This window comes from Lissotriton helveticus, chromosome 7 (genome assembly GCF_964261635.1).
Source record: "Lissotriton helveticus chromosome 7, aLisHel1.1, whole genome shotgun sequence".
In the NCBI taxonomy this organism is placed as follows: Eukaryota; Metazoa; Chordata; class Amphibia; order Caudata; family Salamandridae; genus Lissotriton; species Lissotriton helveticus.
The window spans coordinates 1,863,151,988-1,863,224,076 of NC_136068.1; the positions used below are offsets into that span (position 1 = coordinate 1,863,151,988).

The window sequence follows — 72,089 nt, forward strand, 5'->3', positions numbered from 1 at the left end:
AGCTCGTGGAGTGCAGAAAACTCCGCTTCGCGATGTGCAGCGTAGTTTTTTCCCGACTCGTAATCGCGATTGTAAATTTGCAATCGCAAACGGTAAGTTCGCGAGCCCGAGCTGCCGCTCAGGTTTAATTTCTACCCAGAATCAATGACCTTGGTGAATGGGTTTATTTTGGAATATTATTCCATCCCACGTATATAGAAAGTAAAAGTAAGTTCACCAAATATAGCAGTACAGTTTGGAGACTGAAATGTGTCAGTACATTACATCATAACAACATGAGACACATAATGGTAACAGCCACAAAACAGCCACAAACAGCCAAATAAAGCAAACTGTTGCTATAAGATGTTCCATAAAGAAACCTCCCTTTTCTAATTTAAACATAAAGCTAGAGTTAATGTATCTAATGGGGATTTCTATTCAGGGAGCATTGAAGCATCAGCATAGAATAGAACTTCTTCAGAAGTTCAGGAAAACAAATAAGTCATTAGCTACTGTTAATATGTCCAGCATGAAGATTTATACTCAAGGAGAAAGCCCAACAAGAGAGATATGTTACCTCTCCAAATCTGGGAAAACTCTGCATAACGAGCTATGGAAACACCAATTAACTATAACAGTAGCTTCAAAAGCGTCCATATCTCTTTTCTCACCACCAAGAACCAATGAAAATGCTATAGGTGATGGGGACCGGCATCCTCCCTAAAGTTCATTTCTGTTCGAAACCAAACTAACAGCTGGCAACCTTGGACGCCTCATCCTCCTGTTATGCTGTAAAGAGAGGTCTTTCTACCGTTAGTTCTTTGAGTTTGTGCCAACTTCCTCCCTGAATGCCTATCTATCAGTGGTCCATTACAAACAATAAGTCTTTCTCTAGCCAACGAGGAGCATGACAACACACCTGAAGAAGAAATGAATCGGCCCAATGGCAAGATTAAAAGAGACATCTTAAGTTGAGGCCTAAAGTCAAGTAATTTAATGCAAGAATCACAATGAACCTTGGTTACAATATATTGTGTAACCTAAGTTCACTGTGATTCTTGCCTTCCATATATATATTAACTGAAAAAAACAAAGGTTTCCAGCAAGGTTATAGTTAGGCTTGGTGTTCGCTTGTAAAAATACCTAGAAATTCAGCAGCTATTGTTACCTAAGCTAACTATAGCTTAAGCCTCCCCAATGCACTGGACTTCTGATGAATTAAAGCTGATTAAGGAAGGAAATAAAACATTTTGAATTTTTTTGACTGACAATCCCTTGGCTGTGCATCCAGCGCTGAAAGAGCATGATGAGATTTGGGTATTTATCCATTATTTCACACGCACAGACAAAGTGTGTTACTGGATATCACGCCCTACACACTAGCCTGTAAGCAATACAAGTACAATTGAAGATTGGAGTGCATTCTAATGCATTTTTAATGATTTTCTTACTTTAGCCATTTGGTGCCTGCTGCCTGTCTCAGATCACTTTGTGAGTTGAGTGACAGCTGGACGTTGTGTATTTCCTCTCGACAGCCATGCACAAAGGGAGCTTAAGTGTGAATTAATGGGCAATCATGGGAGCTGGGCACAGCCTCACATTTACAAATGAATGGGCTGTGTCCTGTCCACGCACAAAGGGCTGCATACCTCCGTCTAGTGAGGCTGGGGCCAGGGCAGAAATTGATGACTACTGTACACTTCAAAGACCCTTCTTTGATGCCTCCCCCACTTTTAAAGTCACAAATGCGTATAAGTACTTTATTCCTGGCATCTTGATTTCTGTACCCTTCTGGACCTGTGACCACTCTGCCAGGAAGAAGAACTGCTGTGCTGCTAAGGGACTGCCACTGTGCTAGACTGTTGTTTACTGAACTCCTGCCTTGCTGTGTTGTCCTGCTGCTCTCTTTTGCTTGGGCGAGAAGGACTGGATCTGAACTTGAACCCAGAGTGAGTTTAAGGGCTAGTTGACTGGGCTCCTGATTTGAAGTCTCAGTGACGTAAAAGACTTCTAACCACCCTGCTCTAACACTTGGCTCTACAACATGTGAGTCTGTTATACCAAGTAGTGCCACCCCATTCCTGGACTCCTGAAAGTGGGCCTGGGTGTTGCTCCAGCAGAACCGACATATCCTCTGATGCAAGAGCAGAATTAAGTCTGCTGGTGTGGGTACAGGGTCAGCGCATCGCACTCAGAACCAGCGGATCGCCTTTGGAACGGACACTTCGTCACAGCTGCGTGGAGTTCGATGCATCTCCTCTACTACAAGGAAAAATCCAGTGCATTATCTTCGGAACCGCCACATCTGGGAACTGGTGCATCATCTTTGGAACTATTGCATTGCTGACGTTAAGTGGAGAAAATCGATGCATCACCCCAACTGCGATGATAACACTGATGCATCCCTCAGCTGCACCCTGCATTTTCCTCAACACAAACCAAGTATTAAGGAAATGTGTTCAGTAGGCCTGGACTCTCGACTTTGTTCCGGTCTGGCACAGCCACAGATTCAATTTATCGACTTAGAGGTATATTTGCAACAAAATGACGCAACACTGCACCGCAAGCCAGCTTGCTGCCCCAGAAGAAAAGTGAGGCAATGTGTTTTATTTATGACAATAATACACATCCCTGTCTTTTCTGTTGTGTTGGCTCACAATTGGCTGCCAAACACCAATGCAGGCACCCTTGCACCATGGAGTAAGGGCGTCTGCATTGTAGGAATGATTGTTTTTGTGCAGGAAGGGACCAAAACAATCAATAGAGGTGTTTATCTCCTTCTATTTGTTATGCAGAGGGCAGGAGACATAGAAAGAGCAAAAACTAGCTGAAGTAAAGATATTTCTCCTGGTTACGGCTCCCCTGGGGAGACGTAGGATATTGGCACATAACCCCAGGTTTACAAGACGTTATAAATCTAAGAATGAGTTAAAGTCCTTGGGTGTTGAGTGGGAAATCCCACCGAAATGCCCATGGAACGTCTCTTTGATGGAGAGTAAGGCAAGGCAGCGACTTGTGCGTCTTTGCCTTACTCCATATCTATGAGGCCATGAAAAGCCATTAAATTGGCTTCGCGTGGCATCGTAAATATGGGTCTGCCCTTTGTGCTGACACTGAGTAAAAAAAGTGGCGCAGCAGTGGTGCAGGTTCCTTCTAAATATGCCCCTGTTGCTTCTAAGAGCTATTCTAGGGTTTATTCTGTAAACATTAATAACTCAAGTTCTACGTATTTGATATCTGTTGTTTTGGTCATGTTTTACTTATTAAAGTAACTTGGTATGGAATCTTTTTGCTTGATTTTTTCACTGTTTTACTTTTTGAAGTGTTGTTCAAAATCCTGTACAGATTGCATCTGAAGTTAAGCCCAACTGCTCTATACCAAGCCACCAGATGGCTAGCACAGTTTAATTTAGGTTGTGTTTGTGACTTACCCTGACTAAGATAGTGCTTACTGTTTGAATAAAGGCTTTCACCCCAGTCAACCAGGAGCCAAAATGTCACATACACAGGGGCACATACCTGCTACTGACACCGGAAACTTTTTTTTAAAGAAGTCTTAGTTCCTTCAAAGAACTGGTGCTACTCTTACAAAATAAAAGTTTCTTTTTCTATGAAAAAACATGGGGGAGAGCAGGCAGTAGACCCCTGAACTGCTGTCTACTTCCCTTGAGGCTTCCAACATGATTCGCGAAGAAGGAGTTTCATGGACAACTCCTGTGAGGAGGCGGTATCTGGTCAATGTTGTGTACCTTGGATTTGCAGTAGCAAACTATTAACACAGATCATACCGAACAGCAATTTAAAAGGAACACCCTTTTCAAGTACATACCAAACTGTGTTTTAGTATGGATTGCAAACCCCATTTTACAAGTTGGAATAACTATTCTGACTCGTTAAATCAGTTTTTACACTGGAATTAGGCAGTTTATATTTTCAATCACTGAGATTTTGCAATTGCAAAATTGCTGATTACATCTGGACCAAAGTTTCTCAAGCCATGGGCAGGAAATCAAGCAAGAGGTTTTAATCAAAAGGGTTCAAACTTTTAGATAAAAAGAACAACAAATATGCATTTTTTTACATGTACATTGCTGAACAGAAAGCAAACAATACAGTGAAGTTCACTGTGATTGTAGCCATGCCAAGCCAATGTGGCATACATTAAACATTGTTCACTCTTTACCTGTTACTGGGTAAAAAGAAATAAATAAGCACAAATATCTCCATTCTCAATCCAAAACTGAAATCTTACACATGTTGGTGCACAAAATTACCGATATTAGGGCCAGATGTATGAAGCTCAAATGGGTTCGCAAACGCCAAAATTCACAGAATTTCGGCGTTTGCGTACTCATTTGAGCTATATGGTATATATATAGCAAATTCCAGTGCAAAATAAGGAATCGCAAATTTGAGATTCCTTATTTTGCGATTGCATCTAAGGAATCGCAAAATTTGCAATTCCTTAAATGCAATGTATGATGCAAAAAAAAATTGCTTTTTGTCCCTAAGTAATCTCAAATTACCACCAACTTCAAGTTGGTGGTAATTTGCGAATTTCTTGAAAAAAGCCAATTTTTGCATTTTATAAAGTGCCATGTGATGCACATACATGCCCTTAGGGAATGTATGTGCACCACATGTGCACCCATACTTATTTCAGGGGTGCAACAGGGTGTCCTTTGGACACCACTGCACCCTTGAAATTTTTCTCAATTTGCGATTAGCAAATTGCGAATCGCAAATTGAGAATAATTTCACATTCATTCCTATGGGCCTCCTGGCCCATAGAAATGAATGGGAAATTATTCCTTAATTGCGATTAGCAATTTGCTAATCGCAATTAAGGAATTTTAAGAAATCGCTAAAAAACAGTGAATTTCTACATACATACCATTTTGCAATTCTCAAATAGCGATTCCTTAAACATCGCTATTTGAGAATCGCAAAAATGTATCTTGATACATCTTGCCCTTAATAATGAACCATGCAACATTCTCATGACCAAGTCTCATTAACAGTCTTCAAATGTTTTGACCATAAAAAAACAAACAGAGACTTTCTGGTCCCACATATCACGCCTTACGTTTCCTCAGGGCTTTTTTAAACTCTGTGTTTTTCAGACTATATATGATAGGGTTACATAGTGGAGCAATAGCAATATACATCAAAGACATTAGTTTGTCATCGTACTTTGAATATTTTGATGTTGGTCTCATGTATGTCAAACAGAGGGATCCATAGTATACAATTACCACAGTGAAGTGAGAGGCGCACGTGGAGAAAGTCTTTTGCCTTCCCTGTGTGGACTGTATTTTCAAGATGGAACAGATGATATTGAGGTAAGATGCTGCAATGAAAAGAAAAGGCACCAATGCTACTACTGCACCAAGGATGTAGGTAAGCATCTCAACATTTTGAGTATTTGTACATGAAAGTTTCAATAAAGCTGACAAATCACAGAAGAAGTGGTTGATTGTGTGGGAACCACAGTAATTAAGCCTAGACACAAGTACAGTGTGAGGTATTGAATTTAGAAGTCCAAATAACCAAGTTCCTGCAGCCAGCAACATGCACAAATTCCTGTTTATGATGGTTGAGTAATGTAGCGGATTGCAAATGGCCATGTAGCGATCAAAAGCCATGACTGCAAGGAGGATAAGTTCAGTGGATGCTAGATCAAGGAAGCCATACAGTTGAAGTAGGCATTCTGAGTAGGAGATGTGCATGCCATCCAGAAAGATATTGGCCAGCATTTTAGGAAAAATAATTGTTGTGTAAATAATGTCTAGGCAAGATAAATTTGTGAGGAAGAAATACATAGGGGTGTCCAAGTGTGCGTTTGAACGGACAATTACTATAATAAGAAGGTTTCCAACCAGAGTTGCTATGTAAATCAGCAAGAAGCAAACAAATAGAGGAATTTGCAATTGCCGGAGACCCCTAAATCCAAGAATCAAGAAGCCATTTGTCCAGGTATGGTTTTCTTCTTCCATTTGGTGATGTTGGGGTTTTTGCAGGATGGTATCCTTGCACAAACTGCAGACAAAGAGACTAGACATGTCAGTTTATAACATGTGCTGTTGTGGGCTAAAATGCTGCCTGGGTGTATTACAGGCATAAGTTACAACTTTTAAATGAAGATGCAGGTTGAATTGTAAGTGAATGCATGACCAGACCTTCAGTGTCACTTTGTAGACATCTCAATAGAATTATATCAATCAATCGATTGGACTTATTTTCAAAGATATACAAATGTATTATTAGAGTGCAATGTTACACCTCTTACTGTTCAGACCTGGTTTGTAAGACCAGACCTTCTTACCCATAGACCTACATGAAAATATCACACATTCATTCATACATTATGTTGTGGGATTGGCTTTTCTTTTTGTTTAAAGGATCTACTCATGATATGTTATTGAAATATAATCACTAACATTACATTTAGCCAAAGCAGCATAATTGATGTTCTGCAAATGTGTGCATCATGATACAGTGTGGATGTATCTAATCACACTTTTATGTCAATGAAACCAAGCAATGCAAGAACTGACATCAAACCACTCATGTATTGTCTGTGGATTGGAATATCAATGGAAACAACTATGAAGTGTACAAACAGAATCACAAAGAGAACAGCACAATTCATCTAAAACGTTAATTGTTTATTGCTCTTATTTTTTGTGCAAATTTTCTGAAACAGAACACATGGAAAAATAGAAGCTCTGCTTCAACTGTCTTCCAAAGGCAGTTCTGAGAGAAAGGTGTTTTGATTCAATAGACTGCCGTGATTTGGATTGCTATTTTATATATAAATTCGCTTTTGGGTAAGTTTTGGGTAAGTACGTGGCTTTTTAGATGAGCAAATTGTACGGGTTTTTTTGCAAAAAATCCCAATTATAATTAAGGTGTGTGCCTATGGTGAACTGACACAAGAATGCCAAGAAAGAAGAATTCATGATGTGTCTTATATTCAGTATCTATCTATATTATATATCTAGTCAAGGTTACATCGACAGATGTCTATTCTTAAAAACTACTGCCTAAAACTACCCTAATTACACAACTGATAGAGGGTTTTGGCATGTCTTAACAGCTAAATATTTTGAAACATTTAAGGTCATAGGTTGAATCCCTACAGAATAGAAAGTTAAAATGTGCCCCTTGTAAAAAGTCAGAGGAGGGTTTCTGAGAAGTGTGTTTGTGGGGGAGGGAGGGTGTGGAGAACATTATAAAACCTAACTTAAAGGGAAACAGCTATCATCGGTGCAAACAGATAAACACTGCTAAACATCTGCACAACCACAAACCAAAATGTGATTCAAAAAACGAAAAGTGTATTAGAGTCATTTTTCTCTCTTCCTGAAGGGGCTCACACAATGTAACTTTGTTATACATGTAGCAGCAAGATAGACTGGTCTAGTAAAATGTGGCAATATAATGCAACACCTTTTATTCTGGCATTCCTTTATTATTTAGTACATTTTACACATTGACCTACTCTCTGGTTAAATAGTTTACCTCATTAGTACCTGTTCAATAACCAAATACAGAAATAAGCAAATGAGTGGCATAATTCCAGTGGGCCTGCACATAACATACAATTTAATACAATGTCATAAAACAGAGTAAAGCAACACAACAGTGGAGGCAAATGTGTGAGAACAACTAACTAAAAGAATCTCAGCAAACCAATACGTGTTTTATTCAGAAGACAACAGTCTAACATTGTGGGCAGTGATGTCAAAGGACATGAGGGATTCACTGCTACATGAATAGATTGTTGCAAAATAGGAGAGTGGGCCAAGTTCAGAAGTAGTGGGTGTTTCAAACATAATAATGATAGTCTGACATGTTGTTTGCAAATATCTAAGACTACTAAATGGGTAAAACAAGATCACATCAACTGAGGTCCTGTTTGGTCAAGCGTTGATATTACTCATAGTTTCTAATGCCTTAAACCTTATGGAATTGGGAATTCCTTGTGGTTTTATGACCATTAAATATCATCCCACATTGTTATTTCCCTTTCCATAGAGTTCAACTCAAAATTGTATGGCACTGGTGTGATGTAATCACACAGTAACATAAATTACTTATGCAGAGTTTTTCCTCCACCGGTACCATGCACCTCATAATCCAGGCCATTTTAGGGAACACATAGGAAATCTGCAATTTTGTATAGTTCCTCAAAGAAATCATAATCTCATGGGGCCTTATTATCTAGAATTACTTTTATTATATGTGAAGTTTCTGCTAGACTAACTTCTGTTTTAAAGAGACATCTTTCCTCCATAGTGCATAAAATAGAGTGGTGGAAGACTTGTGAGAAAAAAAAGGATGAGGCACCAAAGATCTCAACTTGATGTGTGAGCACAGTATGATTGTCCTCATATTTACCTGGGATTATGGAGTTTGCCTTTGGTGCTCTCTTTGTGCAGCAAGGAGGCAACCTGTTTTCTGTCCCAGCTCCTAATGAGGCCATTTAAAACAAAACAGAGCAAATTCCATAGTAGGGGGTTATATGACAAATTTAAACAAATCATTTCTACTCTGATATTCTAATTAGTTTAGGGAGTTGTCTGTTATATGTATTTGTCAATCCCCTGATTTCTTGCCGAAGGCAGTTCTGTTCCAACTTGCACTTCAGCCTAGTCGGTGCAGAGTTTCCCTATTAGCATACAACTTAGAGTGTCTTTCCCTGAAGCCCATGGAACTTGTGCAGAGAGAACCATGCCTTCTTTGAATTCTAAATACATACAAAGATGTCCCTCTCTGAGCAACTTACCAGCTATTTGTATTTGAAGACATTCAACTTCTGCCTCATAGAAGTTTGAGGAACCCATCCAGGGTAAGCACTACTGATGATTAGTCTAGCATCTGTATTGAGGATGGTGCAATAGGAGGATTTAACAAGTATTGAACAAGAAATGAGGAAGAAATTGATCCTATCTCATGAACTGTGGACCCAAAGGTATATTTCTGTTTGTATGAGACCTTAAGACTCTGATTACACATAACAATATCACCTGATAATTGGAATTGACTTTGCAACATTGTCCACTCAAGGACAAAGAGAAGGGATACATTCCAGTAACAACTTGAATTCAGCCAGTAGTTTGAAAAGCAAAGATCAGAAGTAGGGCTCGGAGAAATTTGAGACATGCTCATATATCAGAATAATTCTATAACCAAGGTGTCTAGGTTTTGAATTTCTTACCTGCCCTCAGGGATTAACCAATTGTTTTCACTTCAAAGAGAAGGGATTTCCTGAAGATCGAAGATACTCTGCATTTGTTAAAGCAGGAGGGGAAGTGAGTAGAAGAATCAAGGGCAGAAGCTAATTGGCTACTGCCAACCACATGAAGAACCCAGTCTCTTCTGAGGTGTTTCTACAGAGGGAATGGTGCGAGGGAGTGGTGCATACTGATGATTGGTGGTATCCAGTGACTCTGTGGCCAGATGTTCCAATACTTTCATGTATTTGATGCAGTGAATGTGGTCATTCACATTTAAAGAATGTACATTTGTGAATTTGATAGCTGAAAATGGTGATACACTAAAGAGAAAAGGAAAGTGTTTCTTGAACAATACGAACATTATTGTGTCTCAATTGTTGAAGTGCAATACTCACATTTGACTAAACTGGTATGGAGCTACTATCATGAGGGGTTGTGTATGTAGGATGAGCAACAGACTATGATTGAGTTATGTGATGACCTCTTTGGTTTGGAAGGTCTTAAAGTGTTCTAAAGGTGAGTTGAAACAGAGTGGGAGGTACAACATGGTAGGGGAAGAGTGTTAGCTATACAAGTCAAGCACTAAGATCAGACAGTGGTAGATCTACAGAAGAGATGGGATAGTCTGGGGCTTAGAAAATGTTTGATTGACTGGCTATGACCCATCCATGAAGTCTTCAACCCTTTTGTACCACTTTTGGCCGCCATAAGTGTGGCAGGGTATGCTCAGACGTGAGTCCCTTGCTCACTTTGCCACTGGATTCAAGCAAGCTGGGCTGAAGACGGCTGGAATGCCAGAAACCGGTCCTTGGAAGCTTGTTTCCGGTCCAGGGAAGACATGGCTTGGCAGTTCGGGCTGGACTGTCCCCATGAGGCACAGGGTCAGACTGATTTACATATAGCCATGTCTGAACTGGAGTGGCAGAGTGGGCTAAAGAACGGTGATGGATTAAACCCAGATCTTTTGACTGGGTGTGAGTGTGTGATTGATTCAGATGCTCCGTCCATCACCACCCCCTTTTGTACCGCTTTGTGCCGCCATAAGTGTGGCAGGGTATGCTCAGACGTGAGTCCCTTGCTCACTTTGCCACTGGATTCAAGGAAGCTGGGCTGAAGACGGCTGGAATGCCAGAAACCGGTCCTCGGAAGCTTGTTTCCGGTCCAGGGAACACATGGCTTGACAGTTCGGGCTGGACTGTTCCCATGAGGCACAGGGTCAGACTGATTTGCATATAGCCATGTCTGAACTGGGGTGACACAGTGGGCTAAAAAACGGTGATGGATTACACCCAGATCTTTTGACTGGGTGTGAGTGTTTGATTGATTCAGATGCTCCGTCCATCACCACCCCCTTTTGTACCGCTTTTGGCCGCCATAAGTGTGGCAGGGTATGCTCAGACGTGAGTCCCTTGCTCACTTTGCCACTGGATTCAAGCAAGCTGGGCTGAAGACGGCTGGAACGCAAGAAACCGGTCCTCGGAAGCTTGTTTCCGGTCCAGGGAAGACATGGCTTGGCAGTTCGGGCTGGACTGTTCCCATGAGGCACAGGGTCAGACTGATTTGCATATAGCCATGTCTGAACTGGGGTGGCAGAGTGGGCTAAAGAACGGTGATGGATTAAACCCAGATCTTTTGACTGGGTGTGAGTGTGTGATTGATTCAGATGCTCCGTCCATCACCACCCCCTTTTGTACCGCTTTTGGCCGCCATAAGTGTGGCAGGGTATGCTCAGACGTGAATCCCTTGCTCACTTTGCCACTGGATTCAAGCAAGCTGGGCTGAAGACGGCTGGAATGCCAGAAACCGGTCCTCGGAAGCTTGATTCCGGTCCAGGGAAGACATGGCTTGGCAGTTCGGGCTGGACTGTTCCCATGAGGCACAGGGTCAGACTGATTTGCATATAGCCATGTCTGAACTGGGGTGGCAGAGTGGGCTAAAGAACGGTGATGGATTAAACCCAGATCTTTTAACTGGGTGTGAGTGTTTGATTGATTCAGATGCTCCGTCCATCACCACCCCCTTTTGTACCGCTTTTGGCCGCCATAAGTGTGGCAGGGTATGCCCAGACGTGAGTCCCTTGCTCACTTTGCCACTGGATTCAAGCAAGCTGGGCTGAAGACGGCTGGAATGCCAGAAACTGGTCCTCGGAAGCATGTTTCCGGTCCAGGGAAGACATGGCTTGGCAGTTCGGGTTGGACTGTTCCCATGAGGCACAGGGTCAGACTGATTTGAATATAGCCATGTCTGAACTGGGGTGGCAGAGTGGGCTAAAGAACGGTGATGGATTAAACCCAGATCTTTTGACTGGGTGTGAGTGTTTGATTGATTCAGATGCTCCGTCCATCACCACCCCCTTTTGTACCGCTTTTGGCCGCCATAAGTGTGGCAGGGTATGCTCAGACGTGAGTCCCTTGCTCACTTTGCCACTGGATTCAAGCAAGCTGGGCTGAAGACGGCTGGAATGCCAGAAACCGGTCCTTGGAAGCTTGTTTCCGGTCCAGGGAAGACATGGCTTGGCAGTTCGGGCTGGACTGTCCCCATGAGGCTCAGGGTCAGACTGATTGACATATAGCCATGTCTGAACTGGGGTGGCAGAGTGGGCTAAAGAACGGTGATGGATTAAACCCAGATCTTTTGACTGGGTGTGAGTGTGTGATTGATTCAGATGCTCCGTCAATCACCACCCCCTTTTGTACCGCTTTTGGCCGCCATAAGTGTGGCAGGGTATGCTCAGACGTGAGTCCCTTGCTCACTTTGCCACTGGATTCAAGCAAGCTGGGCTGAAGACGGCTGGAATGCCAGAAACTGGTCCTCGGAAGCTTGTTTCCGGTCCAGGGAAGACATGGCTTGGCAGTTCGGGCTGGACTGTTCCCATGAGGCACAGGGTCAGACTGATTTGCATATAGCCATGTCTGAACTGGGGTGGCACAGTGGGCTAAAAAACGGTGATGGATTAAACCCAGATCTTTTGACTGGGTGTGAGTGTTTGATTGATTCAGATGCTCCGTCCATCACCACCCCCTTTTGTACCGCTTTTGGCCGCCATAAGTGTGGCAGGGTATGCTCAGACGTGAGTCCCTTGCTCACTTTGCCACTGGATTCAAGCAAGCTGGGCTGAAGACGGCTGGAACGCCAGAAACCGGTCCTCGGAAGCTTGTTTCCGGTCCAGGGAAGACATGGCTTGGCAGTTCGGGCTGGACTGTTCCCATGAGGCACAGGGTCAGACTGATTTGCATATAGCCATGTCTGAACTGGGGTGGCAGAGTGGGCTAAAGAACGGTGATGGATTATACCCAAATCTTTTGACTGGGTGTGAGTGTGTGATTGATTCAGATGCTCCGTCCATCACCACCCCCTTTTGTACCGCTTTTGGCCGCCATAAGTTTGGCAGGGTATGCTCAGACGTGAATCCCTTGCTCACTTTGCCACTGGATTCAAGCAAGCTGGGCTGAAGACGGCTGCAATGCCAGAAACCGGTCCTCGGAAGCTTGTTTCCGGTCCAGGGAAGACATGGCTTGGCAGTTCGGGCTGGACTGTTCCCATGAGGCACAGGGTCAGACTGATTTGCATATAGCCATGTTTGAACTGGGGTGGCAGAGTGGGCTAAAGAACGGTGATGGATTAAACCTAGATCTTTTGACTGGGTGTGAGTGTTTGATTGATTCAGATGCTCCGTCCATCACCACACCCTTTTGTACCGCTTTTGGCCGCCATAAGTGTGGCAGGGTATGCTCAGACGTGAGTCCCTTGCTCACTTTGCCACTGGATTCAAGCAAGCTGGGCTGAAGACGGCTGGAATGCCAGAAACTGGTCCTCGGAAGCATGTTTCCGGTCCAGGAAAGACATGGCTTGGCAGTTCGCATGAGGCACAGGGTCAGACTGATTTGAATATAGCCACTTTGCCACTGGATTCAAGCAAGCTGGGCTGAAGGCGGCTGGAACGGCAGAAACCGGTCCTCGGAAGCTTGTTTCCGGCATAGGGAAGACATGGCTTGGCAGTTCGGGCTGGACTGTTCCCATGAGGCACAGGGTCAGACTGATTTGCATATAGCCATGTCTGAACTGGGGTGGCAGAGTGGGCTAAAGAACGGTGATGGATTAAACCCAGATCTTTTGACTGGGTGTGAGTGTGTGATTGATTCAGATGCTCCGTCAATCACCACCCCCTTTTGTACCGCTTTTGGCCGCCATAAGTGTGGCAGGGTATGCTCAGACGTGAGTCCCTTGCTCACTTTGCCACTGGATTCAAGCAAGCTGGGCTGAAGACGGCTGGAATGCCAGAAACTGGTCCTCGGAAGCTTGTTTCCGGTCCAGGGAAGACATGGCTTGGCAGTTCGGGCTGGACTGTTCCCATGAGGCACAGGGTCAGACTGATTTGCATATAGCCATGTCTGAACTGGGGTGGCACAGTGGGCTAAAAAACGGTGATGGATTAAACCCAGATCTTTTGACTGGGTGTGAGTGTTTGATTGATTCAGATGCTCCGTCCATCACCACCCCCTTTTGTACCGCTTTTGGCCGCCATAAGTGTGGCAGGGTATGCTCAGACGTGAGTCCCTTGCTCACTTTGCCACTGGATTCAAGCAAGCTGGGCTGAAGATGGCTGGAACGCCAGAAACCGGTCCTCGGAAGCTTGTTTCCGGTCCAGGGAAGACATGGCTTGGCAGTTCGGGCTGGACTGTTCCCATGAGGCACAGGGTCAGACTGATTTGCATATAGCCATGTCTGAACTGGGGTGGCAGAGTGGGCTAAAGAACGGTGATGGATTATACCCAAATCTTTTGACTGGGTGTGAGTGTGTGATTGATTCAGATGCTCCGTCCATCACCACCCCCTTTTGTACCGCTTTTGGCCGCCATAAGTGTGGCAGGGTATGCTCAGACGTGAATCCCTTGCTCACTTTGCCACTGGATTCAAGCAAGCTGGGCTGAAGACGGCTGCAATGCCAGAAACCGGTCCTCGGAAGCTTGTTTCCGGTCCAGGGAAGACATGGCTTGGCAGTTCGGGCTGGACTGTTCCCATGAGGCACAGGGTCAGACTGATTTGCATATAGCCATGTCTGAACTGGGGTGGCAGAGTGGGCTAAAGAACGGTGATGGATTAAACCCAGATCTTTTGACTGGGTGTGAGTGTGTGATTGATTCAGATGCTCCGTCCATCACCACCCCCTTTTGTACCGCTTTTGGCCGCCATAAGTGTGGCAGGGTATGCTCAGACGTGAATCCCTTGCTCACTTTGCCACTGGATTCAAGCAAGCTGGGCTGAAGACGGCTGGAATGCCAGAAACCGGTCCTCGGAAGCTTGTTTCCGGTCCAGGGAAGACATGGCTTGGCAGTTCGGGCTGGACTGTTCCCATGAGGCACAGGGTCAGACTGATTTGCATATAGCCATGTCTGAACTGGGGTGGCAGAGTGGGCTAAAGAACGGTGATGGATTAAACCCAGATCTTTTAACTGGGTGTGAGTGTTTGATTGATTCAGATGCTCCGTCCATCACCACCCCCTTTTGTACCGCTTTTGGCCGCCATAAGTGTGGCAGGGTATGCCCAGACGTGAGTCCCTTGCTCACTTTGCCACTGGATTCAAGCAAGCTGGGCTGAAGACGGCTGGAATGCCAGAAACTGGTCCTCGGAAGCATGTTTCCGGTCCAGGGAAGACATGGCTTGGCAGTTCGGGTTGGACTGTTCCCATGAGGCACAGGGTCAGACTGATTTGAATATAGCCATGTCTGAACTGGGGTGGCAGAGTGGGCTAAAGAACGGTGATGGATTAAACCCAGATCTTTTGACTGGGTGTGAGTGTTTGATTGATTCAGATGCTCCGTCCATCACCACCCCCTTTTGTACCGCTTTTGGCCGCCATAAGTGTGGCAGGGTATGCTCAGACGTGAGTCCCTTGCTCACTTTGCCACTGGATTCAAGCAAGCTGGGCTGAAGACGGCTGGAATGCCAGAAACCGGTCCTTGGAAGCTTGTTTCCGGTCCAGGGAAGACATGGCTTGGCAGTTCGGGCTGGACTGTCCCCATGAGGCACAGGGTCAGACTGATTTACATATAGCCATGTCTGAACTGGGGTGGCAGAGTGGGCTAAAGAACGGTGATGGATTAAACCCAGATCTTTTGACTGGGTGTGAGTGTGTGATTGATTCAGATGCTCCGTCAATCACCACCCCCTTTTGTACCGCTTTTGGCCGCCATAAGTGTGGCAGGGTATGCTCAGACGTGAGTCCCTTGCTCACTTTGCCACTGGATTCAAGCAAGCTGGGCTGAAGACGGCTGGAATGCCAGAAACTGGTCCTCGGAAGCTTGTTTCCGGTCCAGGGAAGACATGGCTTGGCAGTTCGGGCTGGACTGTTCCCATGAGGCACAGGGTCAGACTGATTTGCATATAGCCATGTCTGAACTGGGGTGGCACAGTGGGCTAAAAAACGGTGATGGATTAAACCCAGATCTTTTGACTGGGTGTGAGTGTTTGATTGATTCAGATGCTCCGTCCATCACCACCCCCTTTTGTACCGCTTTTGGCCGCCATAAGTGTGGCAGGGTATGCTCAGACGTGAGTCCCTTGCTCACTTTGCCACTGGATTCAAGCAAGCTGGGCTGAAGACGGCTGGAACGCCAGAAACCGGTCCTCGGAAGCTTGTTTCCGGTCCAGGGAAGACATGGCTTGGCAGTTCGGGCTGGACTGTTCCCATGAGGCACAGGGTCAGACTGATTTGCATATAGCCATGTCTGAACTGGGGTGGCAGAGTGGGCTAAAGAACGGTGATGGATTATACCCAAATCTTTTGACTGGGTGTGAGTGTGTGATTGATTCAGATGCTCCGTCCATCACCACCCCCTTTTGTACCGCTTTTGGCCGCCATAAGTTTGGCAGGGTATGCTCAGACGTGAATCCCTTGCTCACTTTGCCACTGGATTCAAGCAAGCTGGGCTGAAGACGGCTGCAATGCCAGAAACCGGTCCTCGGAAGCTTGTTTCCGGTCCAGGGAAGACATGGCTTGGCAGTTCGGGCTGGACTGTTCCCATGAGGCACAGGGTCAGACTGATTTGCATATAGCCATGTTTGAACTGGGGTGGCAGAGTGGGCTAAAGAACGGTGATGGATTAAACCTAGATCTTTTGACTGGGTGTGAGTGTTTGATTGATTCAGATGCTCCGTCCATCACCACACCCTTTTGTACCGCTTTTGGCCGCCATAAGTGTGGCAGGGTATGCTCAGACGTGAGTCCCTTGCTCACTTTGCCACTGGATTCAAGCAAGCTGGGCTGAAGACGGCTGGAATGCCAGAAACTGGTCCTCGGAAGCATGTTTCCGGTCCAGGAAAGACATGGCTTGGCAGTTCGCATGAGGCACAGGGTCAGACTGATTTGAATATAGCCACTTTGCCACTGGATTCAAGCAAGCTGGGCTGAAGGCGGCTGGAACGGCAGAAACCGGTCCTCGGAAGCTTGTTTCCGGCATAGGGAAGACATGGCTTGGCAGTTCGGGCTGGACTGTCCCCATGAGGCACAGGGTCAGACTGATTTACATATAGCCATGTCTGAACTGGAGTGGCAGAGTGGGCTAAAGAACGGTGATGGATTAAACCCAGATCTTTTGACTGGGTGTGAGTGTGTGATTGATTCAGATGCTCCGTCCATCACCACCCCCTTTTGTACCGCTTTGTGCCGCCATAAGTGTGGCAGGGTATGCTCAGACGTGAGTCCCTTGCTCACTTTGCCACTGGATTCAAGGAAGCTGGGCTGAAGACGGCTGGAATGCCAGAAACCGGTCCTCGGAAGCTTGTTTCCGGTCCAGGGAACACATGGCTTGACAGTTCGGGCTGGACTGTTCCCATGAGGCACAGGGTCAGACTGATTTGCATATAGCCATGTCTGAACTGGGGTGACACAGTGGGCTAAAAAACGGTGATGGATTACACCCAGATCTTTTGACTGGGTGTGAGTGTTTGATTGATTCAGATGCTCCGTCCATCACCACCCCCTTTTGTACCGCTTTTGGCCGCCATAAGTGTGGCAGGGTATGCTCAGACGTGAGTCCCTTGCTCACTTTGCCACTGGATTCAAGCAAGCTGGGCTGAAGACGGCTGGAACGCAAGAAACCGGTCCTCGGAAGCTTGTTTCCGGTCCAGGGAAGACATGGCTTGGCAGTTCGGGCTGGACTGTTCCCATGAGGCACAGGGTCAGACTGATTTGCATATAGCCATGTCTGAACTGGGGTGGCAGAGTGGGCTAAAGAACGGTGATGGATTAAACCCAGATCTTTTGACTGGGTGTGAGTGTGTGATTGATTCAGATGCTCCGTCCATCACCACCCCCTTTTGTACCGCTTTTGGCCGCCATAAGTGTGGCAGGGTATGCTCAGACGTGAATCCCTTGCTCACTTTGCCACTGGATTCAAGCAAGCTGGGCTGAAGACGGCTGGAATGCCAGAAACCGGTCCTCGGAAGCTTGTTTCCGGTCCAGGGAAGACATGGCTTGGCAGTTCGGGCTGGACTGTTCCCATGAGGCACAGGGTCAGACTGATTTGCATATAGCCATGTCTGAACTGGGGTGGCAGAGTGGGCTAAAGAACGGTGATGGATTAAACCCAGATCTTTTAACTGGGTGTGAGTGTTTGATTGATTCAGATGCTCCGTCCATCACCACCCCCTTTTGTACCGCTTTTGGCCGCCATAAGTGTGGCAGGGTATGCCCAGACGTGAGTCCCTTGCTCACTTTGCCACTGGATTCAAGCAAGCTGGGCTGAAGACGGCTGGAATGCCAGAAACTGGTCCTCGGAAGCATGTTTCCGGTCCAGGGAAGACATGGCTTGGCAGTTCGGGTTGGACTGTTCCCATGAGGCACAGGGTCAGACTGATTTGAATATAGCCATGTCTGAACTGGGGTGGCAGAGTGGGCTAAAGAACGGTGATGGATTAAACCCAGATCTTTTGACTGGGTGTGAGTGTTTGATTGATTCAGATGCTCCGTCCATCACCACCCCCTTTTGTACCGCTTTTGGCCGCCATAAGTGTGGCAGGGTATGCTCAGACGTGAGTCCCTTGCTCACTTTGCCACTGGATTCAAGCAAGCTGGGCTGAAGACGGCTGGAATGCCAGAAACCGGTCCTTGGAAGCTTGTTTCCGGTCCAGGGAAGACATGGCTTGGCAGTTCGGGCTGGACTGTCCCCATGAGGCACAGGGTCAGACTGATTTACATATAGCCATGTCTGAACTGGGGTGGCAGAGTGGGCTAAAGAACGGTGATGGATTAAACCCAGATCTTTTGACTGGGTGTGAGTGTGTGATTGATTCAGATGCTCCGTCAATCACCACCCCCTTTTGTACCGCTTTTGGCCGCCATAAGTGTGGCAGGGTATGCTCAGACGTGAGTCCCTTGCTCACTTTGCCACTGGATTCAAGCAAGCTGGGCTGAAGACGGCTGGAATGCCAGAAACTGGTCCTCGGAAGCTTGTTTCCGGTCCAGGGAAGACATGGCTTGGCAGTTCGGGCTGGACTGTTCCCATGAGGCACAGGGTCAGACTGATTTGCATATAGCCATGTCTGAACTGGGGTGGCACAGTGGGCTAAAAAACGGTGATGGATTAAACCCAGATCTTTTGACTGGGTGTGAGTGTTTGATTGATTCAGATGCTCCGTCCATCACCACCCCCTTTTGTACCGCTTTTGGCCGCCATAAGTGTGGCAGGGTATGCTCAGACGTGAGTCCCTTGCTCACTTTGCCACTGGATTCAAGCAAGCTGGGCTGAAGACGGCTGGAACGCCAGAAACCGGTCCTCGGAAGCTTGTTTCCGGTCCAGGGAAGACATGGCTTGGCAGTTCGGGCTGGACTGTTCCCATGAGGCACAGGGTCAGACTGATTTGCATATAGCCATGTCTGAACTGGGGTGGCAGAGTGGGCTAAAGAACGGTGATGGATTATACCCAAATCTTTTGACTGGGTGTGAGTGTGTGATTGATTCAGATGCTCCGTCCATCACCACCCCCTTTTGTACCGCTTTTGGCCGCCATAAGTTTGGCAGGGTATGCTCAGACGTGAATCCCTTGCTCACTTTGCCACTGGATTCAAGCAAGCTGGGCTGAAGACGGCTGCAATGCCAGAAACCGGTCCTCGGAAGCTTGTTTCCGGTCCAGGGAAGACATGGCTTGGCAGTTCGGGCTGGACTGTTCCCATGAGGCACAGGGTCAGACTGATTTGCATATAGCCATGTTTGAACTGGGGTGGCAGAGTGGGCTAAAGAACGGTGATGGATTAAACCTAGATCTTTTCACTGGGTGTGAGTGTTTGATTGATTCAGATGCTCCGTCCATCACCACACCCTTTTGTACCGCTTTTGGCCGCCATAAGTGTGGCAGGGTATGCTCAGACGTGAGTCCCTTGCTCACTTTGCCACTGGATTCAAGCAAGCTGGGCTGAAGACGGCTGGAATGCCAGAAACTGGTCCTCGGAAGCATGTTTCCGGTCCAGGAAAGACATGGCTTGGCAGTTCGCATGAGGCACAGGGTCAGACTGATTTGAATATAGCCACTTTGCCACTGGATTCAAGCAAGCTGGGCTGAAGGCGGCTGGAACGGCAGAAACCGGTCCTCGGAAGCTTGTTTCCGGCATAGGGAAGACATGGCTTGGCAGTTCGGGCTGGACTGTTCCCATGAGGCACAGGGTCAGACTGATTTGCATATAGCCATGTCTGAACTGGGGTGGCAGAGTGGGCTAAAGAACGGTGATGGATTAAACCCAGATCTTTTGACTGGGTGTGAGTGTGTGATTGATTCAGATGCTCCGTCAATCACCACCCCCTTTTGTACCGCTTTTGGCCGCCATAAGTGTGGCAGGGTATGCTCAGACGTGAGTCCCTTGCTCACTTTGCCACTGGATTCAAGCAAGCTGGGCTGAAGACGGCTGGAATGCCAGAAACTGGTCCTCGGAAGCTTGTTTCCGGTCCAGGGAAGACATGGCTTGGCAGTTCGGGCTGGACTGTTCCCATGAGGCACAGGGTCAGACTGATTTGCATATAGCCATGTCTGAACTGGGGTGGCACAGTGGGCTAAAAAACGGTGATGGATTAAACCCAGATCTTTTGACTGGGTGTGAGTGTTTGATTGATTCAGATGCTCCGTCCATCACCACCCCCTTTTGTACCGCTTTTGGCCGCCATAAGTGTGGCAGGGTATGCTCAGACGTGAGTCCCTTGCTCACTTTGCCACTGGATTCAAGCAAGCTGGGCTGAAGATGGCTGGAACGCCAGAAACCGGTCCTCGGAAGCTTGTTTCCGGTCCAGGGAAGACATGGCTTGGCAGTTCGGGCTGGACTGTTCCCATGAGGCACAGGGTCAGACTGATTTGCATATAGCCATGTCTGAACTGGGGTGGCAGAGTGGGCTAAAGAACGGTGATGGATTATACCCAAATCTTTTGACTGGGTGTGAGTGTGTGATTGATTCAGATGCTCCGTCCATCACCACCCCCTTTTGTACCGCTTTTGGCCGCCATAAGTGTGGCAGGGTATGCTCAGACGTGAATCCCTTGCTCACTTTGCCACTGGATTCAAGCAAGCTGGGCTGAAGACGGCTGCAATGCCAGAAACCGGTCCTCGGAAGCTTGTTTCCGGTCCAGGGAAGACATGGCTTGGCAGTTCGGGCTGGACTGTTCCCATGAGGCACAGGGTCAGACTGATTTGCATATAGCCATGTCTGAACTGGGGTGGCAGAGTGGGCTAAAGAACGGTGATGGATTAAACCTAGATCTTTTGACTGGGTGTGAGTGTTTGATTGATTCAGATGCTCCGTCCATCACCACACCCTTTTGTACCGCTTTTGGCCGCCATAAGTGTGGCAGGGTATGCTCAGACGTGAGTCCCTTGCTCACTTTGCCACTGGATTCAACCAAGCTGGGCTGAAGACGGCTGGAATGCCAGAAACTGGTCCTCGGAAGCATGTTTCCGGTCCAGGAAAGACATGGCTTGGCAGTTCGCATGAGGCACAGGGTCAGACTGATTTGAATATAGCCACTTTGCCACTGGATTCAAGCAAGCTGGGCTGAAGGCGGCTGGAACGGCAGAAACCGGTCCTCGGAAGCTTGTTTCCGGCATAGGGAAGACATGGCTTGGCAGTTCGGGCTGGACTGTTCCCATGAGGCACAGGGTCAGACTGATTTGCATATAGCCATGTCTGAACTGGGGTGGCACAGTGGGCTAAAAAACGGTGATGGATTAAACCCAGATCTTTTGACTGGGTGTGAGTGTTTGATTGATTCAGATGCTCCGTCCATCACCACCCCCTTTTGTACCGCTTTTGGCCGCCATAAGTGTGGCAGGGTATGCTCAGACGTGAGTCCCTTGCTCACTTTGCCACTGGATTCAAGCAAGCTGGGCTGAAGACGGCTGGAACGCCAGAAACCGGTCCTCGGAAGCTTGTTTCCGGTCCAGGGATGACATGGCTTGGCAGTTCGGGCTGGACTGTTCCCATGAGGCACAGGGTCAGACTGATTTGCATATAGCCATGTCTGAACTGGGGTGGCAGAGTGGGCTAAAGAACGGTGATGGATTAAACCCAGATCTTTTGACTGGGTGTGAGTGTGTGATTGATTCAGATGCTCCGTCCATCACCACCCCCTTTTGTACCGCTTTTGGCCGCCATAAGTGTGGCAGGGTATGCTCAGACGTGAATCCCTTGCTCACTTTGCCACTGGATTCAAGCAAGCTGGGCTGAAGACGGCTGGAATGCCAGAAACCGGTCCTCGGAAGCTTGTTTCCGGTCCAGGGAAGACATGGCTTGGCAGTTCGGGCTGGACTGTTCCCATGAGGCACAGGGTCAGACTGATTTGCATATAGCCATGTCTGAACTGGGGTGGCAGAGTGGGCTAAAGAACGGTGATGGATTAAACCCAGATCTTTTGACTGGGTGTGAGTGTGTGATTGATTCAGATGCTCCGTCCATCACCACCCCCTTTTGTACCGCTTTTGGCCGCCATAAGTGTGGCAGGGTATGCTCAGACGTGAGTCCCTTGCTCACTTTGCCACTGGATTCAAGCAAGCTGGGCTGAAGACCCGCCATAAGTGTGGCAGGGTATGCTCAGACGTGAGTCCCTTGCTCACTTTGCCACTGGATTCAAGCAAGCTGGGCTGAAGACGGCTGGAATGCCAGAAACTGGTCCTCGGAAGCATGTTTCCGGTCCAGGGAAGACATGGCTTGGCAGTTCGGGTTGGACTGTTCCCATGAGGCACAGGGTCAGACTGATTTGAATATAGCCATGTCTGAACTGGGGTGGCAGAGTGGGCTTAAGAACGGTGATGGATTAAACCCAGATCTTTTGACTGGGTGTGAGTGTTTGATTGATTCAGATGCTCCGTCCATCACCACCCCCTTTTGTACCGCTTTTGGCCGCCATAAGTGTGGCAGGGTACGCTCAGACGTGAGTCCCTTGCTCACTTTGCCACTGGATTCAAGCAAGCTGGGCTGAAGGCGGCTGGAACGCCAGAAACCGGTCCTCGGAAGCTTGTTTCCGTCTTAGGGAAGACATGGCTTGGCAGTTCGGGCTGGACTGTTCCCATGAGGCACAGGGTCAGACTGATTTGCATATAGCCATGTCTGAACTGGGGTGGCAGAGTGGGCTAAAGAACGGTGATGGATTAAACCCAGATCTTTTGACTGGGTGTGAGTGTGTGATTGATTCAGATGCTCCGTCCATCACCACCCCCTTTTGTACCGCTTTTGGCCGCCATAAGTGAGGCAGGGTATGCTCAGACGTGAGTCCCTTGCTCACTTTGCCACTGGATTCAAGCAAGCCGGGCTGAAGACGGCTGGAATGCCAGAAACCGGTCCTCGGAAGCTTGTTTCCGGTCCAGGGAAGACATGGCTTGGCAGTTCGGGCTGGACTGTTCGCATGAGGCACAGGGTCAGACTGATTTGCATATAGCCATGTCTGAACTGGGGTGGCAGAGTGGGCTAAAGAACGGTGATGGATTAAACCCAGATCTTTTGACTGGGTGTGAGTGTTTGATTGATTCAGATGCTCCGTCCATCACCACCCCCTTTTGTACCGCTTTTGGCCGCCATAAGTGTGGCAGGGTATGCTCAGACGTGAGTCCCTTGCTCACTTTGCCACTGGATTCAAGCAAGCTGGGCTGAAGACGGCTGGAATGCCAGAAACCGGTCCTCGGAAGCTTGTTTCCGGTCCAGGGAAGACATGGCTTGGCAGTTCGGGCTGGACTGTTCCCATGAGGCACAGGGTCAGACTGATTTGCATATAGCCATGTCTGAACTGGGGTGGCACAGTGGGCTAAAAAACGGTGATGGATTAAACCCAGATCTTTTGACTGGGTGTGAGTGTTTGATTGATTCCGATGCTCCGTCCATCACCACCCCGTTTTGTACCGCTTTTGGCCGCCATAAGTGTGGCAGGGTATGCTCAGACGTGAGTCCCTTGCTCACTTTGCCACTGGATTCAAGCAAGCTGGGCTGAAGACGGCTGGAACGCCAGAAACAGGTCCTCGGAAGCTTGTTTCCGGTCCAGGGAAGACATGGCTTGGCAGTTCGGGCTGGACTGTCCCCATGAGGCACAGGGTCAGACTGATTTGCATATAGCCATGTCTGAACTGGGGTGGCAGAGTGGGCTAAAGAACGGTGATGGATTAAACCCAGATCTTTTGACTGGGTGTGAGTGTGTGATTGATTCAGATGCTCCGTCCATCACCACCCCCTTTTGTACCGCTTTTGGCCGCCATAAGTGTGGCAGGGTATGCTCAGACGTGAATCCCTTGCTCACTTTGCCACTGGATTCAAGCAAGCTGGGCTGAAGACGGCTGGAATGCCAGAAACCGGTCCTCGGAAGCTTGTTTCCGGTCCAGGGAAGACATGGCTTGGCAGTTCGGGCTGGACTGTTCCCATGAGGCACAGGGTCAGACTGATTTGCATATAGCCATGTCTGAACTGGGGTGGCAGAGTGGGCTAAAGAACGGTGATGGGTTAAACCCAGATCTTTTGACTGGGTGTGAGTGTTTGATTGATTCAGATGCTCCGTCCATCACCACCCCCTTTTGTACCGCTTTTGGCCGCCATAAGTGTGGCAGGGTATGCTGAGACGTGAGTCCCTTGCTCACTTTGCCACTGGATTCAAGCAAGCTGGGCTGAAGACGGCTGGAATGCCAGAAACTGGTCCTCGGAAGCATGTTTCCGGTCCAGGAAAGACATGGCTTGGCAGTTCGGGTTGGACTGTTCCCATGAGGCACAGGGTCAGACTGATTTGAATATAGCCATGTCTGAACTGGGGTGGCAGAGTGGGCTAAAGAACGGTGATGGATTAAACCCAGATCTTTTGACTGGGTGTGAGTGTTTGATTGATTCAGATGCTCCGTCCATCACCACCCCCTTTTGTACCGCTTTTGGCCGCCATAAGTGTGGCAGGGTACGCTCAGACGTGAGTCCCTTGCTCACTTTGCCACTGGATTCAAGCAAGCTGGGCTGAAGGCGGCTGGAACGGCAGAAACCGGTCCTCGGAAGCTTGTTTCCGGCCTAGGGAAGACATGGCTTGGCAGTTCGGGCTGGACTGTTCCCATGAGGCACAGGGTCAGACTGATTTGCATATAGCCATGTCTGAACTGGGGTGGCACATTGGGCTAAAAAACGGTGATGGATTAAACCCAGATCTTTTGACTGGGTGTGAGTGTTTGATTGATTCAGATGCTCCGTCCATCACCACCCCCTTTTGTACCGCTTTTGGCCGCCATAAGTGTGGCAGGGTATGCTCAGACGTGAGTCCCTTGCTCACTTTGCCACTGGATTCAAGCAAGCTGGGCTGAAGACGGCTGGAACGCCAGAAACCGGTCCTCGGAAGCTTGTTTCCGGTCCAGGGAAGACATGGCTTGGCAGTTCGGGCTGGACTGTTCCCATGAGGCACAGGGTCAGACTGATTTGCATATAGCCATGTCTGAACTGGGGTGGCAGAGTGGGCTAAAGAACGGTGATGGATTAAACCCAGATCTTTTGACTGGGTGTGAGTGTGTGATTGATTCAGATGCTCCGTCCATCACCACCCCCTTTTGTACCGCTTTTGGCCGCCATAAGTGTGGCAGGGTATGCTCAGACGTGAATCCCTTGCTCACTTTGCCACTGGATTCAAGCAAGCTGGGCTGAAGACGGCTGGAATGCCAGAAACCGGTCCTCGGAAGCTTGTTTCCGGTCCAGGGAAGACATGGCTTGGCAGTTCGGGCTGGACTGTTCCCATGAGGCACAGGGTCAGACTGATTTGCATATAGCCATGTCTGAACTGGGGTGGCAGAGTGGGCTAAAGAACGGTGATGGATTAAACCCAGATCTTTTGACTGGGTGTGAGTGTTTGATTGATTCAGATGCTCCGTCCATCACCACCCCCTTTTGTACCGCTTTTGGCCGCCATAAGTGTGGCAGGGTATGCTCAGACGTGAGTCCCTTGCTCACTTTGCCACTGGATTCTAGCAAGCTGGGCTGAAGACGGCTGGAATGCCAGAAACTGGTCCTCGGAAGCATGTTTCCGGTCCAGGGAAGACATGGCTTGGCAGTTCGGGTTGGACTGTTCCCATGAGGCACAGGGTCAGACTGATTTGAATATAGCCATGTCTGAACTGGGGTGGCAGAGTGGGCTAAAGAACGGTGATGGATTAAACCCAGATCTTTTGACTGGGTGTGAGTGTTTGATTGATTCAGATGCTCCGTCCATCACCACCCCCTTTTGTACCGCTTTTGGCCGCCATAAGTGTGGCAGGGTACGCTCAGACGTGAGTCCCTTGCTCACTTTGCCACTGGATTAAAGCAAGCTGGGCTGAAGGCGGCTGGAACGCCAGAAACCGGTCCTCGGAAGCTTGTTTCCGGCCTAGGGAAGACATGGCTTGGCAGTTCGGGCTGGACTGTTCCCATGAGGCACAGGGTCAGACTGATTTGCATATAGCCATGTCTGAACTGGGGTGGCAGAGTGGGCTAAAGAACGGTGATGGATTAAACCCAGATCTTTTGACTGGGTGTGAGTGTGTGATTGATTCAGATGCTCCGTCCATCACCACCCCCTTTTGTACCGCTTTTGGCCGCCATAAGTGAGGCAGGGTATGCTCAGACGTGAGTCCCTTGCTCACTTTGCCACTGGATTCAAGCAAGCCGGGCTGAAGACGGCTGGAATGCCAGAAACCGGTCCTCGGAAGCTTGTTTCCGGTCCAGGGAAGACATGGCTTGGCAGTTCGGGCTGGACTGTTCCCATGAGGCACAGGGTCAGACTGATTTGCATATAGCCATGTCTGAACTGGGGTGGCAGAGTGGGCTAAAGAACGGTGATGGATTAAACCCCGATCTTTTGACTGGGTGTGAGTGTTTGATTGATTCAGATGCTCCGTCCATCACCCCCCCCTTTTGTACCGCTTTTGGCCGCCATAAGTGTGGCAGGGTATGCTCAGACGTGAGCCCCTTGCTCACTTTGCCACAGGGCTGAAGACGGCTGGAATGCCAGAAACCGGTCCTCGGAAGCTTGTTTCCGGTCCAGGGAAGACATGGCGTGGCAGTTCGGGCTGGACTGTTCCCATGAGGCACAGGGTCAGACTGATTTGCATATAGCCATGTCTGAACTGGGGTGGCAGAGTGGGCTAAAGAACGGTGATGGATTAAACCCAGATCTTTTGACTGGGTGTGAGTGTGTGATTGATTCAGATGCTCCGCCGCCATAAGTGTGGCAGGGTATGCTCAGACGTGAGTCCCTTGCTCACTTTGCCACTGGATTCAAGCAAGCCGGGCTGAAGACAGCTGGAATGCCAGAAACCGGTCCTCGGAATCTTGTTTCCGGTCCAGGGAAGACATGGCTTGGCAGTTCGGGCTGGACTGTTCCCATGAGGCACAGGGTCAGACTGATTTGCATATAGCCATGTCTGAACTGGGGTGGCAGAGTGGGCTAAAGAACGGTGATGGATTAAACCCAGATCTTTTGACTGGGTGTGAGGGTTTGATTGATTCAGATGCTCCGTCCATCACCACCCCCTTTTGTACCGCTTTTGGCCGCCATAAGTGTGGCAGGGTATGCTCAGACGTGAGTCCCTTGCTCACTTTGCCACTGGATTCAAGCAAGCTGGGCTGAAGACGGCTGGAATGCCAGAAACCGGTCCTTGGAAGCTTGTTTCCGGTCCAGGGAAGACATGGCTTGGCAGTTCGGGCTGGACTGTCCCCATGAGGCACAGGGTCAGACTGATTTACATATAGCCATGTCTGAACTGGGGTGGCAGAGTGGGCTAAAGAACGGTGATGGATTAAACCCAGATCTTTTGACTGGGTGTGAGTGTGTGATTGATTCAGATGCTCCGTCAATCACCACCCCCTTTTGTACCGCTTTTGGCCGCCATAAGTGTGGCAGGGTATGCTCAGACGTGAGTCCCTTGCTCACTTTGCCACTGGATTCAAGCAAGCTGGGCTGAAGACGGCTGGAATGCCAGAAACTGGTCCTCGGAAGCTTGTTTCCGGTCCAGGGAAGACATGGCTTGGCAGTTCGGGCTGGACTGTTCCCATGAGGCACAGGGTCAGACTGATTTGCATATAGCCATGTCTGAACTGGGGTGGCACAGTGGGCTAAAAAACGGTGATGGATTAAACCCAGATCTTTTGACTGGGTGTGAGTGTTTGATTGATTCAGATGCTCCGTCCATCACCACCCCCTTTTGTACCGCTTTTGGCCGCCATAAGTGTGGCAGGGTATGCTCAGACGTGAGTCCCTTGCTCACTTTGCCACTGGATTCAAGCAAGCTGGGCTGAAGACGGCTGGAACGCCAGAAACCGGTCCTCGGAAGCTTGTTTCCGGTCCAGGGAAGACATGGCTTGGCAGTTCGGGCTGGACTGTTCCCATGAGGCACAGGGTCAGACTGATTTGCATATAGCCATGTCTGAACTGGGGTGGCAGAGTGGGCTAAAGAACGGTGATGGATTATACCCAAATCTTTTGACTGGGTGTGAGTGTGTGATTGATTCAGATGCTCCGTCCATCACCACCCCCTTTTGTACCGCTTTTGGCCGCCATAAGTTTGGCAGGGTATGCTCAGACGTGAATCCCTTGCTCACTTTGCCACTGGATTCAAGCAAGCTGGGCTGAAGACGGCTGCAATGCCAGAAACCGGTCCTCGGAAGCTTGTTTCCGGTCCAGGGAAGACATGGCTTGGCAGTTCGGGCTGGACTGTTCCCATGAGGCACAGGGTCAGACTGATTTGCATATAGCCATGTTTGAACTGGGGTGGCAGAGTGGGCTAAAGAACGGTGATGGATTAAACCTAGATCTTTTGACTGGGTGTGAGTGTTTGATTGATTCAGATGCTCCGTCCATCACCACACCCTTTTGTACCGCTTTTGGCCGCCATAAGTGTGGCAGGGTATGCTCAGACGTGAGTCCCTTGCTCACTTTGCCACTGGATTCAAGCAAGCTGGGCTGAAGACGGCTGGAATGCCAGAAACTGGTCCTCGGAAGCATGTTTCCGGTCCAGGAAAGACATGGCTTGGCAGTTCGCATGAGGCACAGGGTCAGACTGATTTGAATATAGCCACTTTGCCACTGGATTCAAGCAAGCTGGGCTGAAGGCGGCTGGAACGGCAGAAACCGGTCCTCGGAAGCTTGTTTCCGGCATAGGGAAGACATGGCTTGGCAGTTCGGGCTGGACTGTCCCCATGAGGCACAGGGTCAGACTGATTTACATATAGCCATGTCTGAACTGGAGTGGCAGAGTGGGCTAAAGAACGGTGATGGATTAAACCCAGATCTTTTGACTGGGTGTGAGTGTGTGATTGATTCAGATGCTCCGTCCATCACCACCCCCTTTTGTACCGCTTTGTGCCGCCATAAGTGTGGCAGGGTATGCTCAGACGTGAGTCCCTTGCTCACTTTGCCACTGGATTCAAGGAAGCTGGGCTGAAGACGGCTGGAATGCCAGAAACCGGTCCTCGGAAGCTTGTTTCCGGTCCAGGGAACACATGGCTTGACAGTTCGGGCTGGACTGTTCCCATGAGGCACAGGGTCAGACTGATTTGCATATAGCCATGTCTGAACTGGGGTGACACAGTGGGCTAAAAAACGGTGATGGATTACACCCAGATCTTTTGACTGGGTGTGAGTGTTTGATTGATTCAGATGCTCCGTCCATCACCACCCCCTTTTGTACCGCTTTTGGCCGCCATAAGTGTGGCAGGGTATGCTCAGACGTGAGTCCCTTGCTCACTTTGCCACTGGATTCAAGCAAGCTGGGCTGAAGACGGCTGGAACGCAAGAAACCGGTCCTCGGAAGCTTGTTTCCGGTCCAGGGAAGACATGGCTTGGCAGTTCGGGCTGGACTGTTCCCATGAGGCACATGGTCAGACTGATTTGCATATAGCCATGTCTGAACTGGGGTGGCAGAGTGGGCTAAAGAACGGTGATGGATTAAACCCAGATCTTTTGACTGGGTGTGAGTGTGTGATTGATTCAGATGCTCCGTCCATCACCACCCCCTTTTGTACCGCTTTTGGCCGCCATAAGTGTGGCAGGGTATGCTCAGACGTGAATCCCTTGCTCACTTTGCCACTGGATTCAAGCAAGCTGGGCTGAAGACGGCTGGAATGCCAGAAACCGGTCCTCGGAAGCTTGTTTCCGGTCCAGGGAAGACATGGCTTGGCAGTTCGGGCTGGACTGTTCCCATGAGGCACAGGGTCAGACTGATTTGCATATAGCCATGTCTGAACTGGGGTGGCAGAGTGGGCTAAAGAACGGTGATGGATTAAACCCAGATCTTTTAACTGGGTGTGAGTGTTTGATTGATTCAGATGCTCCGTCCATCACCACCCCCTTTTGTACCGCTTTTGGCCGCCATAAGTGTGGCAGGGTATGCCCAGACGTGAGTCCCTTGCTCACTTTGCCACTGGATTCAAGCAAGCTGGGCTGAAGACGGCTGGAATGCCAGAAACTGGTCCTCGGAAGCATGTTTCCGGTCCAGGGAAGACATGGCTTGGCAGTTCGGGTTGGACTGTTCCCATGAGGCACAGGGTCAGACTGATTTGAATATAGCCATGTCTGAACTGGGGTGGCAGAGTGGGCTAAAGAACGGTGATGGATTAAACCCAGATCTTTTGACTGGGTGTGAGTGTTTGATTGATTCAGATGCTCCGTCCATCACCACCCCCTTTTGTACCGCTTTTGGCCGCCATAAGTGTGGCAGGGTATGCTCAGACGTGAGTCCCTTGCTCACTTTGCCACTGGATTCAAGCAAGCTGGGCTGAAGACGGCTGGAATGCCAGAAACCGGTCCTTGGAAGCTTGTTTCCGGTCCAGGGAAGACATGGCTTGGCAGTTCGGGCTGGACTGTCCCCATGAGGCACAGGGTCAGACTGATTTACATATAGCCATGTCTGAACTGGGGTGGCAGAGTGGGCTAAAGAACGGTGATGGATTAAACCCAGATCTTTTGACTGGGTGTGAGTGTGTGATTGATTCAGATGCTCCGTCAATCACCACCCCCTTTTGTACCGCTTTTGGCCGCCATAAGTGTGGCAGGGTATGCTCAGACGTGAGTCCCTTGCTCACTTTGCCACTGGATTCAAGCAAGCTGGGCTGAAGACGGCTGGAATGCCAGAAACTGGTCCTCGGAAGCTTGTTTCCGGTCCAGGGAAGACATGGCTTGGCAGTTCGGGCTGGACTGTTCCCATGAGGCACAGGGTCAGACTGATTTGCATATAGCCATGTCTGAACTGGGGTGGCACAGTGGGCTAAAAAACGGTGATGGATTAAACCCAGATCTTTTGACTGGGTGTGAGTGTTTGATTGATTCAGATGCTCCGTCCATCACCACCCCCTTTTGTACCGCTTTTGGCCGCCATAAGTGTGGCAGGGTATGCTCAGACGTGAGTCCCTTGCTCACTTTGCCACTGGATTCAAGCAAGCTGGGCTGAAGACGGCTGGAACGCCAGAAACCGGTCCTCGGAAGCTTGTTTCCGGTCCAGGGAAGACATGGCTTGGCAGTTCGGGCTGGACTGTTCCCATGAGGCACAGGGTCAGACTGATTTGCATATAGCCATGTCTGAACTGGGGTGGCAGAGTGGGCTAAAGAACGGTGATGGATTATACCCAAATCTTTTGACTGGGTGTGAGTGTGTGATTGATTCAGATGCTCCGTCCATCACCACCCCCTTTTGTACCGCTTTTGGCCGCCATAAGTTTGGCAGGGTATGCTCAGACGTGAATCCCTTGCTCACTTTGCCACTGGATTCAAGCAAGCTGGGCTGAAGACGGCTGCAATGCCAGAAACCGGTCCTCGGAAGCTTGTTTCCGGTCCAGGGAAGACATGGCTTGGCAGTTCGGGCTGGACTGTTCCCATGAGGCACAGGGTCAGACTGATTTGCATATAGCCATGTTTGAACTGGGGTGGCAGAGTGGGCTAAAGAACGGTGATGGATTAAACCTAGATCTTTTGACTGGGTGTGAGTGTTTGATTGATTCAGATGCTCCGTCCATCACCACACCCTTTTGTACCGCTTTTGGCCGCCATAAGTGTGGCAGGGTATGCTCAGACGTGAGTCCCTTGCTCACTTTGCCACTGGATTCAAGCAAGCTGGGCTGAAGACGGCTGGAATGCCAGAAACTGGTCCTCGGAAGCATGTTTCCGGTCCAGGAAAGACATGGCTTGGCAGTTCGCATGAGGCACAGGGTCAGACTGATTTGAATATAGCCACTTTGCCACTGGATTCAAGCAAGCTGGGCTGAAGGCGGCTGGAACGGCAGAAACCGGTCCTCGGAAGCTTGTTTCCGGCATAGGGAAGACATGGCTTGGCAGTTCGGGCTGGACTGTTCCCATGAGGCACAGGGTCAGACTGATTTGCATATAGCCATGTCTGAACTGGGGTGGCAGAGTGGGCTAAAGAACGGTGATGGATTAAACCCAGATCTTTTGACTGGGTGTGAGTGTGTGATTGATTCAGATGCTCCGTCAATCACCACCCCCTTTTGTACCGCTTTTGGCCGCCATAAGTGTGGCAGGGTATGCTCAGACGTGAGTCCCTTGCTCACTTTGCCACTGGATTCAAGCAAGCTGGGCTGAAGACGGCTGGAATGCCAGAAACTGGTCCTCGGAAGCTTGTTTCCGGTCCAGGGAAGACATGGCTTGGCAGTTCGGGCTGGACTGTTCCCATGAGGCACAGGGTCAGACTGATTTGCATATAGCCATGTCTGAACTGGGGTGGCACAGTGGGCTAAAAAACGGTGATGGATTAAACCCAGATCTTTTGACTGGGTGTGAGTGTTTGATTGATTCAGATGCTCCGTCCATCACCACCCCCTTTTGTACCGCTTTTGGCCGCCATAAGTGTGGCAGGGTATGCTCAGACGTGAGTCCCTTGCTCACTTTGCCACTGGATTCAAGCAAGCTGGGCTGAAGATGGCTGGAACGCCAGAAACCGGTCCTCGGAAGCTTGTTTCCGGTCCAGGGAAGACATGGCTTGGCAGTTCGGGCTGGACTGTTCCCATGAGGCACAGGGTCAGACTGATTTGCATATAGCCATGTCTGAACTGGGGTGGCAGAGTGGGCTAAAGAACGGTGATGGATTATACCCAAATCTTTTGACTGGGTGTGAGTGTGTGATTGATTCAGATGCTCCGTCCATCACCACCCCCTTTTGTACCGCTTTTGGCCGCCATAAGTGTGGCAGGGTATGCTCAGACGTGAATCCCTTGCTCACTTTGCCACTGGATTCAAGCAAGCTGGGCTGAAGACGGCTGCAATGCCAGAAACCGGTCCTCGGAAGCTTGTTTCCGGTCCAGGGAAGACATGGCTTGGCAGTTCGGGCTGGACTGTTCCCATGAGGCACAGGGTCAGACTGATTTGCATATAGCCATGTCTGAACTGGGGTGGCAGAGTGGGCTAAAGAACGGTGATGGATTAAACCTAGATCTTTTGACTGGGTGTGAGTGTTTGATTGATTCAGATGCTCCGTCCATCACCACACCCTTTTGTACCGCTTTTGGCCGCCATAAGTGTGGCAGGGTATGCTCAGACGTGAGTCCCTTGCTCACTTTGCCACTGGATTCAACCAAGCTGGGCTGAAGACGGCTGGAATGCCAGAAACTGGTCCTCGGAAGCATGTTTCCGGTCCAGGAAAGACATGGCTTGGCAGTTCGCATGAGGCACAGGGTCAGACTGATTTGAATATAGCCACTTTGCCACTGGATTCAAGCAAGCTGGGCTGAAGGCGGCTGGAACGGCAGAAACCGGTCCTCGGAAGCTTGTTTCCGGCATAGGGAAGACATGGCTTGGCAGTTCGGGCTGGACTGTTCCCATGAGGCACAGGGTCAGACTGATTTGCATATAGCCATGTCTGAACTGGGGTGGCACAGTGGGCTAAAAAACGGTGATGGATTAAACCCAGATCTTTTGACTGGGTGTGAGTGTTTGATTGATTCAGATGCTCCGTCCATCACCACCCCCTTTTGTACCGCTTTTGGCCGCCATAAGTGTGGCAGGGTATGCTCAGACGTGAGTCCCTTGCTCACTTTGCCACTGGATTCAAGCAAGCTGGGCTGAAGACGGCTGGAACGCCAGAAACCGGTCCTCGGAAGCTTGTTTCCGGTCCAGGGATGACATGGCTTGGCAGTTCGGGCTGGACTGTTCCCATGAGGCACAGGGTCAGACTGATTTGCATATAGCCATGTCTGAACTGGGGTGGCAGAGTGGGCTAAAGAACGGTGATGGATTAAACCCAGATCTTTTGACTGGGTGTGAGTGTGTGATTGATTCAGATGCTCCGTCCATCACCACCCCCTTTTGTACCGCTTTTGGCCGCCATAAGTGTGGCAGGGTATGCTCAGACGTGAATCCCTTGCTCACTTTGCCACTGGATTCAAGCAAGCTGGGCTGAAGACGGCTGGAATGCCAGAAACCGGTCCTCGGAAGCTTGTTTCCGGTCCAGGGAAGACATGGCTTGGCAGTTCGGGCTGGACTGTTCCCATGAGGCACAGGGTCAGACTGATTTGCATATAGCCATGTCTGAACTGGGGTGGCAGAGTGGGCTAAAGAACGGTGATGGATTAAACCCAGATCTTTTGACTGGGTGTGAGTGTGTGATTGATTCAGATGCTCCGTCCATCACCACCCCCTTTTGTACCGCTTTTGGCCGCCATAAGTGTGGCAGGGTATGCTCAGACGTGAGTCCCTTGCTCACTTTGCCACTGGATTCAAGCAAGCTGGGCTGAAGACCCGCCATAAGTGTGGCAGGGTATGCTCAGACGTGAGTCCCTTGCTCACTTTGCCACTGGATTCAAGCAAGCTGGGCTGAAGACGGCTGGAATGCCAGAAACTGGTCCTCGGAAGCATGTTTCCGGTCCAGGGAAGACATGGCTTGGCAGTTCGGGTTGGACTGTTCCCATGAGGCACAGGGTCAGACTGATTTGAATATAGCCATGTCTGAACTGGGGTGGCAGAGTGGGCTTAAGAACGGTGATGGATTAAACCCAGATCTTTTGACTGGGTGTGAGTGTTTGATTGATTCAGATGCTCCGTCCATCACCACCCCCTTTTGTACCGCTTTTGGCCGCCATAAGTGTGGCAGGGTACGCTCAGACGTGAGTCCCTTGCTCACTTTGCCACTGGATTCAAGCAAGCTGGGCTGAAGGCGGCTGGAACGCCAGAAACCGGTCCTCGGAAGCTTGTTTCCGTCTTAGGGAAGACATGGCTTGGCAGTTCGGGCTGGACTGTTCCCATGAGGCACAGGGTCAGACTGATTTGCATATAGCCATGTCTGAACTGGGGTGGCAGAGTGGGCTAAAGAACGGTGATGGATTAAACCCAGATCTTTTGACTGGGTGTGAGTGTGTGATTGATTCAGATGCTCCGTCCATCACCACCCCCTTTTGTACCGCTTTTGGCCGCCATAAGTGAGGCAGGGTATGCTCAGACGTGAGTCCCTTGCTCACTTTGCCACTGGATTCAAGCAAGCCGGGCTGAAGACGGCTGGAATGCCAGAAACCGGTCCTCGGAAGCTTGTTTCCGGTCCAGGGAAGACATGGCTTGGCAGTTCGGGCTGGACTGTTCGCATGAGGCACAGGGTCAGACTGATTTGCATATAGCCATGTCTGAACTGGGGTGGCAGAGTGGGCTAAAGAACGGTGATGGATTAAACCCAGATCTTTTGACTGGGTGTGAGTGTTTGATTGATTCAGATGCTCCGTCCATCACCACCCCCTTTTGTACCGCTTTTGGCCGCCATAAGTGTGGCAGGGTATGCTCAGACGTGAGTCCCTTGCTCACTTTGCCACTGGATTCAAGCAAGCTGGGCTGAAGACGGCTGGAATGCCAGAAACCGGTCCTCGGAAGCTTGTTTCCGGTCCAGGGAAGACATGGCTTGGCAGTTCGGGCTGGACTGTTCCCATGAGGCACAGGGTCAGACTGATTTGCATATAGCCATGTCTGAACTGGGGTGGCACAGTGGGCTAAAAAACGGTGATGGATTAAACCCAGATCTTTTGACTGGGTGTGAGTGTTTGATTGATTCCGATGCTCCGTCCATCACCACCCCGTTTTGTACCGCTTTTGGCCGCCATAAGTGTGGCAGGGTATGCTCAGACGTGAGTCCCTTGCTCACTTTGCCACTGGATTCAAGCAAGCTGGGCTGAAGACGGCTGGAACGCCAGAAACAGGTCCTCGGAAGCTTGTTTCCGGTCCAGGGAAGACATGGCTTGGCAGTTCGGGCTGGACTGTCCCCATGAGGCACAGGGTCAGACTGATTTGCATATAGCCATGTCTGAACTGGGGTGGCAGAGTGGGCTAAAGAACGGTGATGGATTAAACCCAGATCTTTTGACTGGGTGTGAGTGTGTGATTGATTCAGATGCTCCGTCCATCACCACCCCCTTTTGTACCGCTTTTGGCCGCCATAAGTGTGGCAGGGTATGCTCAGACGTGAATCCCTTGCTCACTTTGCCACTGGATTCAAGCAAGCTGGGCTGAAGACGGCTGGAATGCCAGAAACCGGTCCTCGGAAGCTTGTTTCCGGTCCAGGGAAGACATGGCTTGGCAGTTCGGGCTGGACTGTTCCCATGAGGCACAGGGTCAGACTGATTTGCATATAGCCATGTCTGAACTGGGGTGGCAGAGTGGGCTAAAGAACGGTGATGGGTTAAACCCAGATCTTTTGACTGGGTGTGAGTGTTTGATTGATTCAGATGCTCCGTCCATCACCACCCCCTTTTGTACCGCTTTTGGCCGCCATAAGTGTGGCAGGGTATGCTGAGACGTGAGTCCCTTGCTCACTTTGCCACTGGATTCAAGCAAGCTGGGCTGAAGACGGCTGGAATGCCAGAAACTGGTCCTCGGAAGCATGTTTCCGGTCCAGGAAAGACATGGCTTGGCAGTTCGGGTTGGACTGTTCCCATGAGGCACAGGGTCAGACTGATTTGAATATAGCCATGTCTGAACTGGGGTGGCAGAGTGGGCTAAAGAACGGTGATGGATTAAACCCAGATCTTTTGACTGGGTGTGAGTGTTTGATTGATTCAGATGCTCCGTCCATCACCACCCCCTTTTGTACCGCTTTTGGCCGCCATAAGTGTGGCAGGGTACGCTCAGACGTGAGTCCCTTGCTCACTTTGCCACTGGATTCAAGCAAGCTGGGCTGAAGGCGGCTGGAACGGCAGAAACCGGTCCTCGGAAGCTTGTTTCCGGCCTAGGGAAGACATGGCTTGGCAGTTCGGGCTGGACTGTTCCCATGAGGCACAGGGTCAGACTGATTTGCATATAGCCATGTCTGAACTGGGGTGGCACATTGGGCTAAAAAACGGTGATGGATTAAACCCAGATCTTTTGACTGGGTGTGAGTGTTTGATTGATTCAGATGCTCCGTCCATCACCACCCCCTTTTGTACCGCTTTTGGCCGCCATAAGTGTGGCAGGGTATGCTCAGACGTGAGTCCCTTGCTCACTTTGCCACTGGATTCAAGCAAGCTGGGCTGAAGACGGCTGGAACGCCAGAAACCGGTCCTCGGAAGCTTGTTTCCGGTCCAGGGAAGACATGGCTTGGCAGTTCGGGCTGGACTGTTCCCATGAGGCACAGGGTCAGACTGATTTGCATATAGCCATGTCTGAACTGGGGTGGCAGAGTGGGCTAAAGAACGGTGATGGATTAAACCCAGATCTTTTGACTGGGTGTGAGTGTGTGATTGATTCAGATGCTCCGTCCATCACCACCCCCTTTTGTACCGCTTTTGGCCGCCATAAGTGTGGCAGGGTATGCTCAGACGTGAATCCCTTGCTCACTTTGCCACTGGATTCAAGCAAGCTGGGCTGAAGACGGCTGGAATGCCAGAAACCGGTCCTCGGAAGCTTGTTTCCGGTCCAGGGAAGACATGGCTTGGCAGTTCGGGCTGGACTGTTCCCATGAGGCACAGGGTCAGACTGATTTGCATATAGCCATGTCTGAACTGGGGTGGCAGAGTGGGCTAAAGAACGGTGATGGATTAAACCCAGATCTTTTGACTGGGTGTGAGTGTTTGATTGATTCAGATGCTCCGTCCATCACCACCCCCTTTTGTACCGCTTTTGGCCGCCATAAGTGTGGCAGGGTATGCTCAGACGTGAGTCCCTTGCTCACTTTGCCACTGGATTCTAGCAAGCTGGGCTGAAGACGGCTGGAATGCCAGAAACTGGTCCTCGGAAGCATGTTTCCGGTCCAGGGAAGACATGGCTTGGCAGTTCGGGTTGGACTGTTCCCATGAGGCACAGGGTCAGACTGATTTGAATATAGCCATGTCTGAACTGGGGTGGCAGAGTGGGCTAAAGAACGGTGATGGATTAAACCCAGATCTTTTGACTGGGTGTGAGTGTTTGATTGATTCAGATGCTCCGTCCATCACCACCCCCTTTTGTACCGCTTTTGGCCGCCATAAGTGTGGCAGGGTACGCTCAGACGTGAGTCCCTTGCTCACTTTGCCACTGGATTAAAGCAAGCTGGGCTGAAGGCGGCTGGAACGCCAGAAACCGGTCCTCGGAAGCTTGTTTCCGGCCTAGGGAAGACATGGCTTGGCAGTTCGGGCTGGACTGTTCCCATGAGGCACAGGGTCAGACTGATTTGCATATAGCCATGTCTGAACTGGGGTGGCAGAGTGGGCTAAAGAACGGTGATGGATTAAACCCAGATCTTTTGACTGGGTGTGAGTGTGTGATTGATTCAGATGCTCCGTCCATCACCACCCCCTTTTGTACCGCTTTTGGCCGCCATAAGTGAGGCAGGGTATGCTCAGACGTGAGTCCCTTGCTCACTTTGCCACTGGATTCAAGCAAGCCGGGCTGAAGACGGCTGGAATGCCAGAAACCGGTCCTCGGAAGCTTGTTTCCGGTCCAGGGAAGACATGGCTTGGCAGTTCGGGCTGGACTGTTCCCATGAGGCACAGGGTCAGACTGATTTGCATATAGCCATGTCTGAACTGGGGTGGCAGAGTGGGCTAAAGAACGGTGATGGATTAAACCCCGATCTTTTGACTGGGTGTGAGTGTTTGATTGATTCAGATGCTCCGTCCATCACCCCCCCCTTTTGTACCGCTTTTGGCCGCCATAAGTGTGGCAGGGTATGCTCAGACGTGAGCCCCTTGCTCACTTTGCCACAGGGCTGAAGACGGCTGGAATGCCAGAAACCGGTCCTCGGAAGCTTGTTTCCGGTCCAGGGAAGACATGGCGTGGCAGTTCGGGCTGGACTGTTCCCATGAGGCACAGGGTCAGACTGATTTGCATATAGCCATGTCTGAACTGGGGTGGCAGAGTGGGCTAAAGAACGGTGATGGATTAAACCCAGATCTTTTGACTGGGTGTGAGTGTGTGATTGATTCAGATGCTCCGCCGCCATAAGTGTGGCAGGGTATGCTCAGACGTGAGTCCCTTGCTCACTTTGCCACTGGATTCAAGCAAGCCGGGCTGAAGACAGCTGGAATGCCAGAAACCGGTCCTCGGAATCTTGTTTCCGGTCCAGGGAAGACATGGCTTGGCAGTTCGGGCTGGACTGTTCCCATGAGGCACAGGGTCAGACTGATTTGCATATAGCCATGTCTGAACTGGGGTGGCAGAGTGGGCTAAAGAACGGTGATGGATTAAACCCAGATCTTTTGACTGGGTGTGAGGGTTTGATTGATTCAGATGCTCCGTCCATCACCACCCCCTTTTGTACCGCTTTTTGCCGCCATAAGTGTGGCAGGGTATGCTCAGACGTGAGTCCCTTGCTCACTTTGCCACTGGATTCAAGCAAGCTGGGCTGAAGACGGCTGGAATGCCAGAAACCGGTCCTCGGAAGCTTGTTTCCGGTCCAGGGAAGACATGGCTTGGCAGTTCGGGCTGGACTGTTCCCATGAGGCACAGGGTCAGACTGAATTGCATATAGCCATGTCTGAACTGGGGTGGCAGAGTGGGCTAAAGAACGGTGATGGATTAAACCCAGATCTTTTGACTGGGTGTGAGTGTTTGATTGATTCAGATGCTCCGTCCATCACCACCCCCTTTTGTACCGCTTTTGGCCGCCATAACTGTGGCAGGGTATGCTCAGACGTGAGTCCCTTGCTCACTTTGCCACTGGATTCAAGCAAGCTGGGCTGAAGACGGCTGGAACGCCAGAAACCGGTCCTCTGAAGCTTGTTTCCGGTCCAGGGAAGACATGGCTTGGCAGTTCGGGCTGGACTGTTCCCATGAGGCACAGGGTCAGACTGATTTGCATATAGCCATGTCTGAACTGGGGTGGCAGAGTGGGCTAAAGAACGGTGATGGATTAAACCCAGATCTTTTTACTGGGTGTGAGTGTTTGATTGATTCAGATGCTCCGTCCATCACCACCCCCTTTTGTACCACCAGCAGCAATTCCAGCATGTAATTCGGAATGTACTGGAACGCACCATGGAACACATCCCAAATCATTCAATGTGAGGATCAAGGGTAGAATCAAAGATTTCAAAATCAATGGTGCACATAAGTGATGGAGAAATAGTATGACTTGCAAAGAGGTCGACCCAATTATAAATATTGTAAGAATGACAGGGTGAGACCAAGGGGTATATGCAAAGAGGTTATAGGTAGGGCTGTAGTATCGTAGAATATGTCATAAAAGGTGTCTGATACAGGTACCAGATGCCCCTGCCTGAAAGTGAGTTACAAAGGGAAAGATCATCAGGGATAAGAATGATACTACCCAGAGTGAAAATAAGAACAACTGGTAACGATGTGCCCGGTGCACTGCACACTCCACTGACAACACAGCATACCACTGAACTAAGGCAGCCCTCTGGAAATCAACAGTACTGCAATCACTCTCTTATGCCTGGTATCCCCAAAACAACCAACCCCCATTTTCTGTTGCCCATTGACCCCTGCAGACAAATACTAGTGTTTTGTGCTCAGATATGCCCTCATTACCTTTATTCTTAAGGCCTATTACTCTCATATCTTTAAGATGCTGCCTGGTTGTGCACCATATGTACCAGACCCTGTTGCCAGGTTCAGAAAGGATCCTAATTGAACAAGATCTCATGGGAACCAAACTCTCCGCGGCCATCCTAAGTGTGGTTTCCTACATGTACTCCAACCTGGGCTGTGACTGTGCTTTGCCTCAAAAATATTCACAAAACACAAGAGGATGCACGGAATGTTTCACAATGGCAAAACATTCACCCCAGTCACAGATCTGGGTTTAATCTATCGTTATTTTGCTCACCAAGCCACCCCAGTTCAGACATGGCCATATGCAAATCAGTCTTGACCTTGTGCCTCATGGGAACAGGACAGCACGAACTGCCAAGCCAAGTCTTTCCTGGACTAGAATCAAGGTATCCTAGGACCGGTATCTGGCTATCAGCCGTCTTCAGCCAGGATAGCTTTACTCCAGTGGCTTAGTGAGCATGGGACCCACGTCTGGGCATACCCTTCCCACATAGGGTGAACAGCAAAACACACAAGAGGATGGACGGATTGTTGCACAATGGCAAAACATTCAGCCCCAGTCACAGATCTGGGTTTAACCAATCGTTATTTTGCTCACCAAGCTACCACAGTTCAAACATGGCCATATGCAAATCAGTCTTGACCCTGTGCCTCATGGGAACAGTCCAGCCAGAACTGCCAAGCCACGTCTTCCCTGGACCGGAATCAAGCATCCTAGGACCGGTTTCTGGCTATCAGTCATCTTCAGCCAGGATAGCTTGACTCCAGTGGCTTAGTGAGCACGGGCATACCCTTCCCACATAGGGTGAACATCAAAACAAACAAGAGGATGGACGGAATGTTGCACAATGGCAAAACATTCACCCTCAGTCACAGATCTGGGTTTAATCCATGATTATTTTGCTCACCAAGCCAGACGTCCATCATCCCTCCCCTTTGATTTTACACAACTAGATATCCCATCAGGAAAGCTATTTCCTAGTCAATAAGTCCCACATCACCCAGTATTTCTACACCATTCTAAAAATACACACGAATCAAACTAACCCACAAGGGCAAACTATTGTACTAGGAATCGGTTCAATCCTAGAAACATTATCCAAGTATGCAGATGCCTTTCTGAGACCCATGGTACAAAATACAGATACTTATCTGAAACACATCAAAGATGTTTTAAGAATACTAATCTACTAAACAGTATAACCTTAGACCCCAATAACAACTTCTGATGGGCCTAGACATCAAAAGTCTGTACACCATTCTCGCACGCAACGAGACCCTTGAGCATAATTGAGGATGTATTATTCGAGGGAGAATGGTATTACAAGACCCCTAGAAACATGGTAATGTAATGCTGTAAATGGGCCCTAACATCAAACATTTTAAGATTTGAAGTAGCCTGCCGAACATAGAACTACAATACCCATGATCCTTTGTGACGCATCGCGAATTAGCGTGCTCGAGTTCAGAGCTGTTGGTGATTGAAATGTTTGACCTTCCTCGGAGAATGTCATGTCTATGTTATTGTGCTATTGGTGATACACGCGGAGTGCAGTAGTGAGATTAACTACGCATTACCGTGTTTGCTCTTTTGTGCTTTACTGAAGATCTTATGTGGAATAAGGAGCTTTGCAGAGCGCAGTGGTGGTCTCAACTACGCGTTACCGTATTCTTTATTTTGTGTATATATTCAGGACATTGAGGAGAGGGAAGGAAGTGGAGTGCTGTGGTGGACGCAACTACGCGCTACCGATATTTCTTTTGTTATTCATGTAAAACTGAAACTCTACTCAAGTATACTTATTTATAGTTCTAACAAGTTCGGAGTGTTGTGGTTCTTTCCTCCTACGCACTGCTGTATCTGTGAATTACTCAAAGGAGTTACTTGGTCATTGGCAAAACAACAAAAAAGAACTGGTACTTTTAAGTGGTTTCTTATCTGCATTGCCATTCAGACTCCACATTATCATTTGTCGTCCACTCCTGGCGGGGGTAGGTTGTCAGGGTTGGGTTAGCACATACATGAGACTCTCATTGTTTTCCAGCATGGATGTTTACTGAATCTTGTTTGTATTCCAATCAGGTATCCAAGGTGAGGAGTAGAGTGTGACTAAAAGCATTCCGCCTGATGTTTATTGTCTCACTTTATGCAGGTATACAGAATTCATTTAGCGAGAATATATGAGAGTAGCCTTATAGGTTGTATGATATTTATGAAGATATCGTTTGTCATTTCAGATTTTTTCTCACTTTCCCGGCTGACCCTTCCCCTTCCCTTCCCCTTTTTCTTTTCTCCTATTTTCCCTCACCTAATGGCTCAAATACTTTGTGTATTGACTTCAAAGTGTTTGTGACGTTTGGGGGTGGACCATTGTATACTACAACCGTATTCCGTGGAGTGAACTCTGACACGTATGGACAGCACCATTGTGCCTAGCATAGCTGATCTGTATGTGCACCATCTTGGGAAACATAAAATCCTATGCCAACACAACCCATCAACCCATACCTCACTCACATCAATGTGTGGAAACGTTACATTGCTGATTATCTGGTAATTTGGGAGATAGATGAGACCAGTGCTCTTGATTTCTTAAAATGGCTCAATCGAGAGAATGCCTTTCTGTAATGTACACACACTCTGTCCAGAACAGATCCACTCTTCCTAACATCAACGAGGCAACCCTAAGAATGACCATCCACATAGAACCAACAGCAAAAAATTGTCTCTGTATGTTTGACAGTTTCGATCCGAGAAACCTGGAAGAAAACTTAACTGTTCCAAACCTAGTGACTACAAACGACAATCTGAGAACCTGGCCTCTAAATTATAAGCTAGAAACTACCCCAAGAGAATCATCTCCAAAGCCATGAAATGGGCTGGGAAAAATCACAAGGAGGCCCCACTGGAGACAATTCCCCCCAAAGAGAAAGAAGAATGACCCAGATGCATTACTACTTCATCTGACATAACAGTGGCACACTGCAATTTCCAAAACCAATGTTTTCACATGAAAGAGGTTGCAGTTTCCAGGATACCAAAGGGGATGATGGACGGAGTGCTTGAGCAAATCAAACATTCACCCCAGTCAACTGATCTGGGTTTAATCCATCAGCATTCTTTAGCTCACTCCACCACCCCAGTTCAGACATGGCCATCTGCAAATCAGTCTGACCCTGTTCCTCATGGGAAAAGTCCAGCCTGAACTGCCAAGGCATGTCTTCCCTGGACCGGAAACAAGCATCCTGAGACCGGTTTTGGATTCATAATCCTCATCAGCCAGGCTATCTTGAATCCAGTGGTAGAGTGAGCAAGGGACCCACGTCTGGGAATACCCTGCCAACTCAGGGCGAACAAAGCAATAACAAAGGGGATGATGCACGGAGTGCTTGAGCAAATCAAACATTTATTGTGGAGTAGAAACCTTCCGGAGTCAAGGTAGGTTGAAGGAAGTAATTTATTAAGAGCCAGAGAGGGAAGTATCAGTTATCCTGCCTCAGCAACCGCCCCATCTGAATCCCAGGAATCCGGAATCATATTGATGTCAGACATGATTCCAGATTCCATGCTCCAGAACACATGGCAGAAGTAGAGGCCAATAGAACATATCTTCTTTTCTTAACAGACAAAAGAAACATACAGGAAAAATAAAACAAAATATGAATAAGCTGAATGAGAGAATAAGTTAACTACAATGAAAACATGTTAATCATGAGAGCATTGACAATAATAACAATAATCATGAAAGCATTGGATAAAAAAACACATGAATGTGCAAAACAAAACACTCTGCAGATAACTAGTGTAAAAACAAAGGAAAGTACTAATACATGATAAAATCATCATACTTCTTGGGAGCACAGCGCTGCCTTGTGGAGTGTACACCTTCTTGCACAGATTTATCTACTTGGACCAACTCGTCTGGAATATTCTTGGAATTAATAACAACCTTGGAACTAGAAACATTCTTACTAGAAGAAGACTCCCCAGAAGCAGCAGCAACACCACTTCTCCCTTTCGAATACAAAGCAATTCTTCTGAAATTCCAATTTTGACCATTTTCTAAGACCACATGCCACTTATGTACTTCCTTAACTCTAAGAGGTTCCGAAAACTTAATAATTCCAAACTCTTTCCTACCTAATTTGATTTTGACATAGTCACCAACATCAACTCTACCAACCTTACCTTTGAGACCACTACTTGAACTTTCAAAACTAGGATTAGAACTCTTAACATCTTGATATCTTTCTTCAAACAACCACTGAGGGACCATCTTAGTTTTGGGTACCCTACCCCGCATGCACTCAAAGGGAACTTTATTGGTGACGCTATGGACAGTAGTATTATAAGACCAAACGGCTTCTTCCACAGCACTATGAACATTATGCTGACTTTGCACAGCCAATTGAATGACGCCTTTGACCAACCTATTAATTTGCTCCACCATTCTGTTACCCTGTGGATTGTATAACGAAATGTACCTATGCTTGACACCATGATTAGATAAAAATGTCCGCATAGAAGAAGAAGTCAACTGGGTACCATTATCTGTCAACAAGATACCAGGAAAACTTTCTTTCATAAAAATGGATTTGAGTTGACCAATAACACTTTCAGTAGTTATGTTTTTCATGAACTCAACACACAACCAACGTGAGTATACATCCACTAAAACCCTTGCAAAACGACATTCGCCAGATAAGTAGTCCATAGGACCAATAAAATCCAAACAAACTTTCCTCCAAGGCAAATCCTCATTGCAAGATATTGAACCTAAAGGACGTGAATCAATTTTCAATCTCTTCTCACTCTCCTTGCACAATGAGCAGTTCTCAACCCATCGCCTCACATCATCATCTAAACCAGGCCACCAGAAATTGGCCTTCAAACGTTTGCCAGTCATACTTTGACCAAGGTGACCTTCGTGTGCCAAGGTGAAAAGTCTTTTCCTAAGTGAAAGCGGAGGTACAAACCGTTCACCTCTCAATCAATCAATCAATCAATCAATCAATCAATCAAAGCATTTATATAGTGCGCTACTCACCCGGAGGGTCTCAAGGCGCTGGGGGGGGGGTCCGCTACTGCTCGAACAGCCAGGTCTTGAGCTGCTTCCTGAAGGCGAGGTGGTCTTGGGTCAGGCGGAGGCGGGTCGGAAGGGAGTTCCAAGTCTTTGCGGCCAGGTAGGAGAAGGACCTTCCTCCTGTGGTGGCTCTTCGGATGCGGGGGACGGCGGCGAGGGCGTGGCTGGTCGATCGAAGCTGGCGTTTGGGAGCGTAGAAGTTGAGGCGGCTGTTGAGGTATCCTGGGCCTTGGTTGTGTAGGGCTTTGTGTGCGTGGGTGAGGAGCCGGAAGGTGATTCTCTTGTTGACCGGGAGCCAGTGCAGGTCTCTCAGGTGTCCGGAGATGTGGCTGCGGCGGGGGATGTCCAGGATGAGTCGTGCTGAGGTGTTCTGGATCCGCTGGAGTCTCTTCTGGAGTTTGGCTGTGGTTCCGGCGTAGAGGGAGTTGCCATAGTCCAGACGGCTGGTGACGAGGGCCTGGGTGACTGTCTTCCTGGTCTCGGAAGGGGTCCAACGGAAGATCTTGCGTAGCATGCGCAGGATGTTGAAGCACGACGAGGAGACGGCGTTGACTTGTCTGGTCATGGAGAGGGAGGAGTCCAGGATGAAGCCCAGGTTGCGTGCGTGGTCTGTTGGTTTGGGTGCGCTGCCCAGGGCGGGGGGCCATCAGGAGTCGTCCCAGGCGGAGGGTGAGGATCCTAGGATGAGGACTTCCGTCTTGTCCGAGTTCAGTTTCAGGCGGCTGTTCGACATCCATTTGGCTACGTCTGTCATCACTTCGTGTAGGTTGGCTCTGGCGGTGGCGGGGTCGTTGGTGAGGGAGAGGATCAGCTGGGTGTCGTCGGCGTAGGAGATGATGTTCAGGTTATGCTGGCGTGCGATGGCTGCGAGGGGGCTCATGTAGACGTTGAAGAGTGTTGGGCTGAGCGAGGAGCCTTGAGGAACGCCGCAGATGACTTCGGTGGCCTCCGATCTGAACGGGGGGAGGCGGACTCTCTGTGTCCTTCCGGCGAGGAAGGAGATGATCCACTCCAGTGCCTTCTCCTGGATTCCGACGTTGCTGAGGCGCTGTACTAGGGTACGGTGGCAGACGGTGTCGAAGGCCGCGGAGAGGTCCAGGAGGATGAGGGCCGCTGTTTCTCCGTTGTCGAGCAGGGCTCGGATGTCATCGGTAGCTGCGATCAGGGCGGTCTCGGTGCTGTGGTTGGCCCGGAAGCCAGACTGCGAGAGGTCGAGGGAGCCGTTTGTCTCGAGGAAGGCGGCCAGTTGCTTGTTGACGTTCTTCTCGATGACTTTAGCCGGAAACGGGAGCAGCGAGATGGGGCGGTAGTTCTTAAGGTCGGTGGGGTCGGCTGATGGTTTCTTGAGTAGAGCGCTGAGTTCCGCGTGCTTCCAGCTCTCCGGGAAGGTGGCGGTGTCGAAGGAGGTGTTGATGATGTCCCGCAGGTGGGGTGCGATGACAGTGTCGGCCTTGTTATTATTATTATTATTATTATTATTGCGAATTTTATTATAGCGCCTGGTTACCAAAAAGGCATCCCCGTGCTTATCCAGAGGAAAGCGACGTCACATCAGCACAAGAAATCAGGCAGGAAACAAAAAAGTTTTCAAGAGTTTACGAAAATTTTTAAAAAGCTTGCTTCCGAACGCAAGTACAGAGGAAGGGAATTCCACAGGGTGGCCACCCTTATGGAAAATCTTCTTCCACCAGTTCTTTCTCTCCTCACCCTACTGACTTGCAGCAAGTGTTGATGGTCGGAGCGGAGCGAGCGGGGGGCTTTATAGGCTTGGACCATATCCTCAAGGATGTTGAAGACGTGGTGAGGGCAGGGGTCTGTCGGAGACCCGGAGTGGATGGAGTTCATCGTGCGGGTGGTGTCTTCGATGCGGATCGGGGTCCAGGCACGGAGGGTGGTGGTGGGGGACGGTGGTTCTGTCGTTGCGTGCATCGGTTGAGTGCTGAAGCTGTTGTGGATGTCCACGATCTTGTTGTGGAAGTAGGAGGCGAGGGAGTTGCAGAGGTCTTGCGAAGGGGTGATGTCGTTGTTTCCGGCGTTGGGGTTGGAGAGCTCTTTCACGATGTTGAAGAGTTCCTTGCTGTTGTGTGCGTTGTTGTCCAGTCGTTCCTTGAATGCGGTTTTCTTGGTGGCGTGGATCAGTTGGTGGTGTTTTCGGGTGGCGAGCTTGAGGGCAGTCATGTTGTCCGGTGTTGGGTCTCTGCGCCAGGTTTTCTCGATTGCTATGCAGTTCTTCTTGGAGCTCTTGAGTTCGTCGTTAAACCATGGGGCTTTCTTGCTGCTGGGTCTGCTCGGTGGGGTTTTCAGAGGGGCGAGGTCGTCTGCGCAGTCGCTGATTCATTTCGTGAGGTTGGTGGCCGCTTGGCTGGGGTTCGTTGTGCTGTTGGGAGGCTTCTTGCTCAGGGAGGTCGCGAGCTGGTCGGCTGTGATCTTGTTCCAGCTTCTGCGGGGAACCTGTAGCTGGTGGTGGTGGAGCGTGGTCCTTCTGAAGCTGAAGTGGACGCAGCTGTGGTCAGTCCAGTGGAGTCCCGTGGCGTGGCTGAAGGCGATGTCCTTGCTGGAGGAGAAGATCGGGTCGAGTGTGTGTCCGGCGTAGTGGGTGGGGGTGTTCACCAGTTGCTTGAGTCCGAGGTTGGCGAGGTTGTCCAGCAGGGTGGTGGTGTTGCGGTCGTTGTTGTTCTCCAGGTGGAAGTTGAGGTCCCCGAGGAGGATGTAGTCAGCGGAGAGGAGGGCGTGCGGGCTGATGAAGTCGGCGATGTCTTCGCTGAATTGTGTGCGTGGTCCCGGGGGTCTGTAGATGAGGGTGCCTCTGAGGGTTGTCTTGGGGTTGATGTGGATCTGGAAGTGCAGGTGTTCGGCGGGTGCGAGGGTGTCGTCGGCGTTGGTCGTGATGCGGATGGTGTTCCTGTGGATGATGGCGATGCCTCCTCCTGTCTGGTTGACGCGGTCCCTCCGGATGATCTTGTAGCCGTCCGGGATGGCGATGGCAATGTCGGGCGCTGAGGAGGCGTTCATCCAGGTTTCCGTGAGGAAGGCGACGTCTGGGGCTGTGGTGTCGAGCAGGTTCCAGATCTCGACGGCGTGTCTGTGGATGGAGCGGGTGTTGAGCAGGATGCACTTCAGGTGGGTGCTGTTGGTGTTCGGCTTGGTGGGTGCTGGTGTGGCTTGGGTCCGGTTGCAGGTGAACTTGCAGGAGTGGCAGCAGAAGGGTCCGTGGGTGCGTCTCGGTGTGGCTCGGTAGCAGCCCGGGGTCCTGCCGGTGTTGAGTGCGTTGAGTTCGGTGGCGTTGTAGATTCGTCGGGTCGGCTTCAGTCGGTGGGGGCCAGGGGTCCTGGCACTGGGCGCGGTCCAGGCGCGGACGGGCGCAGACGGGCTTACCTTTGGCGCGCCTTCGACGCACAATCGGCGCGCCAGCTGCGCGTCACCGCTGCGCGTTTGCCACTCTGCCATAAGTGGAGAGTGGGGGGGCGGAGCGAGGGAGGAGCAGCTAGGAGGCGGGAGCGGGGCGGCGAATGGGAAGGGCTGAAGAGGGAAGGGGGCGGGGCCGCAGGGGGCAGCGGCGGGGAGCGGGGAGGTGGCGGGAAGCGCGGCAGGGGCCGGGAGCGACAGGAGGGGAACAAACAATACAGAAGATAAACACTTAAACTATACGGGGCACAGGAAAGAAACAAGGGGCAATGTTACACAACAGACAATGGGACACCTACTCCAAACGCGGCGCTGGCGGGGCAAGAGCACCGATCAGCGGTGCACAGGAACACAGCTGCTGGCAGCGGCGGCACTGGCGGCAAGGGGGGGCAGCCTGAGCTCACTCCAGAGGAGAGTGCACGGTGCGAGGGGGTGACCGGCCCGATGGGTCAGAGGTCACTCAACACAAAGTCATCAGAACTCCCCAGACTAAGTTCTTCTTGCAATTTCACAAAACTCCGTAAAGAAGGCTTTACATCACCTTCCCTTTTCCACCCTAGACGAATAGCACTAATCAATTCAGCAAAGTCAAGGTCAGCTACAACAGCTTGATGCCACTCTTCTCTAGAAATGGAGTTAAAGTAAAACGAACAAGCATCATCAAAGCCAGCAACCAAACAAACAGTCTCATCGTTATAATCAACACTCTTCAGACTTAATAGGTAGACGTGATAAGCAATCTGCTTGCACATTTTTCCACCCAGAAATATGTTGCAAAGAAAAGTCGTACTCTTGTAATTTTGCAGCAAACCTCATCAGACGAGGAGAGCCGTTATTAGCACCACCAGGTGACAGTATCTTAATAAGTGGTTTATGGTCTGTTCTCACTGAAAAATGCGTGCCCCACACATACGTGCGAAAGTGAGAGACTCCCCAAACAGCAGCTTTCGCTTCACGTTCTATTACTGCATAATTTCGTTCAGAGGCACTAAGTGTGCGTGATGCAAAAGCTACAGTCCTTTCTATGTCATTGTTCCTTTGAGAAAGGATGGGACCAATACCATGAGCACTGGCGTCAACTGTTACAAAGGTGTCTTTCCCAGGTTCAAAAGTAGAAAGAATGCCTGCATTAACGATTTCAAGCTTAATCTTTTCGAAAGCATCAGATTGTTGTGAACCCCACTCAAATTGTACACCCTTTCTAAGAAGTAGTCTTAACGCTTCAGTCTTGTGTGCAAAATTAGAAACAAACTTGGAGTAATACTCCACCAATCCTAAAAAGGATTTCAATTGGTCCTTATTTGAGGGAAGAGGAGCACATCTAATAGCCTTCAACAAATCTTCTTTGGGTTTGACACCAGAATGTGATATGGTATAACCTAAATAATCTATTTCTGTTAACAAAAACTAACATTTATCTTTTCTAAGTGTAAGGCCAGCATTTGAAAACACATGTAACACTTTGGCTAAATTATTATTGTGCTCCGATTCATCAATCCCTGTAATCAAAACATCGTCTTGAAAAAAATGAACATGTTTCAAATTCTTTAACAAAGAATGCATCATGCGTTGAAACACGCTGGCCGCAGAGGCCAGCCCAAATGGTAACCTTTTAAATTGAAACACTCCCTCTACGGTGACAAAGGCAGTAAGTTCCCTGGACTTGGGGTGTAAGACAACCTGATGATAGGCTGAACGAAGATCAAGTTTGCTAAAAAACTTTGCCTTGTCCATGAGAAGAACCATTTCAGAAATAATAGGGAGAGGGAATTTGTCCACGATAATATTCTGATTGAGGGACCTAAGGTCCACACAAAAACGAAGCTTACCATCTTTTTTTTGAGTAATATCAACAGGAGAAAGCCACTCAGAGACTTCTACAGGTTCTATTATATCCTGTTCTCGCATGTCATCTAACATTTCTTTTACTTCATTACGAATGGCAATAGGAATTCTCCTAAGAGCATGTCTCACAGGAGAAGCATCTTTTTTAAGTTTTATTTCATGCATGTAACCCTCTAATTTGCCTAGGTTTGTCCAAAATACATCACTGTACTTATCCAGTATGGCATTAACATTGTGAAAATCATCAACAGCAAGCACACTTTCAATAGATCTTGGGTCTAGGATGATGTGCAGATCATATTGTTGTATCCAGCCTAAAATGGCTGGACCCTCATCTGAAATATATACTTTCCCAGAAGTACATCTCCCTTTAAATTCAAATGAAGCATCCATAACGTTCATGATGTTAATAATCTGGCCACTATATGCTTTTGGAATAATATCACTTTTATGGAGTGGTACATTAGGCCAGTGTTCGTTAAATAAACGCAAAGGAACGATTGAAAACATAGAACCTGGATCAACCAAGAGCGTTATGGCAACCCCATTAACAACAAAGGTAGCTTTAGGTCTTTGAAGACCAACACAAAGACAATTTTCTAGCTCATTGCATTCTTCTATGCATAAAGACATTTCATTAGAAACATTGTCATCATCAACATATGCAACCTTATTGAGTGAAGGAAACCTACAGGCTTTGCTGATATGGCCTCTTTTGCCACATTTCATACAAGTTTTATCTCTTGCAAAACAACCTGCAAAATCTGCTGCATGAGCCATGCTTCCACAGCGGAAACAACCCACAAATTTACTTTTTGCAAATGGACTAACATTCTTGTTTTTCTGTTTAAAATTTGAAAATTTGGGCTTAACAGCAGTAGAGATAGAGTTTTTTTGCTTGACATCCGTAGAGACATAGTTTTTATCAACTCTGTTCACTATATTAACAGAATCATCCTTCTTTAACTCCAAACTGTGCATCTCCTCCATACACTTATCAGATTCTTTAACGACTTTGGCAATAGCAGTAGCCTCCATTAGACTAGGATTTCTGGCCGCCCAAAGTTTTTGTTGCATCCTCTTATTTTTGCCTTGGACGATTAACTGATCTCTGATCATCTGATCAGTCATGGGACCAAAATCGCACTTTAACGAGAGTTCCCTTAAACGTGTGACCATTTGATCCACAGATTCTTTGTCTTTTTGCGGCATGGTATAAAATTTATGTCTTTGCATGACGATATTGACTTTTTTTCCAAAGTATTTTTCAAGTCTCACTTTTGCTTCCACATATGGATTGTCAACAGGTTCACCATCCGCACCACGCAATTCTGGTAGGAATTTAAAAGCATGTTGACCTCCTTTACCAAGGGAGTTTAATAAGATTGCTTTTTTCCGTGTCAAAGGAAATCTCAGTCCATCGATGGCTTCCAAGTAATTTTCAAAGTAACCTATCCATTCTTCCCATTCAATGGTAGGTGTATCTCCATCAATTAGAAACGGAGGAGGCGGTGCAATAGTAGAATTTGCAGTTGTAGCCATTTTAATGTATAAGTATCGTATGCGAGTTTAGGCTGAGGCAGGAAGGGTTTGAATAAATTATTGAGGTGTTATGGTTAACACAGTAGAGTCTTCTGAATTTAAATTAAAAAAAACAAAAAATAAAAAAAAACTTTTATTTTTATTTTTATTTTTTATATAAAGTCACTGTAAGCTACAGAGGTTATTTAATTGAAATGGTATTTATTTTACTCTAAATTCCTTCAATGAAGTGACAAACATTGAAGTAGGTTGCCTTGGTAGCGTCAAACACGGTAAAATTTGACGAAAACGTTACGTGGTTGGCAAATGCTGGTTGGCAAAACGGACAAAATGGCTGCCGAGCGTAAGAACGTGATGTCGTCAGGCAAAGACGCGTGTGATATGGTGTGCGCGTTAGGTTGCAGCGTCTCGCGGTCAGCGCAGTTTGAAAAGCGCAAAGAGAGTCTCGTGGCAAAGTTTGCCGGTCAGCGCTTTGAAAGGATGCCGCGTGACAGCAACTTTTTGCCAAATAAAATGAAAATGTTGCGGAGGTTACCTGTGGGGGAATACAAGGAATGAAGACTCACGAAGGCGCCAGAGGAAAGGTCCGCACAGGAACAGCAGGAATGCCGAAACACCGTGAACGGCAACAGGAACCAGCAGGTACTTGAAAGACGCGGTGGCCGGACTGCACCGCAGAGCAGGATCGTCGCCAAATATTGTGGAGTAGAAACCTTCCGGAGTCGAGGTAGGTTGAAGGAAGTAATTTATTAAGAGACAGAGAGAGAAGTATCAGTTATCCTGCCTTAGCAACCGCCACGTCTGAATCCAAGGAATCCGGAATCATATTGATGTCAGACATGATTCCAGATTCCATGCTCCAGAACACATGGCAGAAGTAGAGGCCAATAGAACAACATTCACCCCCAGTCAACTGATCTGGGTTTAATCCATCATCATTCTTTAGCTCACTCCACCACCCCAGTTCAGACATGGCCATATGCAAATGAGGCTGACCCTGTGCATCATGGGAACAGTCCAGCCCTTGCCCCTATTTAGGCATAGCAATCCAACCCTTAGGTAGGCATTATCCATGCGAACCAAATACAGGCATGGTCTCCTAGATCCGTCCAACTACGTCACAACGAGTTCTTGGAAAACCAGACTCTTAAGTCTTTAGGACTTCCCCTTGCTTGAATTATTGATTTCTTTAAGAACTCATTTATTATGCATGAACATCCATTCCTTAGGGGTTCATTCATGACGTTCCTATGCCCGACTTTTACATCAATACTGGCATTCCTAAAACACCTTCAAGGTATAAATACATCTTCACTTGCCCTGGCAAACTATGGTGCGCGGTACGATCTAGCTGCATACTTGCACGACGCTGTTCACCACGGCAAGTTCGGAAGGAGATCGAGTCCCCGCCTAACGCACTGACCAGACGCTGTCATCGTCCTCGCAGAGAATCCAGCTCCAGTGTTTCTGACTCTCCTTGCGGGGTGTTAGAGATCGAGACCCAGAAAGAGATTCTAACCTCTCTCAATCTCAGGTATGGAGCAGACTAGAACCTAGAGGGACTTTTGGCAAATCTTGGCAACACCAATTCAAACTATAGCTAAACTAGACTATAGAAAAACAGCACCTACTTCTCACCTCATACTACACTTAGGTTAGGTGCACTGGGGTAGAATTAGTTAGAAGCACCAGTTGAGTATTTATATTTTAGCCTGTGTTATTTATGTATGTATTCTTATGAATATATGTCATAACTACAAACCATGCTATTACAGTATTATTTTATCATACTGCTAACGCTGTATGTATTATACTTCGCATTCTGTCTTACGATTGTAGCAGCTCATGTCTCTTGCACGAGAAATAAGACTGTTCAATAAACCCTTTTATTGAAACGCCGGTCTATCTATTTCTGTGTAACCTCTGTAGAAACGAAGCATGCACGATTGACTGAGTGAAACTGTTATCTATTGTTTCCACAATTCTGAGACTGTTCCGATTTTAAAGGGAAACTACGTTGTCATGTTTATGCGGTTGTCAGAAATAATCCCTTCTTGTTCATTCGAGAAGTTTCTAGTGACCTCTGAGTTAGCTGGCACACACTAGTAATTAAGTTTAATGTACTCGATAGAGACATACTGACCTCAGTCCTATGTCAAAACTATTGTGTATATTATTCCAATGCGCAGAGCCTATCAGGGATATAGGAACTGCACTACAGATGTTGACACTTATATTACTGCTCTGCACAAATTGGCTGCGGGATGTCAGTTTGATTTTTTTTTAGAGCAGCTCATTCGTGACCAGTTCATCTGCCAATGCACTGACATGTCCATCAAGCAGAAATTACTTTAGTTAGGAAATCCCTCTTTAACAGAAAGCATTAGGATTGCAAAAAGTATCAAGACTTCTTTGAAATTGGCAAGGGAAGGACAAAACTGATGATCGTGTCAATGCTATTTCAACCAAGAACGACAGGGAAAAAGTTGTTATAATGCCTTTTTCGTAGTCCGCAAATTCACAATCATCATTTGTTAATCCTACACAGCAAAACTCTCTTTATAAGCAAAGCAATATCTGTTCCAAATGTGGTTTTCCTCAATATCAAAAAGGGAATTGGGGGTGCCCTGCTAGAAATGCACAAACCCTCAATGGCGAATTGAGGGTTTGTGTTGATCTTAGAGCCCTTAACAAAGTGATATGTTGTAGTCCAGCATTTCTCAAACTGAGGTCCACGGACCGCCAGGGATCCATGACACATTCCGCAGGACGGACTTGAGTGACTGAAGTCCTACTGAAAAACGAAACGCCCATGCGCTCTCAGAGCACATAAGAGCTGTGAATGTGGCGCTGGGGCGGTGAAACCACAATACAATCCCGGCAAAACCACAAAAAATCTGGCCAATCACCATTCAACTTTAGGTGCTGACGGGTGATTGGCATTAAGGCTTATTATTTTATTATTTACTTCTGCTGTTACCCAATGTCGAGTTCGCACAGCAGTGTGTGCATTTCCTCTTGTGTTTGCGGCCAGCCCCGGGGCATTTTGCTACAATATGTCCCCTTTTGCCCTTGAATCAGAGTGCAGCTGTGCCTCTTGTATCGAGGCTGAAGAGCATTCGAGCACCTCAAACCGGCAGGAGGGCTCTTCCTCTGGAACTGCATGTGAGTGTTTTATTTATTTACAGTAAAAGCGTGCGCATGCTTTAAAAATGCCTCATGTAACATAGCTGCCATTGTTTCAGATTGCCTTTGTTGACATTTTCATATTTTCAATCAAGCATGCGCGTGATGCACCAAGAGCTTTTGGATGCAGTTTGTTACTTGCTGGTTCTTTAATTTTCTTAGTTTCACCTTAATTGTCTCAGGTCCCTGGCTCCTTCATTCCCCTTGTATTATTTTTCGGGAGGGAAGTGAAAGAGTCCAACCACTTTGGAACACAGGCACCCCCTACGCCAGCAGTCCTACTGCTGCTGGCCACTTCTGCTCGAGGGTAGAAATGCTGCCAGTACCCCAGGTCACTCCCCACGCCGCACGGCTCCAGCTGATCGCCGAGTCTCTGCCGATGTCGAGGGTTCACCCCTGGTGGCTGCTAACTGTTTTTGCTAACTGTTTTCTTTTTCCCCCTCTGTCTGCTGTATACTCCACTGTTTTCCTTTGTGGCTATACTGTTTTTGGAGGCGCTCCTTTTGTGCCCCAGACCTCTGTGACCCCCCCACAACCCCCGCATCCCGCCGCTGCTTCCCCGCGGCCCTGCCCCCTTTTTCCTTTTGTACCCTCTGCCCTCTCGCCCATTGGCCGCCCGATCCCACCTCCCAGCTGCTCCTCCCTCCCACTTGGCTTCTTATGGAGGCAGCACGGCGCAGGTGAGTGTGACCTCACCGCAGGTCACTCTCCATGCCGCACGGCTCCAGCTGATCGCCGAGTCTCTGTCCCTCTGCTCCGCCGCTGTCGAGGGTTCGCCCCTGGTGGCTGCTAACTGTTTTTGCTAACTGTTTTCTTTTCCCCCTCTGTCTGCTGTATACTCCACTGTTTTCCTTTGTGACTGTACTGTTTTGGAGGCGCTCCTTTTGCGCCCCAACCCTCTGTGACATCCCACCCACTCCCCGCTTCCTGCCACTGCTCCCCCAGGGCCCCGCCCCCTTTTTCCTTTTATACCCCCTGCCCTCGCCCATTGGCCACCCCGCTCACGCCTCCCAGCTGCTCCTCCCTCCCACTTCGCCTATTATGGAGGCAGCGCCGGCGGCCGCGAAGCGGGCGCGCTGCTGGCGCACCGAAGGCACACCAAAGGCAAGCCCGTCTGCGCCCGTCCGCGCCCGTCCGCGCCTGGACCGCGCCCAGCGCCAGAACCCCTGGCTCCAGCCACTGCCAGGGCACCTGACTAAGATACGACACCGCTACCCTCATCACACTCCACACAGGACGACCTGCCGCCTGCCACCAAGCCACCCCGAGGCACACCCACGGACCCTTCACCTGCCAAGCATGCAAATTCACCTGCCTCCGAACCTGCACCCCACCCACCGAACACAGCAACGACAACAACAACCACCTCAAGTGTATACTCTTCAACACCCGCTCCGTCCACAAACACGCCGTCGAACTCTGGGAACTCCTTGATACAACAGCACCAGACGTCGCCTTCCTCACGGAAACCTGGATGAACGCCTCCTCGGCCCCCGACATCTCCATAGTCATCCCAGACGGCTACAAAATCACCCGGAAGGACCGCGTCAACCAAACCGGAGGAGGAATCGCCATCATCTACAGGAACACCATCCGCGTCACGACCAACACCGAAGACACACTCACCGCTGTCGAACACCTACACTTCCAGATCCACACCGACCCCCTGACCACCCTCAGAGGAATGCTCATCTACAGACCCCCATGCCTACGGACACACTTCAGCGTACCCATCGCCGACTTAATCAGCCCGCACACCCTAGCCTCACCAGAGTACATCCTCCTAGGGGACCTGAACTTCTACCTGGAGAAAAACAACAACAACAACACCCCCACCCTGCTCAACAACCTCGCCAACCTCGGACTCAACTGGTGCAACTGGTGCACACGCCCACCCACCTCACTGGCCACGCGCTCGACCCCATCTTCTCCGCCAGCAACCACATCTCCTTCAGCCACTCCACCAGTCTACACTGGACCGACCACAGCTGCATCCACTTCACCTTCAAGAAGACCACATCCCACCACCACACGCTACAGATCCCCCGCAGATGCTAGAACATCTAGAACATCTGAAGGGATCATACAGATCCCCCGCAGATGCTAGAAAATCTCCACAGACCAGCTGACCACATCGCTGAGCCAGAACCCACCTGTCGACACCCCTGACACCAACGAAGTAGCAGACAATCTCGCACAGTGGATCACCAACTGCGCCGACGACCTCGCTCCACTGAAGAAACCCCCAGGCAAAACTAGCAACAGAAAAACCTCATGGTTCACAGATGCCCTCAAAATCGCAAAGAAATCATGCCGAACCCTCAAAGAAGCCTGGCACCACAAACAGACATCATAAAACATGACAGCCCTCAAGAGCGCCACCCGCAAATACCACCAGATGATCTGCACCACCAAAAGGACTTCATTCAAAGAGCGGCTGGACAACAACTCCCACAACAGCAAGGAACTCTTCAGCATCGTCAAAGAGCTCTCCAACCCCAGCGCCAGCAACAACGACATCACACTGTCGCAAGACCTCTGCAACTCCCTCGCTGCATTCTTCCACCGCAAGATCACAGATATACACGACAGCTTCGGACCCCAGACTCTGCCTCAAGTCACCAAACCAACAACCACCACCACCATCCTCAGCGCATGGACGCCCATCAGCACTGAAGACACCACCCGCGTCATGAACACCATCCACTCCGGCTCCCCCTCCGACCCATGCCCTCATCATATCTTCAACAAAGCCGACACCATTATCGGACCCTACCTCCGGAATGTCATTAACAGCTCCTTCACGTCATCCACCTTCCCTGGAAGCTGAAAACACGCAGAAATCAATGCCCTTCTGAAGAAACCAACAGCGGACTCCAAAGACCTCAAGAACTTTCTCCCCATCTCTCTTCTCCCCTTTCCGGCTAAAGTCATCGAGAAGACCGTCAATAAACAGCTGACTGCATTCCTCAAAGCCAACAACTCGCTTGACCCATACCAGTCCGGCTTCCGAGCCAACCACAGCACCGAGACCGCCCTCATCGCAGCCACCGATGACATCAGGACTCTGATGGGCAACGGAGAGACAGCCGCCCTCATCCTCCTGGACCACTCGGCAGCCTTTGATACCGTCTGCCACCGCACCCTAATAACCTGCCTCTACAACACTGGGATCCAAGGAAAGGCCCTGAAATAGATCACATCGTTCCTCTCCGACAGAACCCAGAAAGTCCGCCTCCCTCCCTTCTGCTCCGAGGCCACCAAGATCATCTGCGGCATACACCAGGGCTCCTCACTCAGCCCAACCCTCTTCAATATCTACATGAGCCCCCTCGCCACCATCGCACGCAAACACAACATCAAAATCATCTCCTACGCCGACGACACCCAACTGATACTCTCCCTCACCAAAGATCCTCTCACCGCCAAAGCCAACTTTCAGGACGGAATGAAAGATGTCGCAGAATGGATGAAGCACAGCCGTCTGAAGCTCAACTCGGACAAGACGGATGTTCTTATCCTAGGACAATCTCCATCCGCCTGGGACAACTCCTGGTGGCCCATGACACTGGGCACCGCACCGACTACCACGGACCATCACGCAACCTGGGATTCTCTCCTGGACTCCTCCCTCACGATGACCAAGCAAATCAACGCAGTCTCGTCCTCATGCTTCAACACCCTGCGCATGCTCCGAAAGATCTTCCGGTGGATCCCCACTGAAACCAGAAAGACGGTCACCCAGACCCTCATCACCAGCCAACTAGACTACGGGAACGCCCTATACGCAGGAAACACAGCCAAACTTCAGAAACGGCTTCAGCGCATACAGAACGCCTCCGCACGACTCATCCTCGACATCCCTCGCCACAACCACATATCCGCCCACCTGAGAAACCTGCACTGGCTCCCCGTTAGCAAAAGGATCATGTTCAGGCTGCTCACCCACACACACAAAGCACTCTACAACATGGGCCCCAAATACCTCAACAACCGCCTCTCGTTCTACACCCCCACCCGCCAGCTCCGCTCCGCCAGCCTCGCCCTCGCCACGATCCCACGGATTCGCAGAGCCACCGCCGGAGAGAGATCGTTCTCCTACCTGGCAGCCAAGACATGGAACTCCCTCCCCGCACACCTATGATTGACCCAGGACCATCTCACCTTCAGGAGACACCTCAAGACCTAGTTATTCGAGCAGTAGCGGCACCCCCCTCCCTTCAGTGCCTTGATACCCTCACGGGTGAGTAGCACGCTCTACAAATGTATTGATTGATTGATTGATTGATAGCACTTGCTGTCCTTAACTCTCCCAGTCCCTTATGTTTGCCAAAGCTGGCATCGATGTTGCTGCCACACTGCCTGCAACTATACCTCCTTAAACGTAGGCTGCATGCCGCTCAGCAAACACCATCCTCCCGCTATTTACAAATGCTGGTATTTATGGAGCAGCGCTGCTGGAGAGCTGGAGGCTAATCTGAGGCAGCAAGTATGACCCGGGGCATTTTGCTACCATATGTAGTCTATTTCAGGTACCACATTTTTTCACAAAGCTTGATTTAGTGTCTGCCTATCATCAGGGATTTTTGGTAGAAGAAACACGTCATCTCACAGCTTTTATCTCAACTCTAGGGACATTTCAGTACTGCGAAATGCCTTTTGGTTTGGCGTTGGCAGCTTCTGTTTTTCAGAGACTGATGTCTGAGTTGCTGAAAGGAATTCATAATGTCTCTGTTTTCCATGGTGATGTTCTGATTCATGCTAGTTCATGCTTGGAGCATGATCACGGTTTGAAACAAGCACTTTCCACTTTTGACAAAGCAGGTGTTGTTCTTAAAAGAGAGAAATGCCAGTTTGTTAAAACCTCTGTAGAATACCTCGGCCACGTTGTCTCTGAGGAAGGCGTGCGTCCAAAGCCAGCTTTATTTGAGGCCATTCTTGATGCATCTACACCTGTTGATAAGGTTGGTGTCAAATCATTTTTAGGTATGTGTGAATTTTATTCACCGTTCATACCTGATTTTGCATCCAGAGTCAGAGCTATTTTGGCCTCATTGAAAGACAGGTCAGAATTAGTGTGGAGTGAAGAATGTTCTGTTGCCTTTGCGGACATACAAAGACAATTTACCAGTGTAAATGCTCTAAAACCTTTTGATTTCAATCTTAAATGCCGTTTGACTGTTGATGCCAGTAAGTTTGGTGTTGGTGCTGAGCTTACTCAGAAGGATGTGCATTCTGAATACACCATCGGCTATGCATACAGAGTATTAAGAGAGCCTGAAGTACATTACTCTGGTATAGAGAAAGAATGTTTAGCTTGTTGGTGGGCAATAGAAACATTGAAGTGTTATCTCTGGGGGAAAAGTTTTTTTTTGCGTACTGATCACAAACCTTTATTTTCAATTCTCAATGGGACCAATTGCAAGACTAGCACTCCCAGAATTGCAAGACTTGGAGCAAGACTTCTACAATTCAATTTTGAGGTAATTCATATTTCGTGAGTAAGAAATGTGAAAGTGGATTATTTGTCAAGAAATCCTACTGTTGAGAAGGATGAGCGATGATGAGTTTTGTTTTATTGCTGCTTTAGATGTAGAGAATTGTTGTCACTTTACAGAAGAAGCGTGGGGAGGAAGTTTGAAATGTGATTTTTCTTTAAACAAAGTCATGAAAATGGTCATCTCTGGTTGGCCTAGGGAAAAAACTCTAGAGCTTATTATACAACCTTTTTTCAAAGTGTCAGAGGAGTTAACTATAGAAGAGGGTCTTTTGTTGCGAAATGATAAGTTAGTTCCCCCTTCTGAGCTGAGTCGCAGTATCTTAACCAAAGCACATGAAGCTCATTTGGGTTCTTCTTTGACCAAGAGGAGGGTGAGAGAGTCATTTTGGTGGCCTCAGATGGATGGTGAAATTGTTGGGTTGGTCAAGAATTGTTGTGTGTGTTCTACTTCTGATAAATCTTTCAAAATGTGTTATCCACCTTTGACACCCATTGACTGTCCTTCAGGACCTTGGAAACATTGTTGGCATTGATCTAGTAGGGCTCTTCAATATTCATTCAAATAATTCTCATTTTGCTTTGGTCCTCGTGGATTACTATTCCAAATGGCTGTTTGTAAAAATTGTTGGAGAGCCAGATTCCAAACCTGTCATTCTTTTCCTCAAAGTTGTTTTTATGAGTGAAGGCATACGTGAAGAGATCATCTCAGAAAATAGTGTCCAATCGGTCTCTGGTGAGGTTGAGACATTTTTACGTGAAAGTTCCATTTATCATTATTAGAGTTCTCTGTACAACCCACAAGCTAATGGACTCATGGAACGTTTTAATAGAGTGCTGGGTGAGTGTGTAAGGTGGGCTTTTGCCAATAAATGTGATGTCTATAATGTAAGTATGGGCGAAATTTGCGAATTCGCGTTCCGCCAATTTGCGCGAAAGCGAATTCGCGGCCCGTGAATATGTGCGAACATGTGAATTTTTTTATTTTACCGTGTTCGCGGGTTTTTTTTTCAGCGCGGCTCCAGCCAACTTACCCATGCGGTCGTTTTTGGTCGCGAGCATCTTGTTCGCGGGAGGAAAAAAACTCAGAATCAAGGTAAGTCAACGCAGTGCGCGCGAGATTGTATTTTTGAAGCGCGAACAAATAAAAAAAAAATCGCAAACTTGCGGATTTTTGGCAATTTCGCGCAATTCGCGGAACGCAAAATTGTCAAATATCCGCAAATTTCGCAAGCGGAACAAATTTTCAGCCCATGCTTACTATAATGCCATCCAATCCATGTTGTGGTTTTATAGAACCACTCAGCATTCCACTACAGGTTTCTCTCCTTTTGAGGCTCCCAAAGGAAGAAAACCTGCTTTGTAATTTAGACCAGCTCGGATGAGTAGGTTTTTAAAATCTAGTTTACCTTTTCAGTGTCATAATGATCAGCGTTTACGCAATGTGGACTGTGCTCAGCAAAACCAGGAAATGCATTATGATAGCAGAAAACATGTCAAAGTATGTCCATGAGGGTAGGTGATCTTGTACGGATTAAAAGTCCTAATTTAGTGAAGAAAGGTGAGGCAACCTTTTCCGATCCTATGGTGATTGACAAAGTGTGTGGGAATGCTGTAAGGGTCCAAGGTCGAAATTGGTGGAATCTTTCTCAAATTGTCAAAGTTAAAAAAAGATTTCTTTCAATTCCGCACTATGTTGGTGGTGATTGTATAAAACCTGCTGATTCACATGCAAATTTTAGACAATCCTTGGTAGTTCCCAACACGTCTCGTGGTTTTTGTATTAGACACAATGAATGTGTTTTAATTCCTGATGAGTCTCCACGGAGGAGCATTAGAGTTCGGAGGATTCCCAGCAGGTACCGTTAGTACTGTTTATTATTTATTGTCTATATTTTCAAGTTTAGCTGTCTCCTTTATTGGGAAATACCTTCTTGTATATATCTTAAAGTAATATGAACTGTGCTTTTCTTGCTTATGTTATGCTGTTTCCATTTAGCTTTGTCATTGCATTTTTAGGCTGTTCATTTTTTTCGTAGTACTTTGACAAGGGTTTGTCTTGAAAAAAAAAGGATAAACTCAATGTAGTAATGTTCCATCCCTGATGCCTTATGTGTAATGGATGTCTCACTTTAATTGTGTTCATTCTCTCATAGAATGACGGTTGGCTGGAGTTCTGTCTGCCTGAAGCACTCGGGGGTACTGCTTGTGAACTGGATCAAAGCATTGTTTAAACTACAACATTGTAAACCACGTATTTCAATATTTCCTTATTAGAGACACGTAGAAGTGGTTTCAGGGAGAATAAACCCTTGGTCCTTAAGAATAGCCTTTTGGTTGGCTAGTAACATGTTAACCAGCGGAACTGAAGTACATTATTTCCACTGAGTTACCAAATTCCACATGTTTTATTCATACCGGATAGAGGCTAAATTATTTTTTTAAATGTCCTACTAGCCATGTATTTTTAATCCCCCCCACTCCTATCTTTTCTTTATCTACCACATAGTCTCCCAACAAAGAGCTCCCACTTAACACGTAGGTCAGAGCAAGTCCCGTTCTACATAGGAACATGAAGAACCCAATGATGAAGCATTCCACCAAGAACAAAAACTGCGGTGGGTGAGGGTTATCTAAGGAAAACTTTCCCACTTGGCCTCTTATGGAGGCATCACGGCGCAGGTGACTCTCCACGCCGCACGGCTCCAGCTGATTGCCGAGTCTCTGTCCCTCTGCTCCGCCGCTGTCGAGGGTTCGCCCCTGGTGGCTGCTAACTGTTTTTGCTAACTGTTTTCTTTTTCCCCCTCTGTCTGCTGTATACTCCACTGTTTTCCTTTGTGACTGTACTGTTTTTGGAGGCGCTCCTTTTGCGCCCCAACCCTCTGTGACATCCCACCCGCTCCCCGCTTCCTGCCACTGCTCCCCCAGGGCCCGTCCCCTTTTTCCTTTTGTACCCCCTGCCCTCGCCCATTGGCCACTCCGCTCACGCCTCCCAGCTGCTCCTCCCTCCCACTTCGCCTATTATGGAGGCAGCGCCGGCGGCTGCGAAGCGGGCGCGCTGCTGGCCCACCGAAGGCACACCAAAGGCAAGCCCGTCTGCGCCTGTCCGCGCCTGGACCGCGGCCAGAACCCCTGGCTCCAGCCACTGCCAGGGCACCCGACTAAGATACGACACCGCTACCCTCATCACACTCCACACAGGACGACCTGCCCTCCTGCCACCAAGCCACCCCGAGGCACACCCACGGACCCTTCACCTGCCAAGCATGCAAATTCACCTGCCTCCGAACCTGCACCCCACCCACCAAACACAGCAACGACAACAACAACCACCTCAGTGTATACTCTTCAACACCCGCTCCGTCCACAAACACGCCGTCGAACTCTGGGAACTCCTTGATACAACAGCACCAGACGTCGCCTTCCTCACGGAAACCTGGATGAACGCCTCCTCGGCCCCCGACATCTCCATAGTCATCCCAGACGGCTACAAAATCACCCGGAAGGACCGCGTCAACCAAACCGGAGGAGGAATCGCCATCATCTACAGGAACACCATCCGCGTCACGACCAACACCGAAGACACACTCACCGCCGTCGAACACCTACACTTCCAGATCCACACCGACCCCCAGACCACCCTCAGAGGAATGCTCATCTACAGACCCCCATGCCTACGGACACACTTCAGCGTACCCATCGCCGACTTAATCAGCCCGCACACCCTAGCCTCACCAGAGTACATCCTCCTAGGGGACCTGAACTTCTACCTGGAGAAAAACAACAACAACAACACCCCCACCCTGCTCGACAACCTCGCCAACCTCGGACTCAACTGGTGCAACTGGTGCACACGCCCACCCACCTCACTGGCCACACACTCGACCCCATCTTCTCCGCCAGCAACCACATCTCCTTCAGCCACTCCACCAGTCTACACTGGACCGACCACAGCTGCATCCACTTCACCTTCAAGAAGACCACATCCCACCACCACACGCTACAGATCCCCCGCAGATGCTAGAACATCTAGAACATCTGCAGGGGATTATACAGATCCCCCGCAGATGCTAGAAAATCTCCACAGACCAGCTGACCACATCGCTGAGCCAGAACCCACCTGTCGACACCCCTGACACCAACGAAGCAGCAAACAATCTCACACAGTGGATCACCAACTGTGCCGACGACCTCGCTCCACTGAAGAAACCCCCAGGCAAAACTAGCAACAGAAAAACCTCATGGTTCACAGATGCCCTCAAAATCGCAAAGAAATCATGCCGAACCCTCGAAGAAGCCTGGCACCACAAACGGACATCATAAAACATGACAGCCCTCAAGAGCGCCACCCGCAAATACCACCAGATGATCTGCACCACCAAAAGGACTTCATTCAAAGAGCGGCTGGACAACAACTCCCACAACAGCAAGGAACTCTTCAGCATCGTCAAAGAGCTCTCCAACCCCAGCGCCAGCAACAACGACATCACACTGTCGCAAGACCTCTGCAACTCCCTCGCTGCATTCTTCCACCGCAAGATCACAGATATACACGACAGCTTCGGACCCCAGACTCTGCCTCAAGTCACCAAACCAACAACCACCACCACCATCCTCAGCGCATGGACGCCCATCAGCACTGAAGACACCATCCGCGTCATGAACACCATCCACTCCGGCTCCCCCTCCAACCCATGCCCTCATCCTATCTTCAACAAAGCCGACACCATTATCGGACCCCACCTCCGGAATGTCATTAACTGCTCCTTCACGTCATCCACCTTCCCTGGAAGCTGAAAACATGCAAAAATCAATGCCCTTCTGAAGAAACCAACAGCGGACTCCAAAGACCTCAAGAACTTTCTCCCCATCTCTCTTCTCCCCTTTCCGGCTAAAGTCATCGAGAAGACCGTCAATAAACAGCTGACTGCATTCCTCGAAGCCAACAACTCGCTTGACCCATACCAGTCCGGCTTCCGAGCCAACCACAGCACCGAGACCGCCCTCATCGCAGCCACCGATGACATCAGGACTCTGATGGGCAACGGAGAGACAGCCGCCCTCATCCTCATCTCCATCGGCCTCTTTGCCGCCATGCTCTCTTACGCCTGACCCCTCTTCCCCTGTTCCCTCATTATCTGTCCTCTTGCTCAACACCAGGTCGGCGGTCAAACACCACCATGAGTTGTTTGTCCTTCTTGATTCCGAGAAGCCTGATATACTTCTCCTGACCGAAACCTGGTTTTGTGAATCTTACCTCCCCGCACTGTTGGCTGCTCTCCCCCTTCCTATGTTGCTCTTCGCGCCGATCGCCCTGAAGGCAGGACAGGTGGTGGTGTGGCTTTAATTGCTCGGTCTGAATTTAATTTTCAATTTCTCTCCTTCCCTCCTATTCCCCCTACCGAATTCCTGGTAGTTCGTTCCCTTTCTTTTTCCCCTCCTATCACATGCCTATTGATGTATCGTCCACCCCAGTCTTCATCTCTGTTTTTGCCAGCATTCCAAGACCTACTAGCCACTCTGGCGGTAAACTACGCCTCGGTCTTAGTGCTAGGCGATTTTAACTACTGGCCTTCGGACCCTTTAGAATGCACCGCATCTAAAGAATTTACCGAATCTCTCTCTTCCCTTAACTTTGTTCCTCACATTTCCGTCCCCACACATTCTCACGGTCATATACTTGACCAGGTCTGGTCCCTGAATCTTCCTGTTTCCCTGGTGTCTGTATCCCCCTGTCCTTGGTCCGATCATGCCTTTATTTCCTTTTCCATCTTTCTCAACTCGGTGTCCAAGGTTCCACATGCCAAAAACACCTGGGCGCGGAATTGGAACAGAGTTGATCTTCCCTCCTTGACCTCCCAGCTTCGGAACTCCTGTCCGACCCTCTCTGGTCTTTCATCCAACTCACAAGCCATTGCTATTAATATCGGGCTGGCTGGAGGTTGTGATTCAGTTGCTCCTCTGCGCCGTATTTCCACCCGTCGACCTAAGGATTCCAACAGGTGGTTCACTGACCACCTAAAAGATCTAAAACTGACCGTACGGCAGGCAGAGAGGCAATGGAGGAGAAATTACTGTCCCTCATTAAAAACTCACTATTTAACATCTCTTACGGAGTATAAAAAAGCTATTATAGCTGCTAAAACCATCTATTTTTCAACAAAAATAATGACAGCTGAAAATAAACCTAGGGAGATTTTTGGCATAGTGAACGACCTAGCTTTTTCCAATAGAGTCTCACCCCAAATTCCCCCTACCCAGTCCCTCTGTGATCAATTAAATACCTATTTTGTGGACAGAATTGTAACCATCAAAGCCAACATCCCCCTCCCCTCCTCTACTTTTGTTGATCCTCCTTCCCCCACTGTTTTAAGCCATCTTACTGTCATTCCCCCCATTACTGAGGAAGCATTCTTGGGGATACTCTCGAAAGTCAAATCGGGTTCTCCGGCAGATATCTGCCCGGCAAGAATCCTCCAACAGATTTACTCTGCTTGTCCCCAGCTCCCTACCACCTTCCTTAATAGCTCCCTTACTCAGGGAGTGGTGATTCCCGCTCTTAAATCAGCCACAATAGTGCCTATTTTAAAGAAACCCGGTGCTGACCCCTCTATCTCAGCAAACTACCGCCCCATCTCTTTGCTACCCTACCTGGGCAAGGTGCTTGAGCGCCATGTCACCTCGGTACTCAGCGCCCACGTAGAAGCAAATGGAGGCTTAGCTTCTCGCCAGGCCGGCTTCCATCCCAGGCACTCTACCGAATCGATCGTGGTGTCGGTCCTGGACAACCTCAGGGAGGGTATGGATTACGACAATCGTCAGGCGCTGGTGCTCCTCGACCTCTCCGCCGCCTTTGACACGGTGGACCATACCATCCTACTTTCACGTGTCAGGGCGGCGGGAATAGAGGGCTCAGCCCTGGTCTGGCTCTCCTCCTTCCTGAGGGGCCGCACCCAGGCGGTTCGGTTGGGGGATTTCACTACCACACCTCTACCAGTCACTTGTGGTGTCCCCCAGGGCTCTTCTCTCTCTCCTTTATTGTTTAATCTTTATATTTCTCCTCTAATCTTTGCACTTCAGCAGCTGGAGGTCACCGTGTACAATTACGCGGATGACCTCCAGCTTATCTTTAATCTCTCCTCCTCACCCCTTTCTATCTTAAATTTCCAATCTATTATGATTTTCATCAGGGACTGGATGAACCACAACCATCTCAAACTGAACCCGGATAAAACCGAGTTGGTTCTCACTGGTGGTTCTTCCAGTCCCTGGAATTCTCTCTTCTGGCCCTCCTCTTTTGGCACTTCCCCCACTCCTTCTTCCACAGTTAAAACCCTGGGTGTTAAAATCAACAACCAACTCACTCTACACTCACATATCAGTTCAGTTGTTTCTTCCTGCTTTCTCACTCTTCGAACTATCTGTACTGTCTCCCGCTTCTTTTCTCCCCAAGCACTCAAGCTGATCATGTCCGCACTGGTGATCTCGCGGCTGGACTATGCCAATGCCATTTACAACGGCATCCCTGCATACAGCTTGCGGAAGCTCCAGATGATCCAGAACCAAGCGGCCCGGTTGGTATATGGACTCCCCCGCTTTCACCACTCCACACCCCTCCTAAAGGAGCTTCATTGGCTCCCTGTTAAGGAACGCTCCCTCTTTAAAACCGGCTGTGTGGTTTTTCAGGCTCGCCAGGGCACTGCCCCCGCTTTTATTTCCTCTCTGATCCAAGACTATGTCCCGATCAGAGAGCTTCGCTCCTCCTCTAAATCCTTTCTGCAAATTCCACGTTTTAAGCGTAAAAAGTGGGATGGAGCCAACTTTTCAACTCTGGCTCCTACCTTCTGGAACTCCCTCCCTGATCACCTACGCTTGGCCACACAATATTCATCCTTTCGCAGAGATTTAAAAACGTTCTTATTTCGACAGGCTTTTCCCTTGTAACCCGCCCATTTTCCTTTGCGCTTGGTTACTCCGCCCTCTGTTGCTAGTCTTACTATTATAGCGCCAAAAAACCGTATGGTGAACGCTGCGCTCTACAAATGTTTTAAATTCAAATTCAAATTCAAATTCATCCTCCTGGACCTCTCGGCAGCCTTTGATACCGTCTGCCACCACACCCTAATAACCTGCCTCTACAACACTGGGATCCAAGGAAAGGCCCTGAAATAGATCACATCGTTCCTCTCCGACAGAACCCAGAAAGTCCGCCTCCCTCCCTTCTGCCCCGAGGCCACCAAGATCATCTGCGGCGTACACCAGGGCTCCTCACTCAGCCCAACCCTCTTCAATATCTACATGAGCCCCCTCGCCACCATCGCACGCAAACACAACATCAAAATCATCTCCTACGCCGACGACACCCAACTGATACTCTCCCTCACCAAAGATCCTCTCACCGCCAAAGCCAACTAAGGTCAGAGCAAGTCCCGTTCTACATAGGAACATGAACAACCCAATGATGAAGCATTCCACCAAGAACAAAAACTGCGGTGGGTGAGGGTTATCTAAGGAAAACTTTCCATTTTCGAAACTTACACAGAGTGGATAGAAAATCCTAAATGACAGAAGGGCTCATTTTTGATTATAGTACATTTTGTATCAAACACCTTGTCTTATTTAACCTGTACTGACGCATGTATGGGATCCATTAAGACATGCACCCAAAGGACACCTTAGAGGTTCCCCTTATAGCCCTAATGTTCTCTTATGGCCTGGTTATAAGTTTGGCAGATGGGTTACTCCATCACAAATGTGACATTTATCCCGGCCGCCACATTGCATGTTGCATTATATTCTATTGGTTATGGGTCCCAGATCTTGGGAACCCCACCCCCTGCCCTGAGACCCATGTGGCACCAGAGCAGGTAGAAAATTAGCTGGTCAAGAGGCATTTTTCACCCACAGCCTAACCACACCCCTAAAGTGAGCTAACTGAAGTGAACTGCCAGAGAAAGGTTTCACCATCTTATTTTGGTGGAATAGGGATTTTTGGGTCAGGGTTACACCCACTCCCCACAGGAAGTGTTTATATAGTGGGGGGTAGTCGCCAAACTGGTTGATAGCCCATTGGCTACGATACTGTACTCCCCTAAACACCCCTAAATTGAGTATTTAATATTCTCCCAACACCAGACCTGCTGATTTGAAAAGTTGACAAAGTGAGAGCCAAGGACCTACACAGAACCGGGCACCAACCACTGCCTTGCTGTTTGCTCTTTAACAATTGCAAAGACCCGACTTGTCTTGCAGCTGTGACTCCTTTATCCAGCACTTTGACAACCAGCTATCATCTCCCCTGGGTGGAGCAGCCATCTCCCTGCATCTGCAGGCACCAACTGCATCTGTTTGTTTTACCTTGTTGCTGGCCATCGGGCCCACAGAGGAAGCACCACTTCAGGAGGAGGACTCCGTGGCTTCAGGAGGTCAGCCCCATCCGCCAGCTGAGTTTCAGGATGCTACACCCTCCAGAAGCCCCTCCGCACCAGCCAAGTCCCTCTGCACCCAAGTCCTCAACCCAGGTTCGCAACTTCTGACTGTGTCCCCTTGGCCTAGAGGTCCATACTCCCTGACCCCTCTTTGGGTTCATCCAGAATTGCTCCCAAGTCCCCCATTGCAACCTTTCTTTCAAGTCCCTTTGACTTTAATGGTGTAGCACTCAAGGCTACCATCCCTAACAAGCACCTCTGCACCTGGACGCACCAGGGCAGGTAAAGTGAAACTGCTGGTGGTACTTTGGACTTTGGCTCCCTAACACCTTAAGTCTCAAGTGGCATCCCTGAACTCTGTTATCCAGCACCTGTTTGCTATATGTGTTTTTTTCCTAATGGATAACATAGTAGCGTTGAGGCTCAGGTCTTTATTTGAGCTATTCAAGCTATTTTCCTTTCAAAATCGATATCTCTGCTTCTACTCAAGTAATTCTAAATATCTTAGTTTCTAAATTCCTATAAGAATCTACTTTCTTTTTTATAAATTGGTCTCAGATTTCTTATTACATCTGTGTACCATTCATTGACAATGTGTGTACCACAAATAATTAACACTCCCCTCTGTTAAGCCTAAGCTGCTCGACCACACTACCACAAATAAGCATTTGGCTTTATTAAAGTAAGCCCTGTAAACCAATAAGGGTCTTGCAGACCTTTTGCATAATGTGCCCTTATATTGGCATCACCACTTACAAATCCAGCATCCTACATGCCAGTGCTAGGAGAAAGCAACAATATGCCACATCTTGAGTGTAGTTTTGCATTCCTGCACTCTCTATGTCATGCAGCGGAATGCAGAAGTGTGTCTTGCTCGGTTGCGTTGCATGACATTTTAGTAAATATGCTCCTAAAATTTCAGTCTGCAAGGGGACACTCTTTAATGTAAACTCTTTCTGATGAGCAAATACCTCAAGGGAATGACTATGCGTCTGCTTATCAGAACCAATTGTACACTTTGCGCAATGTTGCTAGGAGCTGAAAGACAAGACTGCCAGGGAAGAGGTGATGTGACTCCCCTGTGCTCCTGTGATGGTGACTGGACATTTGACCACTGGTGTGGTGGCACCCATGAGATGTTGTAAGGGTATTCTTAAATAGGGCTTCCATTGTTATGGTATTTATTTTTTGACATTTACATCTGAATTTGTCAATATTTTCTTTTCAAATGTTTCTGTACTTTTACATTTTAATTCTGTTGTTGGTGTATACAAAACACATTTATACAACTGATAAATCTATGCTCACATTTGAATGCCCAGAAGGTTTTAGCTATAAACAGTACAATATAGTCATCTGAAAACATTTGTATTATATAATAGTGTAAAAGGAGATTGATTTCTATACTTATTTTAGTTAATGAGGTTCTTTTCTTTTACTAACTCCCCCACCTGCCAATATGCACAG

At 48.9% G+C, this 72,089-nt stretch overlaps 1 protein-coding gene across 1 annotated transcript; it reads right to left on the reverse strand.

Moving 5' to 3' along the window:
- Nucleotides 1-5,057: 5,057 nt before the first annotated feature.
- LOC144769780 (olfactory receptor 5V1-like) lies at nucleotides 5,058-44,912 on the reverse strand. Its single transcript, XM_078653965.1, has 2 exons — nucleotides 44,485-44,912; nucleotides 5,058-6,021 (listed from the first exon to the last, which is right to left on the reverse strand). The coding sequence occupies exons 1-2, from the start codon at nucleotides 44,910-44,912 to the stop codon at nucleotides 5,058-5,060; spliced, it is 1,392 nt and encodes a 463-aa protein (XP_078510091.1).
- Nucleotides 44,913-72,089: the final 27,177 nt, after the last annotated feature.

Excerpts from the sequence above, each read along its gene's own strand:
- LOC144769780 (XM_078653965.1), bottom strand. The coding sequence starts at position 44,912 with ATGGTCCCTCAGTGGTTGTTTGAAGAAAGATATCAAGATGTTAAGAGT. Across the intron at positions 6,022-44,484 it reads CAGCGCTGTGCTCCCAAGAA|TTTGTGCAAGGATACCATCC; the intron begins GTATGATGATTT and ends CTTTGTCTGCAG.